Genomic DNA, 72,089 nt, shown 5'->3' with positions numbered 1-72,089 from the left:
ATGTGGGTGAGATATTGGAGGATCCCACAATGTATAGGAAGATGGTGGGAAGTTTGACCTTCACTACTATTACTAGGCCAAATTGTAACTACACAATTGGCTTTGAGAGTTAGTTTATGCAAATGCCTTGTAAGCCTCATTTGGACAATGTGAGATATATCTTGTGATACCTTGAGGCCACATTGGATTATGGTAACTTTTATGAGACTAACTCGGTGGTAAAGTTAGTTGGTTATATTGATACAATTAAGAGTTGTCATTTATTGTGACAACATGAGGAGTATACCGTTGGCTAGGAACCTCATGTTTCATGCACTCATAAAACACATTGAAGTTCATTACCATTTCATAAAAAAGTAGGACTTTGCAGGTGACATTGATCTCATATATATGAGCACAAAGGAGCATGTTGCAGATATTTTCACAAAGGCCCAAGGCTAGGAGTATAAAAGCTTTGATGCTTTGAAGCTTTTCTATAGAGTTGAGTTTGAGGGAGAGTGTTGAGATGTCAAGCTCAATGTGAGTTAATACTGACATACATAGATGACCGTTTCCACATTCATATCACCGACGTGATTGGTATGTGCATTGGCATATCATTCTAGTGATTCTTTACAACATGACATCAATTAGTCCATCTACTCGAGTTAGAAGATATCTATCTAGTCATCTTTTTATTTAGTGTGTTCACACTATGGACAAGTTGTATATTATGTATGTTGTACTCTCTTTTATTCTTGCTAATTTCATATAGTGAAGAAGAAGAAGAAGATGACCATGATTTTTCACTTCCCTATCTTGTGTGCATTCTCTTTGTGTATTTTGTATCTTGCAATAGCTCAAGCTCCCTCTCTCTCCCCCCATCTTTTTAACTTGAGGATACACGATTTGGGCTTATCAAAGTTCATACTATAACCATGCAGACTTTCTCACCAAGAGTTTGCCCTTTGAAAAGTTTGCACATTGCAGGGAGTTGATAGGCATGGGTGAGGGTAACTCACATGTATTATACCCCACATAGTATCTCATTCTTTTGCACTCGATCTCTCTCTCTCTCTCTCTCTCTCTATATATATATATATATATATATATATATATACATATATATGAAATCTCTAGTCTCCTTATAACTCCAATAGAGAAAACAACGAAAATATGCAATTATTGTTGTGTTACTAAGTCTCTTTTATGTTTATATTTTAGTTGATTGTTATATTATGTAATTTGCTATTTTTTGGTTTCTTTGATCATCAAGCTTTTCTATGCTTAAAGTTTGTGGCATACAGTAGGCTTTTTTAATATTCCATTGATTTCTAATTGCTTTTAATTATTTGGTATGACTTTCTTAACATAGTTTCAATCAACCAAAAAGCATTAGTGATGTTATTGGGCTACTTAAAGCATGTTTCTTTTACCCTTAGGGTGCAACTCCCCTTATGCTCAATGTAGTCAAGGTTCCCCTTATGCTCAATGCAAGTATTCTTTTAATGATTCAATATTATGACCTATTACTTAATGAATTGATGATATAAAAATATAATCTCAATAGTGTGAATAGACTAAAATAGGTTTTTCATGAATGTATAATTATTCTTTTAAAGAAAATGGGTATCATTAAGTCAATAAAATATGCAAAGTGAAACTAAAGGTTGTTTTTGAAGAATATAAGTTAAAAGAAAATGGCTATTTTTAAGAAACTTAGAGGAAGAAGGAAAGCCTCAAGTCTTCCTCTATTAAGAGTCTCTAGAGTAGAAAATGTCATAGTAGTTGCTTGCTAGCAGAGAAGTGGATGAAAATTGAAACAATGCTTGGATCATTGGAGTCTATTGGATCTCTTTGATTGGAGGAAGAGGTGCTCATAGCATTGCTATGCTCAATGTCTTCTCTTAATTGTCATCATGACTAGCAAATTAATGACAGAGATAGATTTAGTAGAAGTGCTCATACTGTTGCTATGCTGTCTTCTCTTAGTTCTCATCATGGCTAACAAATTAATGATGGAGATAAATTTTGGGATGGTGGACCCTACATTTTACTAGGGGGTCTTATTTTGTATTGTCAATTCATACTGTAATCAATATCTCTAACTCATTCATGTATTTTGTCTATATTGCATCATTACGATTATACATGATGAATCAAATAGTTGTTGTATGATAATGAAAGTGCATTGGGTCATAGACGTCTCATTTTTAGCATTATGGTTGTATTGACTACACTTTTGAGAAAAGCTTACAGAGAACAAAATTGATGGGGACATTTAGCTCAAAGTTGTGGAAAATGTGGAGAACAAAAGTGTACAAACAATCTTGAAACTTTGTATTTTATTTGGGGTTTATTTTTTCATGTCTTCTATTTATAATGATTCAACAGATATGGTGGGTGTGGTGAAATATATTTGGATTTATAGAACTAGATTTAGAAAGGTGTGAAGCAACCAATGTGATACATTCTTTCTTTGACTACAATTTGTTAGTTGGATCATCACATGTATGTTTTGAGAGAGAGAGAGAGAGAGAGAGAGAGAGAGAGAGAGAGAGAGAGAGAGAGAGAGAGAGAGAGAGAGAGAGAGAGAGAGAGAGAGAGAGAGAGAGAGAGAGAGAGAGAGAGAGAGAGAGAGAGAGAGTGTGTGTGTGTGTGTGTGTCCAACCACTCCATTTAGAGTGTGAGGTTCATGATTAAATGTACATGAATAATTCTAATGAATCCATTTAGGATTTAGGATGATATCACACTAAGGATGGGCTTGATTTTCTTAAAGCTTTACAAGTAAGTCAACCTCAAAATGTCACAAGTTTTGACTTTCATTCCTTTGAAAAATCCATCCTCACTTAATTTGCAAGAACTCATAAAAGTCAAGTCCCAATGCTGTACTGCCCTTGGGAAGACATGTTATTGCTCCTTTTCATGAGTACTCTTAGGAAGACAAAGCATGTCTCTTGGTGGTTGGATTTGTCCTTTGAATGTTCACCTCTCTCTCTATATTATCAAAGCATTCCTCCATATTGTGCTAGCTTGCATGAGAGAGAGAGAGAGAGAGAGAGAGAGAGAGAGAGAGAGAGAGAGAGAGAGAGAGGGGGGGGGGGGGGTGTGTTGTACATACATTTCATTTTAGACTCGAATAAAAGTGTAGCTTTGTCATCACCCATGTTGGCACTCATGGGTGCCCCATACTTCGGAGAAGATGCGTTTACGTACAGATGCACACCCATGTGAGAATAAAGCAATACATATGCTACACACATACATAGATAATGATCTATACTTTAGAGTGAGAGAGAGAGAGAAGGCTCACCTTTCAAGCAAATTACTTGTGCACCTTTGCATGCATGCGTACATTCATTAGAAATTGACCCAATGAGAAATCACATGGACACATTCATATTACTTTGTGTAAGCGTATCTATCACACATCAAACCAAAAGTGAGACAAATGAGTCTCTTGTTATGCCTTTGTAAACATCAACACGACTGATCTTCCTCTCTCTTTTCGTTAACACGCTATTCTTGTTGTTCCACATGTGCTTAAACATCATTGCATTAGTTTTCCTCATTAGGTCTCTGCCTTGCTATCAACAGGTTGCAAATTGCAATAATAGGCCTTTTGTCGTTTTGTTCGATTTTGGGGTTTTTCGCCAAGAGCTCGCGATGTATTTGTCCTTTTATAGTATTTTATTTAATACAACCATACACCACATTATGAAAAGGGGGACAAATGAGGATCTCATAATAACTGGAAGAAAAGCATGCAAGATTAATTTTTATTATTGTCAATAAACATATTTTAGATTTAGATTGGATGTTAAGAAACAAAAGCAAGGGCCAAGCTCTCCTCAAGGAGGCCAAAAAACTCAAATCCTTTTTAAAGGCCAGACAGCTGGTAACAATAAAATTTGTAGCCCAGAAAATGCATAAAAACTAGCCGCTTAGGCCCCAAGTTTGGCATTACAAAGACACACAGAGAGGGAGAGAGAGAGCGCGACTCCTATCAACGGGAACATCGTCACACACACACACACACACACACACACTCTCTCTCTCTCTCTCTCTCTGTCTGTCTCTGTTCTGCTGCCCTGATGAAAATGAAGACGAAGATCAGCCTTGCATCGCTTGGATTTGCGCATGCGTAAGTAGAGAAAACAGGGCACAGCTCGCATTGTTGGATAAGGAAGGTACAGGCTCAGGTATTTCGTTTTGTCTTTAAGAAGGTGTGCCTGACATTTCTAGCATTCGGTCTTACATATGAAGAGGGAACAAACTGCAGGTATATAGCTCGCATCGTCGGATAAGCAAAGCACAGGCCGATCAGGTGCTTCATTTTGTCTCTAGAGCGGAGTAAGGTCTCAGAACAGGTCAGAAATAACTAGGGCAAGTCCTTTTGTGAGTGGCCCTGAGATACAGAATTTGGCCCATTGCTAGGATCTGGTCACACTCTTGTTGGATTTCGCCGCACGAATGCACAATCTGCTGCATGTAAGCACAGGTATCGGTGTTGCATTCTGTCTTTAAGAAGGTGTGCAAGGGCATAACAGTTCGGAATAGTTTAGAAACACGTAGCGCATGTTCCTCTTTGAGTGGCCCTGAGATACAGTGTTTGGACCCAATCCCTTGACATTGATAAGATTTGGTCACCACAGTTGTTGGATATTGCTGCTTCAGGAAATCACAGCAAAGGTGTTTCGTTCCGTCCTTTAGAAGGTGTGAAGGGAACTAAGAGATGAGAGCAGGTCAGAAGTAGGGCTAGTTCTTGCTTGTGTGGCCCTGACATACATAGAGAATCTCCAAGATACATAGTGAATTCGACCAAATCACTTCTTTGGCACAGAGAAATGAGAAGAGGAGGTCTTTAACCAAAGAAGTAACACTGTAAGAGGAGCAAACAGTGGAACATTTGCCTTGAAGACTGTGCAGACCTGATCTTGGACCCTAGCAAAAAGGTGCAAGAAGAATGAAGGGATCCTCATCTGTACTTGTGCTTGTTTGGGGCCTGGCTATAGCTGCCATCAGTTTCAGAGAGCTTTCCTTTGCTGAGAACAGGTACTTTGTCAATTGTGGGGGCCATGGTAATGTCACTGTGGAGAGTATACCATGGCAGGGGGATGAGAGTACCCCTGCATTGTCGTATGTCAGCGCCTCCTCTTCATCATCACAATCTGTTGCAGCTTCATACACAGGGAATAGCTCCTTGTCTTCACCTTATTTTTCCATACTGAACACTTCCAGGATCTTCACCTCCACAGGGGGCTATTCCTTCCCGGTCATACCTGGCCAGCATTGGGTCCGCCTCTATTTCTTCCCTTTCTCATATCAAACCTTCGAGCCTGCCAATGCTATTTTCTCCATCTCTGCAGGCTCACACCCCCTGCTGTCAGATTTTAGCATTGTTAATGCCATTCAGTCAAGCAATGACAACTCCTCATTTCTCTTAAAGGAATATGCAGTAAATGTGACCAGCACTGATCTCACCATATTCTTCAGCCCAAAGTCCAGCTCCTCTTTTGCCTTCATCAATGCCCTCGAGGTCATTGCTGTACCCTCCAATCTCTTTTCTGACGACACAAACTTATTAGGGATAAACTCTCCCACTCCAATAGGTATGTCAAGCATGGTGCTGGAGACTATGTACAGATTGAATGTGGGTGGCCCCCTTATCTCTCCAAGTACCGATTCAGAAGGGCTTTTTAGAACATGGCAATCTAGTCAAAACAACCTTGTTTCCTCTGCAGGCATTGAGAAGTACAGTGCTTCAGCTCTTTCCATAAGTTACAAATCCAACCCTGACAAGGTGTTTGCACCTCCGACTGTTTACAGCACAGCTCTTCAAGTAAATGCTTCTCAAGCCTTAAACATGACCTGGAGCTTCCCTGTCACTGCAAATTATTTATATATGGTGAGGCTTCATTTCTGTGAGTTGGTGTACGCTGCAGGAGGCAAAAGGCACTTTAATATATACCTGCAAAATGAAACTGCTTACTCAAGTTTAGATCTTGGAGGAAGATATGGTCAGAATGTGCCTTATCATATAGACTTCTCTTTGGATATACATGGCGAGGAGATGATTTTGTTGCAGGTTGGTGCTCCTTCTAATGCTTCAGCTGTAGACACTGCTGCAATTCTCAATGGTTTGGAAATCTGGAAGCTTGTTAACAGTAATGTGACTGATGATAGCCCAGCTGCCCCCTCTAAAGTCAGGATTGCATCCATTGCTGGTGGCATCGTGGGGGCTTTGGCAGCAATAGGTTTGCTTCTGCTGGCCTTTTGCTTCTTCTCAAGGCAAAGAGCAAAGATTGTGAAACAACCAAATGGAGCTTGGGTGCCTCTCTCTATGCATGGAGGTCATTCCATTAGCTTGGCAAGCAAGACTACCTTTGTGAGTGGCACAGGCAGCTATGTGTCTTCTGTTCCCACAAACTTGGGCCGGATTTTCAGCTTCTCGGAGATGCTTGAAGCCACACGCAACTTTGATGAAACTCTTGTTCTTGGTGTAGGAGGGTTTGGAAAGGTCTATGAAGGTGAACTTGATGATGGAACAAAGGTGGCAGTCAAGCGAGCAAACCCTAGGTCCGAGCAGGGTGCTATGGAGTTTCAGACAGAGATTGAGATGCTTTCTAAGCTACGGCATCGTCATCTAGTATCATTAATAGGGTATTGTAAAGAAAATCAGGAAATGGTTCTTGTTTATGAATACATGGCTAATGGACCATTGAGAAACCATCTTTATGGTTCAGATTTTCGTCCATTATCATGGAGGCAGAGGTTAGAGATTTGCATTGGTGCTGCCAGAGGTCTTCACTACTTGCATACAGGGGCAGCACAATGCATTATCCATAGAGATGTGAAGACCACCAACATTCTGCTGGATGAAAATTTGGTGGCCAAAGTTTCAGATTTTGGACTCTCTAAGACTGGGCCAAGCCTTGATAGAACACATGTAACTACAGCAGTGAAAGGAAGCTTTGGTTACTTGGACCCAGAGTATTTCAGAAGGCAGCAGCTCACAGACAAGTCTGATGTATACTCTTTTGGTGTGGTACTTCTGGAGGTGTTGTGTGCCCGTCCTGCTATCAATCCTGCTCTCCCTAGGGATCAGGTGAACATTGTTGAATGGGCAATGCATTGGCAGAGCTTGGGTGAGCTGGAAAAAATTGTAGATCCTCACTTTGAAGGCACTATCTGCAGAGATTCTTTGGAGAAATTTGGAGAAACAGCCAGGAAATGTCTAGCAGATGAGGGTATCAACAGACCCACAATTGGTGAAGTTCTGTGGAATTTGGAGTATGCTCTGCAAATTCAAGAGACATATACGACACATTCCGCACAGGAACAAAGTGGGGATAGGATCTCAGAACTTCCCATCCTGCCTCCTCCAGAAGGTCAATGGGAGGAAAGTGTGGTAGCAAATCACACCTTTTCTGAATGTGATGATGACGAAGATGCTACAGTCAGTGCCGTGTTTTCACAAATGGTACGGCCTCAAGATAGGGAAGCTTGACATTTCAGAGCATGTGGAAGCCCAAAAGAATTTTGTGTTCTGCTTGCATTTAACCATGTTGGCTCCTACAGCAATCTCAATGGGCTTGTATTGAGACTAGAAGCATAGCTGTACTGAGGAAATGTTGACAGTACGATGCTGGGATATGCTAAATGTCCAGACTTGTATTTCTCACGTAAGGCAGTTTGAGGTATATGAAGTTGGTTTGCACAGTATTATCAAGCCTTGCCAGCATGGTGATTGAAGCTTCTTACAGGATAATGGATTGCGACAGGGTGCAGTTACTCTTAAGAGGAACATGTATAGAATATACAAGAGTTCACAATATTTGCTGTCTATTTTTGGTTGAGGGGAGGTAAAATATCTGTTCTTTGATTACCTTATTCAATTAGGTGTTGAGTTTTATTGTACAGTCCTGTGTGTGCCCTCTAATGTGAATGTTTTCTTCCATGTAATCAGCACTTGAAGATTGTTTTCAGATTTATTTTCAAATGAATTATGCCTTAGCGAGACCCCCAGGACATTTCTTACAACCAGAATGATGTCTGCAACTCGAACTTGTCCTCGTGTCTTCAAGTTGTGCTATATTGTAGCGCTTTTTTAATCACGTTTGAACTATTTGCTCTTGAAGCTTTGATCATTTAGAGGAGTTCAAACTAATGGCTTTGTGGTTCTTGTGTGCTGGAAATTTGGGAACTCCAGAAGAAGCATGTTGTTTATCCTCTCTATCTTCACCTGATGACCATACAGAGAAGATCTTAGTTCTTGATGTTGGAAGTGTTCTCCCTCAACCTAAGGTCTAGGAAGTGTAATCCATGCATGGGGTGGTATATTCTATATATGGGCTGACCTAATTTGGCCATATGGCCAATCTACAACTGCTCCATCCACCCAGCTTATCCAAATGTATTTCAAGGAATTCCTACATTAGTCATTATTGTTTTTGCTAGTGTGCACTGTTGGCTAGGTTCTAGTGTCGGTGCTTTCCTAGGGCCTCACCACATCTAAATGTATGTAAGATGTATTCTCTATTGGTCATTATGAACATGCGTTCTTCGATTGGTGTGCAGCCTTGACTAGGCTATTGCTGTAATATCTTTCTAATGCGTGAGGGCTACTTGGAGACTCCCTTTGGGATAACCCTTGAATCATCATCTTTTTGGTAGGGTCACCTATCTTTACTATCTTGTACCTACATGATGAACTTGTGATAATGTTTTGTGTTCACATTTGTATACTTGCACATATATAACCCTCGAACCTTATGAGAACTCAACACAACAATGGGATTAGAAAGAACTCTTATTCTTCAAGAACTTTAACTCTTTTTGGCTTTAAGCTCTCTTTTGTATAGTTGGCTCATACTCAAGCTGCAAACTACCTATGCTCTAACCACTCGAAGCTATGAATGCTAGAAAGGAAAATAAAACTTGAGAATGGGTGTACACACTTCATTGTATTCTACTGCTCTCCTTATAGATTGATCCATTGAGGGGAGCTCTAATGGATTGATGATTCAAGTGATTTCCATTTGCTTCAATAATGCCATTTAATAGGAAATGTAAGAAGAAAAATGGAAGTAAGAATGGAGAATGGAAACTTCTAAGACAGTCACTCGCTCACTCCCTTGTGCATGTGCGCGTGCGCACATATTCTCATTGGACATGGTTTTGTCTCATAGGTTGTTTTTTGTCTCAAACAGATGTTAATGCATATTTCTTTCTTTCTCAAGCAAGGTTATGTGATTGCAACAATCTCTCCATTTGAGGCTCTTTTCTCTCTCAAGTTTTGGCTATGATGTAAGTCTTATTGCTATGTTGTATCTTGAGATAGTTGGTGGCTACATTTTTGAAGGAGACCTTGTTCAAGCTACTAATGGACATTCCCCCTCTAATGGCATGATGTGCTAATTTGGTGGAGCTATTTCTTCTACAATACTAAAAAGGAAATAAGACTATTGGCTTGTAAATCAATGAAATTTATGAACTAAGAAATAGAACTTACAAGTGTGTTTATAATTGTGTTGTGAATCAAATGACTTGTATCTAAAACCACATTTGATTGCTTATTTTTGTAATTTGCATCTTCATATCCCCCTCCCTTCTATTCCCACCCCTCCCCTCCCCCCGTAGCTTTTCTACTAGAAACATGAGAAGGACAAGCTCGTGAGAAGCCAATGCTCGGTAGGTAATCAGACCCTCGTGATAACTACTCCTTTTCCTACCCCTCTCCTCCTCCTCCTCCTCCTCCTCCTCCTCGTCTTTTGGCACCTCATTGTTCGCATGCGAGGTTGCTTATCGTTGCCCATATGACCACCGAGTGCTCGCTCCACCAATTACACTCCTCATCTCCTTCTCCCCCTTCACAACTACTCCACCGCCATCCCCTTTCCCACCACCTTCTACCCTCCTCGTGCTCCCCACCACCACCACCACCACCACCACTCCCCTCCCCCTCCTCCTCCTCCTCCTCCTCCTCCTCCTCCCTCCCCCAACCCCAAGCCCCCCTTCTTGAAGCTCCCATTCCTACCCTTCCCCTCCCACACTCGTAACCCCCCATAAGCCCCCCTTCCCATCCCCCCCCCCCCCCCCCCCCCCCCCCCCCTCTTCGCCCCCATTTCCGTGCGGGACTCTTGCAGTCAGGCCACCATTGTCGAACGCCTCTTCCCTCTCTTGGGTCCTGCCATTGCGAACCCTTGTTCACATGCAATTGTCGCATGGTTTTTTTTAGCCCTTCATTCCTCATGGGCTTTGGATTTTCTTGGTCTGTGTGGTTTGGTGGTTGTCGTTCACGTTCAAGGACTCACATCTCGTCTTGACCTTGTCACGGAGCTTTGAGCTATTATTTATACGCATTCATTCGAGTATCCATCTTTTTTTGCCAATAATTTTAAAAATATGTATTTTAAAAATTTCAAATAAGAATGCAAAAACACATAAAAACCTTTAAAATGCAAAACATCTATAAGACACATTTAGAAAAATCACGATAATTTTTAGAAAAATAGATGCACGATTAGTCCCATTTTTCTCTAAATTTTAAAATTTGGAAATTACATTTGAAAAATTAAAAAATCCTTGAAAAACTAAATAAAAAGCCTTAATTTTGATATGAAGTCATTGAAAATAAAAAATATGTATTTTAAAAATTTCAAATAAGAATGCAAAAACACATAAAAACCTTTAAAATGCAAAACATCTATAAGACACATTTAGAAAAATCACGATAATTTTTAGAAAAATAGATGCACGATTAGTCCCATTTTTCTCTAAATTTTAAAATTTGGAAATTACATTTGAAAAATTAAAAAATCCTTGAAAAACTAAATAAAAAGCTATATATATATATATATATATATATATATATATATATATGTCAAAATTCTCATGAAGAAACTAAAAATAAAAATCAAAACAAACCCAATAAGATCAACAAAAATCAAACATAAAAATGCAACCACATGGATTCATGCATATGTGTTTATATCACTTTTTGTTTTAGTCGTCGTAATTAGCCTAGTTTCAAAAAAAAAAAAAAAACCCAAGAGGTCGACTAGCTTCTAGTCACCTATTTGCTTGTTTCTTTTATGGATTTCTAGACATTGCAGGGGTTGAGGAGTTGTGTCCTTATCGTCATTTTTTAATCAAACCTTGTGGGTGTCATTGTAATTAGCCTAGTTTAAAAAAAAAAAAAATCTTACAAGAGGTTGAGTAGCTTCTAGTCACCTATCTGTTTGTTTCTTTCATGGATTTCTAGACATTGCAGGGGTTGAGGAGTCGTGTCCTTATCGTCGTTTTTTAATCAAACCTTGTGGGTGTCCCATGTACCACCAAGTTCTTTTCTTTCTCCCTTCTCCATGTGCACCTTCAAACACAATTAAATTGTAATTAAAATCAATCCGATGTTGCACCACAAAATGAACATGCTGCACCCTCTAAATTATAAATAAAATCAACCCAATCGTTAATTATAAAAGGAACCCCCACCATTACACGAGCACATTTCACTCTAGCTCCGCTTACTTTTTAAAATTAAAATGAACCCTCACTGTCACATGTACATGTGCACATGCACAAGAGATATATTATCTTGTAATAAATAAACCCTTGCCGTCACACATGCATGCGCTTTGCGTCAAACATAATCTAATTATAAAAAGGAATTGCATTTCTAGACCCTTGGCGAGTCAAAGTCAGAGTGGGGATGGGCTGTGAAACTCAATTCACCTTGCATTAACAGGCTTCATTCAAATTAATTGTTACATAAATTTATAACTCATAAAATAAATACAAATAGCAGTCACCCACTCACCTTACATCACCATAGATTAACAAAATGCATTTATGGGGATGGGGTTATTGGTTAAGGTTTGTCTTATTAGTACATGCCTTTTTTGTTTATTAGTGTGTGGTCATATTATGAGTTTATTGTCATTTGTATTTAGTCTCTCGTCAGTATCAAGATTTGCAGTATACTTGATTTTTTTAAAAAGTTTATTTTGTGTGCTTGACTTTGGGGTTTTAGGGTGCATGTATATTGCATACCATGAAGCTATCGATTGCACCTATGCATATGTCATGTCAATTTTTTGATGTAGGCTATGGATTATTTTGGGGTTGGTCAGGTCTAGTCCTATTGGTCTGTGTTATTCCATGATTTTCTCTCAATGGTGATCTGTGTGTTGATTTTGTAGGAATTCTCTTCATTAGGGGAGTTTTGACATCTCAAAAATGCATTTTAGGAGATAGAGAGAGAGAGATTGCTCTAGATCAATACGAATAGAGCCTTCGTAACGGAAGTTTTATTTACAAATAAAAAATATTTTACTATATAAATAATATTACGATTTTATAATATCAATATCTATTTTTAGCATCTTTCTTATATTCGTGATTGTGGCATTCTTTGCATTAATGACATATAGTCCCAATCACTTTTATTTAATGATATGTATGGATTAATAATAATGACATGTTTAGTCTAAATTCAAATTAGTAAAGAGCTTGGCACTTATTTTTTTCCCTCCTTTCTTTTATCGCTCTCGTGTTTTTCCCTCCTTTGTGGTAGCTTAGTCCTCTCTCTCTCTCTCTCTCTCTCTCTCTCTCTCTCTCTCTCTCTCTCTGCCATGGATACCGAAATTTGACCTTCAACAAGGCGTCCAAGCTCCCAAATGAAGGGAGCTACAAGCTCAACCCCCGAGACCTACGGACCACTTATTGGTCAAGCTCAAGCAACCTCAATCCCTCTTCAACAAGCTCCATCCTCCATAGCTGCGCGAGACAAGAGAAGAGTAGAGAAAATAAGAAGATGAAGAGAGGAGATGGGGAGCTTCTTCTCCTCGGTCCCTCACTCTCACACACTCACACACTCACTCCCTCACACTTACTCACTCCCTCTCTCAAGAATAAGTAAGAAGGAAAGAAGAAGAGAAGAAGAAGAATAAGCTTTTTGCCACACATAAGAATGAGCTTCTCATTCACTTTTCAAGTTTGTATACATGCCCTACTTCCCACGGGCGGTCATCCTCAATTTTTACATGACCGGCCATGGCTAGGCTCTTTTTCTCCATTCTTTCACTTCCTAGCTAGTCCTACCGCCCTTCTAAGTTTACAAGTTGCACAGGAGGGAGCATGGCGCTTTTTTACAAGGATTTGAGAGCGCCTTTGCATTTAAAGGTGTGCTTTCTTGCTTTTAACTCCTCCAGACTTCGGTTGCTGTGCCTTGGACTTTTGGCAATTGTTCCCATGATTTTGGATTTTTTTCAGACTTATTATTATTATGGGCGCCTTCTCCATGCCTGCCCTATGCCTTTTCCTGCTTCTCAGATTTTTCTATTTTCTTGTTTTTTTCCTGTTGCTAGTGTTGCAGTAAACATTACCCCCCTTCTAGCCAAGTGTCAGTCCCATGGCACTGATGGGTGGTAGCTTGGAAGGTGGTAGAATTGGTGGCCGGGTGGCCTTTTGAGTTTGTATACATGCCCTTGTTGAGGATGGTGTTGGAGAGATTCATCCTTGAAATTGAAAATGGTGTTGAATTGGGTCCCTCCAGAAAGGTGTCTTGACAAAGATTTGCTTTGTATTGACAAAGATCTGCCCTTGAAATTGAAAATGGTGTTGGGGTGGATCCATTGGTTGATGTGCTTTCTCCTTGATATGGCAATCTTAACCTACAAGGCAAAGTCATGCACTTCCTAAGGGGTGTGTCTGCCTCTCCGTGGTGTGTGTAGTGCACATGGCGATGGAACTGGGAGTTGGGTCGAACCTTGGGCAAGCCCATGGTGTTGTCCCACACTTGAGGACTCAGTTGGTGCATCGTCATGGGTGCAGTGCAGAGCTTAGGGTGTCACGTTTGGTAGTCTTGCCCTTGATGTGCCCTAAGCATGAGGTGGGGAAGGGGCTAGGTGGAAACCCTAAGTGCAGTGAATGTGGCACTCAAGATGTTTCATGGGGAGCTTAAACCTATGCTTTTCTCTTTCTTGCGCCTTTTTGTTCTCTAGTGCCCTCTTTCTTTTCATTCCTGGTACTGGCCTCTTTTCTTTTTCTTTTTTCTCTTTCTTTCTCTCTCTCTTTTTCGTTTTTTTTCTTATGGAAGACTTATTGATCATGGCTGCGGACTGGAATACAAAAAGAGTTCTTATGCTGTATTCCTATCATCCTCGGATAGTTTACAAGGTGGCCTTAGGCACTTAGTCAAAAATGCGCGGCTTTGCAGATATTATTTGATGCTACCTCTTGCCTTTAGAGGTGTTGATGACAAAAAGGGATGGTTACACCTCGTGAAGCGGGTATCGCTCATGTCCTCTAGGATTTCTGTGCAGAAGGAGGGGATTAAGGTCGCCCTCATCATGAGCCTAGCCATGGAATGACTATTGATGCCTAAGTTGATATAAAAAAAGAGCTGGGGAAGGTGGGCTAGAACCTAAGGTAATTACATGTTACTATAAATGCCGGGTCTGGACATGAGGACAAATCCTCAAGGAAGCGACTGATGGATGGAAGAATATCCTCCAATCGAAAAACCAAGCATCCCTCGGGAGTCCGTGCATTGACATTGTAGATTGTTGGAAAGTCAAGGGGCCCATGTAGGTTCCTATCATGGTTGACTCCATGTTTGCGGGGTGGGGGTGAGGCATGTAGATGGGGTCGTTCCGCTCTTCAAGCAATGAGCTGCATAAAGCAATCCAAGCCTGCCAATAATCTGCTAGTTCCTGCCTCCATCTGGTAACTACAATGTTTCTCTTCTCTATCCATCTGTTGGAGAGGTCATTAGCAATTCTGTTGATTCTTGCCACCGTCTCCAGGGGTAGAACACGATCCAAAGCTCATGGATAAGAAAAGGATAGCTCAAATGGTCGTGTTTGGAACTCTCGCTATCGCCATATAGTCAACTCCTGAGACCAGTTGAGGGGATGGGGATCCTCGCGTATCGGCATGGGCTCTTCAAGGAGTTGCTATGGCTATACTCTCGCTCTCCTCTGGGCTTGCTCCGCAAGCTCTTGCCTTCTTCTTCGGGCTGCTACCATGTGTTCAAAAATTTGTGCCCCTTCTGGCTCTTTCGGTGGCGATTCAGGCAGGGGCGGACTGGGCTCTTTGTGCTATTTTTCCTCCAATTCTTGCTTAAAGTCTGGCCCCTCTTCCGTGGCTTGCTCTATTGCTGGCTGGTCTTCAGGTGGTGGTGGCTGTTGTACTTGTCCTTCAAACCCTAGTTCCCTGAGCTCGTCAATGGAAAGGCCGGCTTGCCGTAGGTAACTGTGTTGTTGTGCCGCAGTAATACCTATGCCGGTTGGAAGGGTGTGTTCTTGAAGGCCGTATCTCAAGGCACGAGATGTGATCTCTAACTTCCTCTTCATCCTTTCCATTGAGTCGTCGCCTTCAACTTGGGTGACATTTGTCTTTGAGTGTCTGAGCACACTTCAGTAGCCTTTGTGCTTGATTGCACGAACACTCTTTTGCATTCACTCGTTGCCAGGCATTCTGTTAGTCCACACACTCTTTTGAAGTTGTGCCGCTCCCATTGCCGTGCCTTCTCTTTTATCTTTTTCCTTCTCTCCTCCATTTCTCGAAACAGCATCACTACCACATGTTGCTGCTCATTCAGTAAGTCTATAGCATTTGCGTCTTCTCCTTATTGCAGCGGTTTAGCTACTCTTTTGTTGTTTTCCTTGTTTCGCAATGGTAAACTACAATTGTGCCTCTGCGAATCCCTCTGATAGTTCTTCCCAGATCTGCTCACGGCTTTCTAATTCTACAGAATGCAGTCTTCTTTCTATTATTGCCATAGCCATGAGAGCTTCCACATCTCTTTTTGTGTTTTCCAAGTCATCTTTAAGCTCTTATGTGCTTCTTCTTGTGGCATCCTGCATTTCTTGCTCTAGGACTTGGATCTCTCTTTCTAGTCTTCCTTGCTCCTCTATTTCATACCACAACCGAAATGCCAGGGTGTCCTCTTGCTCTTGATGTTGCTCTTTTGACTCCTGGCTTTCTTCTTGCCAGTGCTTCTCCAAGGTAGCGGTCCTTTTCATTAGCTCATCATACTGTTGAATTAACATTTTTTGACTCTTTAGATGAGCTAGTACATCCTGTTTTTCCTTCTCCAATCTTCGCCTCAAATGATCCTCATTCTCCTGAGCTTGCTTGGTCTTGGTATCCAACTGCTCTTTTAGGGCCTTAAGCTCTTTTTGGTGATCTGTAGCTTGCTTGGACATGTTGAGCCTCAAAGCTGCCGAGGTTTCGTTTTCAACGTTCAGCTCTGCCAAGGCCACTTTCTTTTCCTCTCTGGCCTTGCTCAACTGAATGAGGAGTTCAGCCACATATGCGTCGCAGTTTGCTGCTAGTGACACTGTGAGAGGGGCCATAGTGGTTGATGCTTCCAACTTTTCTGCTGTTTAAGGTCTTGCCAGATTCTGCATCTGTTGCGGCTGGCCTCTTTGTTCCTGCTTCAGAGCAATTTCTGCCACTTTGTGAGCTATATCATTGCCATTAATTGAGCCGTGTCCACATCTGGCACCGACTCCTATGTTGTGGTGGGTGTGGTTTCAATTGGGAGTGGCACAAGGGAAGAGGGTGCAGTGGAGCCTTGCCCTTTCCTACAACCATCGGGGATGTTTCTACACTGCCACCAACTCTAGCCTCATGATGTGGGCTCAGTGGACTCATCTCTCCCCCTCCATGGGTCTCTTCCACGGACCTGTGAGTTGCCTCTGCCAAATCCACAGCTTCCTTCCTCCTCATTTCTTCAGCTTCATCTTTAGCTCTTCTCTTCCTCTCCTCCTCGACTCTTCTTGACTCTTCTCCGATCCTTTCAAATTCTTCCTCTTCTTTTCTCCTTCGTTCCTCCTCCATTCTCTTGGACTCTTCTTGTGCTCTTTTCAACTCAGCTTTCTTCCTTGCTTAAACCTTCCTTCTTCTGTTTTTGGATCTTGGCAGTCTTCACCTTTTCTCATGCCTTAGCTTCGGCTTGAGTGGATGGTACTTCAGGCTCTTCTCTGTCACTAATGGTGCGCTCACTGGATCTGTCTTCCTCACGGTGCAATGGCTGGGAGGGTGCTACTATCTCTTCAATTCCCCCTGCTTCCTTGGTGGCTTCGTGAATAATGGCCGTTATAACATACATCACCGTATCTGATGGTAGAAGCCTTAGGAGAGCACTTCTTGCGGGCTGATCTCGCTGTAGAGGCTGGGGACTCTCCTCCAGCTACTACTACACCCATAGGAAGGGCCTTTGCTACTGTCTCAATGGTCTTTATGACAAATCCATTCCAATCCACTTCCTTAGGAGACCCTGTCGCTATGATTTCCAACATCGGGACACTGATCCTGTTCATCAAAGCATTGTATCTTTGTCCTAAGAAGAGGGCGGGGACCATCTTTACTTACATCTTTACTTCCGAGTTTGGGATGTCTACCAAACTTACTCCATCCACTGTGTGCACCTCACTCCTATTTATCCCAAGCATGGCATATACGTCTCTTCTATGATGCTTCACAGCCTTGGGGGCCAAGCCAAGGGCCTTCTCCACCACTTTAGCATTAAGCGGTATCTCCACCTGGTGGGTAACATCCCCTCTTCTTATTGTCACTGTGCCACAGTTCCTACGAGCATCAAAACACCTTAGGAACTCTGCGCAAGCACTGTAATCCACCGCTTGTCCCACTTTCTCCACATACTTCCGGTTAGGACACTTGTCCACCAACTACTTTACTACTGGCTCCTCTAGGATGGTTTCGTCCAGGTTTAGAGTGTGCTTGAAGGCAAACTGATTAAATCTTTGTTTCACCATACTTGGCTTGTTATTCTTCCGTGAACGGAAGCTTACGACCTTTTTTCTGTCCTGCCATTGTGGGTACCTGCCATACAACAATACCCATAATTAGTATTGATGGGGTAGGCAAGATTGAATTATAGCATTATGAAAGAATTAACAATTAGAAAAGTTGCACGAGAACGTGAAATTTGAGAAATAACAAACTGAAAGAAAAGCCATGAATTTTCCAAGTGTGGTTTGCTCTTAGTTTTTATGCATAGTTCAACTCTTCATTATGTTTTTCCTTTATGTTATGTTTTCCTGATCACCTTACCCCCTCCCCCTCGTGGAAAGATGAAATCCTTCCTAGGATTGAATAGGACGAGGCAAGGGCATTAAAGCACAGTGTGGTGTGTTTAATTTGACAACAGCCACCACTGGTAGAAATTTGGGTTGTATTCCAATTGGGCATGACGGTTAAGTTCATGCGGTCTAATGGATGCTTACGTGATATACGTTAGGACATCATGTAGCACATCGCCAGATTTGAGATAGCTAGCAATGTGTAGCTATTCTTCTGTAAGGACTTGGTCGATGTAAGGATGAGCCAATAAATGGTCGTCAAGCATTTTGTTACGCAGGATGGCCATAACCCTAAAAGAACTAGGAGCTACATACCTGGGGTCATATTCCACAGCCTTGATTGCGCGTCTCTGCTCGGCATTCGTCATAATTTGGCAATATTTTCACTCCCATTGGAGGCGTAAGTCATACCATTGCTGTAAGAATGAAGAGGTAGAGTTTGCAAGACTCATGAACTCTTCAAGCTCTTGGATTGATGCAGAGCCAGCATGCTTTTAGTATGAGGTCAGCATCGTGCCGATGATTGCTTGCTCCTTTGAGACTTCAGAAGCAAGTGGCTTATCAAGAAGACGAAGGTCTAGTCGCTCATAACTTCGGGTGAAGGTCGTGAATGTGTTGTCCCGCATTTTAATGCAAGTAACCAAGTCATCACCTGAATTGGCAGCAAGGTCCTTGGCCATAGCAAGAAATGAGCGTCGCTCATATGAAGGCCTAAGACTTGCTGGTGGTGGCTGCGGTGGAACAAAACTAGATGGATGCATTAGCGATGATGTTCCGCTAGATTTCTCCTTGGGATGAGCATCTCCTTGGAAGGTTAGTTGTGTGTCCTGCGGCTTGGAAGACGTGCAACCTTCATCGTGAGCTGCTTTGAGCATGCAAGAGTCGGTCGCATTAGATGATTGCGGGACATCTAGCTGCTGTGTAAGTTGATGGGTTTGTGAGATCTTGAGAGACATAATGGGTTCAGGCTGCACATGATTGATTGGTCGAGTATCTAGAGACTTTGCTCTGGCATTAGTAGTGGCTTGTTTAGAGCCAACGGGTTGCGGCTTTGGCCAATAGATGGGCTTAGGTTTTGGGGCTTCGGCCTTATTGGTTGTCATAGATTTGACAGCTTGGGTCTTAGGTATGGCCGGTTGTTTAGTGAACACATTGCTTGAAGCAGGTGTGGCCGCAAGCTGTATAAGGGGTTTGTTCTTAAGGACTGATGTCTTGGGCACCCAGATCCAGTTGTTGCCCTCATAGTATTCTTGAGCATGTAATAGGGTTATGGGGACCCATTGTGGGGCTTAAGGGTATGTTTATGGCTTTGGTGTGTCTAGGCTTTGCATGAGAGTTCCTAGGTCTGCGAGGTTGCATTTGCTTATTGTGGGAAGGCTTGCCTTGATGTTTAGGTACCCATTGAAATGTAGGTTGCTTAACCTTAGGAGTGGGTTTGGTGGGGTGGTGTTTTGTGGGGTGTGACACATCACGACCCCCCTCCTTAGCCTTAGGCATGGTCTTCTCTATTGTGGAGTGGCGGTCTTGGAGAGACCCGCACTGCCCTTGCTAAAAGTTGTCACGATGTGCACATTTCCTATGGCAAGGTGGATACGCTGCAGGTTGTAATCAATGTAACAATGGGTTTTTTTTTTTGAAATTGCGCCCTAGCAGCGACGCCTTGCATGCCTCCTTCGTGTTGGGCAACATATAGAAGATGATCAGCAAACTTTCAGACTCAATAGAGACAACGACTTTGCACTTCCCAGGGAGTGCATAGGATTCGCCCCCAAATGGGCTAAGTTTAGCGTTAGTTGGCTGCAACTGGGGTTGACCAATGAGGGTCCAATGAGCATGGGTTAGGATATTGAAGTCAGCTCCCTCATCAATCAAAGCATCAAAAGAATGCGTCTTTTGGGCTATGGCCGTAACTTGTAAATAAGCTGGAGCAACAGCTTCCTCATCATCCTCTATCTTAGTGATGGTTGCGACGCAGACATTGACAAGGGTCTCTATCATAGGGGGCTCATGTAAAGGATGTGTGGGAGGGTAGTACTTCTTCATGCGACTGCCATTGAAAAAGTCTATGCCCTTGCCTTTCAGTGTTTCAAGTTTGACATTGCCCATCCTACTGATGGCACGCACTCTAAAAGGTCCTAACCCTCAAAACTTCATTTTCTGCTTATGGCCCTTCACATAGTACAACAACACAAGGTCGCCCTGGTCAAAATCACATTGTTTGACATGCTTGACAAACCACATCTTTCTTCGTGCCTTTTCACAAATTAGAGCGTGGGTGGCAATGAGTCTAGTTTCAGTGAGGTGTTCCAACTCGATAAGACGGTTAGTCCAAGCCTCTTTCCCTTCCCAACGCTCTTGCAGCACTATCCTCAAGCTAGGGATAAAAAGTTCTAAAGGCATGATAGCCTCGATTTTATATGTCAGCCTGAAGGGCGTTTGTCCCACATCCATTTTATAGGCTGTTCGATAGGCCCATAAAGATACCATGAGCTTGTTATCCCAGTCGCTCCGAGAAGTGGAAACCACCTTTGTGAGCACGTTGACCAGGATTTTATTCGTTGATTTTGCCTGGCCATTGGCTTGGGGATAGTACGGTCAAGACTTTCTATGGATAATCAAGAAGGTTGAGAGCAGGTGGGCAATTACCTCATTGATGAAGTGGGTGCCCTGGTCGCTCACTCTCTCAATAGGGGTCCTTGCATCGTTCTTCCTTGTGGCTCTTACTTCAGCCCATTTTGTCAAATAGTTAGTTGCTACAATGATATATCGAGCTTGTGAATACTGGGCCACAGGACTAATGAGTTTGATGAAGTCAATGCCCCATTTCTTGAAAGGTTGTTGTGCTATTACAGGGGTCAATTCCATTTTGTCCTTCCGTGAGGGGACCTTGGTCCTTTGGCGCTCATCACAGTGCTTGACAAATCTAGTTGCATCACAGAATAGCGTGGGATATCACAATTGAGTGTGTAGTACCTTGCAGGCTGTCGTGTCTCCATTGAAATGCTCCCTAGCAATTCCGGCATGTGCCTCTCTCAACGTGTCGTTTGCCATGTAATGATGTTTTCCTTTGCATACAACCACAGAGAAGTCAAACTCTAAAAGAAGCGATAACCATCGTGCAATGTGTCCTGTAGCGCAAGGCTTGTTGACTAGATAGAGTAATGCTTGATGGTCAACAATAAAGTGAAGGGTATGGCCAAAAGATAATGTCTAAATTTGTTAATGGTAAACACCATGGCTAGCCCCTCTCTAGTGGGAGCTCACGCTCAACTGCCAAGACCCACGGACTGCTTATTACTTCAAGCATTTCAAGTGAGCTCTAATGGCTATTTCTCACCTAGCCGACGCGCCGTCGATCCTATGAGTGTAGTGAGCTTACCTTGATGCCGATATGAGTTGCCTCCTCTCTCGGACACCCCAGTAGCTCCACGATCCTAGATGCGAGTTCAAGCATCCTCAAGCCTCCTCCATCTCCAAGCTCCATCCTCCATAGCCGCACGCACGAGAAAAGAGAAGAGAAGAGAAGATGGTGAAGAGCTTCACCCTCTTGATCCCTCACTCTCACACACTCACTCCCTCACACTCTCACACTCCCTCTCTCAAGAGCACATACAAGCAAGAAGATGAGGAGAAGAGAAGAAGAAGAGAGCTCTTGTTAGCCACACACCAAAGAATGAGCTTCCATTCATTTTTTGAACTTTATATACAAGCCCTGAAATCCCATGGGCACCCATCCCTTTTTTACATGACCGGCCATTGTGGCAAGGTCTTTTTTCCATTTCCCTCTTCTAGCCTTATGCCTCTAGTCTACACTCGTCTAATATTTTACAATTGGCACAGGAGGGATCCTGGAGCTCTTTTATAAGAGTTTTCCAAGTTTTTTGAGGCGCATTTCATTTAAAATTGTGCTTTTTGCCCCGGCTTAGCTTTGGAGGTCGCCTGCGTGTCTTTGCTCTTTTTTCATGTTTTTTTCCTGCTTTTTCCTTCCTTTTTTCGCCATCTCGACTTGGGGTTAACATTACACGTTCCTAGACGGGTGCTAATCCCATGGCACTTCTGTGTTGTTGTAGGTTGGCAGGCAATTGGCCAAGTGGTGTAACGGTGAGGACCACTTGGAGACTCAAGTGCTTGTGGAAGCTGTGAAATGATTTTTGTCAGAGAAGCCAAATGGATATTGCATGGTTGACGGGGGCCTCCGAAGTTGGTGGTTCGTTGCTTTTTGTGATGCCTGAAAGGAGAAGGTGCGGTGCTGTTCCTAAGGGGAGTGCCTACCTCATTGTGTTAGTGCATTGTGCTTGTGCTAGTGGAATGGGGAGGTGGGTCTAACCATAGGCAAGCCTGGCCACACTTGAGGATCCCATTTGTGCCAAGGGAGGTGCGGTGCAAGTGGCTTAGGGTGACAGGTCTAATCATAGGCGAGTGTTACCTCCCTAGGTATGTCTTGCCCTTGATGTACCCTAAGTATGAAGTGGGGGAGCAAAAGGGCTAGGGGGTTAGGAGTGGAGCCGGCCGACTGAAGCCACTGGACACGCCTAACTTGAGAACCCCTAGGTGCAGTGATCGTGCTTTATGTGGTGGTAAGTGCTTCTGCAAGTGGGCTATGTTGTCCAGTCTCAGTGGAGAGTGTTTTTCGTGCTTTTCCTTTCATATTGTTCTTTTCTTCGCTTTTACTTTACTTTACTTTATTTTTTTTTTGAAGTTACAGTAGTGGAATGACAGCCAGGGCCTAATTCTCTTCATCTGAATGAGGAGGGGAAGGGGGTTGGATGGATTTCCTCAAAAATTGGTAGCTTTGCATGTATCCTTTCAGATTCATGCGGATGTGGAGAGAGGTGGTGGAGAGGAAAGGGTGATTGCATCTAGTAAACTAGCTATCATTCATGTCTTCTAGGAGGGCTAGGCAAAAAGAGGGGAGGAGACTAGCCCTCATCATTAGATGAGCCATGGCACAGCTGTCAATAGCGTTAGGGTCAAAGAAGAGGGGAGGTAGGCCGTGCTCTTGTGGAGTTGGGTCCTGCTTAAGTAATAGCTTAAGTAATCTAAGGTAGTTAACGTAGTTACAAAAGCTGGATCGGGGCATGAAGAGAAATCTGCGAGGAAGTGCATCATAGAGTCATCTAGGCTTTCTGAGTTAAAGAGGAGGGCATGTTTGAAGGATACTACATTGGAGTTATAGATAGGGAAAGTCGTAACGCTTGTGGAGGGTGGCATCAAAATCCACACCTACCCTTCGAGGGTATGCCATGTATGTGGGGTTGTTCCTCTCGAAGGGTAGCATGTTACAAAATGCCATCTAGGCAAGCATACTAATGTCGCATACTCGCCTCCTTCGTAGGGGTTGGATTTTATAGCCCTGTACTGTATGTGGAACTTCAAAAACTTTGTTGTCAGTAGTCGGCCTCTTCAGTTCCCCAAGAGGTGGGGGTCTTCTCTCTCTCTTTTAGCCACTTTTGCCCTAGTCGGCCACCAATCGCGATTACCTCCTTCATCACCTTAAGTGGAAGACCCTCCGCAAGCTGTTGGGTAGGAGAAAGCTAAAGGGATCCTTTTCTTTTTCTTGTCTCTCCCAAACCACTAGCTATGCGTGGAATCCAGCTGGGTTGTCATCAAGGCAAAGTGGGAGGGGTGCGGATGGTTGCACGACTGTCTTGGCCCTTAACTGCTTCATGCATCTCTCTTTAAGTGCGGCTTGTCTCTCCGCAGATGGATCCTCTTGTTGTTGCTCTTGAGATTGCGGCGAGGGGGGGTTGTGGGATCACATCCTCTCTGAATTTGCCCATGTCGAATTCGAGTTCTGCTTCCTCTCCCTGTCGGTCTCCTTGTTGTGCTCCCTCTTCAAATCCTATGGCCTCTATTTCCTGGGGGGTTAGGCCAGCCAGCAGTAGGTATTTCCTTCGAAGGTCATCTGGGCGGCTTTTGCCTTGTTCTCTGCGATGATCTTCTCTTTTTCCACCAGAGCAAGGTGCCGTGCCAGTGTCTTCACCCTTCTTTCATTCTGCGTGGCCCACTCCTCTGCTCTCTTGTTCATCTCTTCTAGGCTCTCTCCTTGCCTTAGAGCTAGGGTCGTGAGCCTTTGTTCTTGGTCTTCCCGTTCTCTGACCAGTTTCTCCTGTTCTTCTTTTTTGGAGTTCAGCTGATCGGTCAGGGACTTGATCTCGTTCTACTACTGCTCCATGTTCTTTTTTCTTTCCTCGTCCCTGGCATTGAGCTCAGCCATAAGCGCTTCGACTTTGGTAGTTTTTGCAATGAGCTCCTCATATTGCATGATCAGGAGCTTGTGTTCTCTCTGCATTTTCACAAGTTTCTATGTTTCATTGTCTAGTAGCTGCCTCTAGTGCTCTTCCCTATCGTCCTTAGCCTTCACTTTTTGCTTGAGATCCGAGATCTCCCTTTGCTGCATGGCTATCATTCTAGTTTTGTCGAGTTGGAAGGCAGCTATACTGACTCCTTTTCAGCCGCCAACTCAACCATAGCTATCTTTTGTTTCTCCTTAGCTTTCTCCAATTGGGAGAGTAGCTCGACGACATACTCGTCGTAGTTAGCTGATGGCGTCATCGTTGTGTGGATTGGTGATGTCGAGGCTTCCACCTTCTGCCGTTTAGGGTCTTGCCTTGATTTTGCATCAATGGTTGGCCTCTTTTACCTTGTGGTTGTAGTTTTGATGCTTTGTTCCTGGGCCATTTCTTTGTTGACGAAGTATTGCATCCATGCCATGAAATTTGAAACATCGGCATTAGTCGGGATGCCGGGGGTGATGGTGGTTGGTTCGGTGGGAGGCACCATGAGGGGAGGAATCAGGTGAATTGGGGCTTTGCCCTTGCCTTCAATGATAGTGGGTGGCACGATTTCCAGCGCCCATGTGCTAGAACCAAGCCCTTCTTCTCTTTGCGGGCTCAGATTCCCCAATTCATCTGCCTTGCTTTGTTGTTCAATAGATCGGTGTGTAGCCTCGGCCAGGTCTTCTTTCTCCTTTTTGTCTTTTTCTTCATTTTCCTTCTTTTTTCTCTTCTCAGTCTCCTGTTTTGACGCCTTCTTTGCCTTCTGTAATTCCTCCTTCTCCTTTTCTTATTCCTGTTTCTTCTTCTTCTCCCTCTTCTTGGCCTCCTTAAGGCATTCTTTTTTGGACATTTCCAAGTCCTCTTTCTCCTTCTTGCGGCCTTCGTCATCCTTTTTCTTCCTTTGGTGGTCACTGACCAGTTCGATGGGGCAGCCGAATTGCAAGATCACTTGCTCCCATAAGAACTTCGCAGTCGTCCTAGTGTCATTTTTTCATGTCGCTCTTGACTCTACCCATTTCATGAGGTAGTCCGTGGCCACAATGATGTACTTGGCCTGTGAATACTATGCCGCAGGACTGATGGTTCTATGAAGTCAATTCTCCATTTTTCGAAGGGTTGTCGTGCAATAACTGGGGTTAACCCCATCTGATCCTTGCAAATCGGGACTTTTGTCCGTTGGCACTCGTCACAATGCTTGACGAATCGCGCTGCATCACGAAAAAGCGTGGGCCACCACAGTTGAGATTGCAACACCTTTCGTGCTGTCGTATCTCCGCTAAAGTGCCCTCCAACAATGCCGCTGTGTGCCTCTGAGAGCACATCATGCATCTCATGTTTGCATACACATCTAGACAGCAATCCATCTTGCCCCAGCCTATAGAGTTGGGTTGTGATCAGCTGATAGGGCTGGATCTTAAGGATTAATCGCATAAGTCGGACTTTTTCTATCGGTCGATCAGGCAGTCTGTATTCAAGCACTTGGACTATGTCATCTACCCAATATGGCGTTAGATCAGCCTTGAATAAATCTCTCTCGCTGGACAAGTTAAATAGATGGGTGTCGGGTAATTTGTCAACAATGCCTTGTCCAGCGGCTTCTCCCGTGGGAATGCATGACATATGGTCAGCCATGTAGTGCTATTTTCCTTTTCGTACAACCACGGAGAAGTCGAATTCCAAGAGCAGAAGGAGCCACCGAGCTATGCGTCCTGTAGTGCAAGGTTTGTTTACTAGATAGAGCAAGGTTTGATGGTCCACAAAAAAGGTAAAAGGTGTGGCCAATAGATAGTGCCGGAATTTCTTCACAGCAAACACCATGGCTGATCCTTCTCTTTGTGTCGTCCAAGTTGTGTTTGGCAGGTTGGCACAACATTGTCCCCACGGGAAACTTAGAAGCATCGATATGCACGTGGAAAGTAATGGTCCAATCTGGGGCTCGTAGAATTGGTGATGTGATTTGAGCCTTTTTCAACTCTTCATATGCTCGTTGGCATGCCTCGGTCCATTTGAAGACGATCAGCAGCTTGTACAAAGATCTGGCGATCAATGCATAGTTCAATACAAACCGCCGATAGTACCCCGTATGGCCTAGGAAGCATTGAACTCCCTTGTAGTTGATTGGGGGTGGAAGGCCAACAATAACCCTGACTTTCGAGAAGTCAGTGGCAATGCCGTTCTTTGACACCACGTGCCCTAAGATGCATCCATGCTTTACCCAAAACTGGCATCTTCGATGACTCTAGCGTTGTGTATCCAGGGTCGGCCTAATAGAATATTGTAGTCCACTCCCTTCATGACTATAAAGTCCATAGAGAATTGGACACCTACGATCTTCACTGGCCAATTCTTAAGCACCCCGAATGGCTTGACTCTCATACCGTTTGCTAATGTGACATTAAGCCTAGCAGTTTCGACAGGCGGGTTTCCCCAAGTTTGAAGCACAGTATGGCTAAGCACACTAACCCCATCTCCCATGTCCATGATTCTCTTTCTCGTTGTATCACTTAGGGCTAGAACTAGTAAGACCGCATGCATCTTGGAACCTTCCCAGAAGGCATTGACGTGTAAGGATTTAGGCATAGAGTGCAGCGTCAAACTCGGTATTTGCGTCTCTGCATCATGGTCATGAGGGTCTACCATGACCTGCTCTCGTGACCCTTCAACCCACTGCTTAAGATCTTGCCATAGGGTGGGATGCTGCCTAAGCAGATCTCCCAGGCTGTGTTATAGGGGTAGTCACCAACGTGGTCAGGAGATCATTGGGTGCTTGTCTTTCTCCTAACCTAGATTGTCCTGGCCAATGGCCGTGACTGATCTGTGGCCTTGTAGCATCAAGGCTTGGCCTTAGTGGCACTGCTTGTGGTGTAGTTGCTTCTCCCGACCTTGGTTGAGGAGGTGAGATTGGCGTGCTTATGATGGAGAGATCATTGATCTCGTCCTCTATGATGGGCTCAGCGTCTTTTAGATGCTCTTGAGCCTCCTTCACCCATTCCTTCACTTTTTCTATGGCCTCTAACTGTCGCTTCGGATGCGGGTATTCCCCTACCTTAGCACTTCCCTTTTCGGCCGTCTTAGGGGCTGAAGTCTCTGCCTCTACATCAGAGACCTTCTTTCCAGCAGGCGCAGAGTTGTAGCACTCTCTGTTTTTAGTGCGATTTTAGCTTCCGATCTCTTCTTCTTCTGCTTGCGACTTTTCTTCCCTATCAAAGCTGCGTCAAGCCTGCTAGGTCCTGGTGCCGGCTTGCTTTGTCTGGACACAGGTCATGACCCACAATGGGATAGGTGTAGCCTCCCCATCGAGGTTCTCGACACCAAATAGCCCCAATGGGATAGATGGTACGTTGGCTAAGCTAGAAGATGTCTTTTGCTTTGGGCAATCGATGAAGAGATGAGTAATTCCGCACTCAGCACACCTTTAGTCAGCCTTGTCTCTGTTTTGCTACTCCCTTTTAGGGCAGCGTGAGGAGACATGACCTGGGTGATCACAAGTCCAACAGGTAATTGGATCCTACGTTTGCCCTCCTAGACCTCTACCTCGTCCTCTTCCTAACGCCATCACCAGCACATGGCGATAATCCATGAGGACAGCGTTGCCCTCATCTCATGCGAGACGTAAGGGCATATGTAAGTTTCTTCCTCATTTGGTTCTTCCATGTAGTGGATTGGAGCATCGCTCGGTGGATGGGTCATGTAAGAACCAGGTGGTCTGGGTATGCCAGTAGGGTTTATGTCCATCCTAGGAACAGTTGGCTTAATGTCGTTAGGCACAGGAAGGGCCAATGGGGCTCCCCTTTCGAAGAATGGCTGTGGCCTGTTCGGTAGGTAAGGCTGGCCCAATAGGGTTGTGAGTACGGAAGTCTTCTTGGTAATCTACAATGCGCGACGTCATGACCGAACCTACCGCAGTTAGCACGAGGTCTTGACCTAGGGTCTTAACACTCGGCTGGCAAGTGGTTTCTGCCACAGTACACGCATTGGATGTGTGGGTGCATTGGTCGTCTCAACATGTCTTGCAACTTGGCTAACTCCATCTTTACATCAGCCAATCGTCTCGGTGGCCTTCCCCTTATCTTGGGATGATGGGACTGATCACTCACTAGAGGCTGACGCTCTCTCTGAGGTTCGCGAGTTGGTCTCTTCTAGGTTCGAGCTCCTGGAGCTCTACTCTTTCAGTTGATCATTGACTCTAATGGCTTCCTCAAACACTCTAGCTAGCGCATCTCGCTGCAAGCTCGAATTGCCTGCCAAAGCCTTATATAACTCCTCGTCTCGAATTCCGCTGATGAATACCGTCGAAATTGCTCTTTTCAGTCGGTTGCTCGCCCATACGGATTCTCTTGAAGAGACTCCTCACGTGGGTTACGTAGTCGTGAATGTCCTCCTTCTCTTTCTGCTTGACGTTCATCAAGCATACTAGCAGATTATCGTAGTATCCAGGCTCGGCAAATCTCTTAATGAAGAGATCCTTGAGGCCACTGAAGTTGGCTCGTTCTGCGGCATCTAGGCTTGTATACCAAGTCCTTCCCTTGTCACCTAAGCAGAGCCCGAACGCTTAAGAGCTTTGAGTCAGGTCGTTGAGGCCGTTGGCTTTGCAGACTTGCTTGAATTGCTCTACAAAGCTGTATGGATCGTCGTGGGGTTGGTATTTGTCGAGTTGCTTGGCAACAATAGGAATTTTAGATTGGCTCTTTGAGCCTTGGTTCGCTCCTAATCCTGCGAGCAGCGATGTTGCTAGTGCCACGACACTTTGCTCTATTGTCGTGTTATCTAGCAGTCGCTTCATGAGAAGCTTGCTCAACGTCAAGTCTCCTTCTAGGGCTCTCTCGTGATCTGTTCGATTTCTACCTGCTAAGTTCAGCACTCGCTGTACCTCACGCAACTCCGTGCTTTGCCTTTGGCTCCTAGCCTGCTGGTCCCTATTGTATTTGACTATGCTTTGCAAAGCCTTGTGGGCTAGTTTTCTCTCTTCCTCTAGGTCTACGATGATAGCGTCTGCCGTCCTGCCGCGGTGCTCATACCGGGTGTGTGTATCGTAGCTGTTGACAAGATTCTGCTGAATAGCCTCCAGGAAGACGTTCAAGTCGAGTTTCTCATTAGACTTATGGTCTGAGCCTCCTTTTTCCATAGTCGTGTTGTCGTGCTCCACTAAGTTGTCGATCAGGTTGAGTAGATTTGTCAAATCCACGTTGTTGATGCCACCTGCTTGGTCCTACTTCGCGCATTGATGGTTTGTCTACATCTTGAGTCCTCTCCTACTGGTGGGTTCCTTGAGTGGTTTATTTGAATGAGTTCCTTCAGTTATTGAATACAATCCTCAATTTATGGTCACTCAGTGTGCATGTCACTTCTCGTGCACTTGTGCTCAATCAGGCTTTCAATTTCCTTAAGTGCATTTAAGTGCAGAAATTCAAGGTGAGTGCAGCAACCAATCTTGAAGCGTCTTACGTACTCTCACTTTTTTTCGGGCCTGATAGGCTTGTTGGTTAATTTTCTGGTCGCCTTGACAGGGTTCATGGTTTTTCTAATATGTTGCCTCGTTTGTTTTTGGCCAATCAGGTTTTAACTACTCAGCGCTTTGCATCTAGGTCTCTGGGTCTCGCTGCTGCCTACCTCAAGTTGCTAAGCGACTGCTCCCCACGATTTCGTCTATTCCGTGTGCCAGAATCAAGTTCTGAGTCAGAAGGACTTTCAACAGTTTGCGCTGTTGAGCTCTAGCCGTGTCACGTCAAATTTCTGAGAATTTGATAAAAATTTACACTCCGCCTAGTTGGTTCGAATTGCAGGGTCTGAGTGGGTCACTCGGATGGGGTGAGGGCCGAATTCGTGACTCGGACATACCTGAATAGAGCAGTAGGCTTGTCGATGGTGCGATCGGATTGAATCGTGCGATGGCTCTCTCTCTCTCTCTCTCTCTCTCTCTCTCTCTCTCTCTCTCTCTCTCTCTCTCTCTCTCTCTCTCTCTCTCTCTCTCACTGAAATGGTCACAAATGAGCTCTCCCTTAGCCTCTTGGCTCTTATATCCCTTCCTGGGTATGGTATTGATGCCCCCAATCACTCACTTGCCTATCTTAGGCATCACAAGCGAGCTTTTTACCATTTTTTACACAAATTTTACCCTATTTTGTCCTATTTTGCAATAGTAAACCCTACCCTTCTCCAGTGCGATTTCCTAATCCTAACGTACGCTAAATGCAAGAAGAACGGAAAGCAAAAAGCTGAAATAATTTCTCCATGTTTCCCAATCATCAAACAAATAAAATATCCCAAAATGCTTACTTGTTTTGAAGATCAAAAACACCCAAACTTCCTACCTATCTCAAGCTTCGTTTCGGGGATGAATCCCTTACTTCGATGCTTGATATGAGGCGCGCAAGTGTTCAAGCTTGAATCCGTTGGTCCCGGCAACGAAACCAAAATGTAATGGGAGCTCATGCTCAACCACCAAGACCCACGGACCGCTTATTGCTTCTCTAATGGCTATCTCTCACCTAGCCAACGCGCCATCGATCCTATGAGTGTAGTGAGCTTACCTTGATGCAGATAAGAGTTGCCTCCTCTCTCACACACCCCAGTAGCTCCATGATCCTAGATGCAAGCTCAAGCATCCTCAAGCCTCCTCCATCTCCAAGCTCCATCCTCCATAGCCGCGCGCGCGAGAAAAGAGAAGAGAAGAGAAGAAGAGAAGAGGAGACGGTGAAGAGCTTCACCCTCTTGATCCCTCAATCTCACACACTCACTCCCTCACACTCTCACACTCCCTCTCTCAAGAGTGCACAAGCAAGAAGATGAGGAGAAGAGAAGAAGAAGAGAGCTCTTATTAGCCACACACCAAAGAATGAGATTCCATTCATTTTTTGAACTTTATATACATGCCCTAAAATCCCATGGGCACCCATCTCTTTTTTACATGACCGACCATTGTGGCAAGGTCCTTTTTCCATTTCCCTCTTCTAGCCTTATGCCTCTAGTCTACACCCGTCTAATATTTTACAATTGGCACAGGAGAGAGTCTGGCACTCTTTTACAAGAGTCTTTCAAGTTTTTTGAGGCGCCTTTCATTTAAAATTGCACTTTTTTCCCCGGCTTAGCTTTGGAGGTCGCCTGTGTGTCTTTGCTCTTTTTCCATGTTTTTTTTCTGCTTTTTCCTTCCTTTTTCCGCCATCTCGACTTGGGGTTAACACCCTCCCTTTCCGTAATGGAATAGTTCATCTCCATGTTAGTGAGCTACCTGCTAGCAAAGGTCACTGGGTAATCAAGGTTGTGTTGGCCAGGTTGGCACAAAACAGCACCAATGGCAAACTTAGATGCATCTATATGCACATGGAACATTCTGGTCCAATCTAGGGCTCGTAAGATGGGTACAGTGGCAAGAGCCCTTTTCAATTTTTGTAAGCATGTTGTCATTCTTCGGTCCACTCGAATACAATTAGCAGCTTGTACAATGGTATTGCGATTAGTGCATAATTCAGTACAAAGCGTCGATAGTACCCTGTGTGACCTAAGAAGCATTAAATACCCTTATAATTTTTGGGTGGTGGCAAGTTGATAATAACCCTGATCTTTGAGAAATCAGTGGTGATGCCATTCTTGGATACCACATGCCGCCTTAGGATGCATCCTTGTTTCACCCAAAATTGGCACTTTAGGGGGTTCAATGAGAGATTATAAAGTTGACACCGCTCAAAGACTGTCGTAGTTTCTCTAAGTATTCCACCCAGCTAGAGTGTACGCATAGATCGTCCACAAATACCTCTAGCTCATGTCTGATCATGTCTTTGAAGATTGTGCACATTAGGCATTGGAAGGTTGTGGGCGCATTCATTAGTCCAAAGGGCATAACAATGTAGGCAAATACTCCCCACTCTATAGCGAAGGCAATCTTGTGCCTATTGTCGGGGTGTACTCGCACTTGATTGTAGCTTGAGAAGTTGTCCAGAAAACCTGTAGGTTTCTTTACCTGCCACCCTCTCACGCATGTGCTCGGTGTATGGCAATGGGTAGTTATCTCTCTTCGTAGCAGCATTGACTTTCTTGTAGTTGACGCACACTCGGATCTTTCCGTTTTTCTTCATAATGATTAATATTGGTGATACCCAATTCGTGTGCTCTATTTCGTAGATGAATCCTGCTCTCATGAGTTTATCAATCTCCTCTTTTACTACATGGGCATGCTTTGGATTCATGGGATAAGGGCATTGTTTTACAGGGACAGCGTCAGGGACCATAGGGATGTTGTGGGTCACAACCTTGGGGTCGACTCCCTTAAGTTCATCCAGAGACTAGGCAAACACGTCCACGTACTCTTGTAGGAGAGCAACAAGGCTAGCCTCCTCATCCTTGGTTAGGTCATTTGCTATAAACACAGGTCAAGGCTTCTCACCTTCCCCTACCAAGTTGACTTTCTTGACCTTGGTGGGTCCTTCAATAGGCTCGATGGTCTGGCCTTTCCTATTTCCTCCTAGCAGGACCACCACTCTCTCACCCTTCTTGAACTTAGTGAAGCGTTTGGGTAGGTCCTACGCTTTCTTCTGTCGTTCTACGTCTAACTCTTTTGTCCGTTTCTTTCTTTCCTCCTTTAGTTGATTGCACCTTAGGTGGACTGGCAAGTCCCCCTTGGTGCGTTTGGTTTTGGATGGCATGGGTATTTCAGGGTTGCTCTCCGTACTGACTTCAGACTCCGAGTTGAACTCACAACTCTCACTAGAGGAAGGAGTCTCCCCGGGTGGTCGTAGTCCAGTAGGTGCATCTGTCCTAAACACAAGTATCACTAGTGGTTGGGCAATTCCAACCTACTCATAATCCACTGCCCCTATGCGTTCCAACCAAGAGCAATCGCAATCCAATCTCATAACTCCTCTCTTGATCTCATATGCATTCCTTTCTTGGGGCCTGGAGTCTGCTCTTATCTACTCTATCACCCTTCCATCAGTATCGTACTCCACGGTATCCATTTTCTCCTTGCTCTCCTCATTGATGGAGGAACAATCCTCATATTCATTGTCATAACCATCACAACTGCTCGTCGTCTCCTGGGTCCTCCTTTATAGCCTCTTTCTCGTCGTTGACTAGAGCCCAATTGTATAGCAAGTTCAGGTCGTGAACTTTGGTCCACTTCCACTTATGCTCACCCAGGAGGTCTCTAAGGGGCAAGAGATTAGCGAAAAGATTGCCCTCCAATCTACATGTCAAATACTCTAGGGTTTCCTGGAGTTCTAGCTTATTATTTGAGACATGGAAAGTGATAGGTTTGGGCCGACCACACACACTCCTTGCCATCATCTAGAGTGGTACTGAGTGTTCCTCATCTGGCGTGCACATGGCTTGTGTAGCTTGCTTATACTCCTCCTCATTGTATGAGAATGGGAGATCAATGGTTGCAAGGACATGCATCCAATCTCGCTCATCCTCAGGGAAGGGGATATATTTGGTCAGCGACCCATACGATGTGGTTGGTTGCGTGTCACCCCTTAATGTGGTTGAGATGACATCTAGATCAACAAGTGTTGTCTTCCAGGTATCCATCTCCACCCTTGGCCTAGCAAGATGTCGTAGTCCACTCCCTTCATAACAATGAAGTGTACAGAGAACTGGACACATGCAATCTTTATTAGACAATTCTTTAAAACTCTGAACGGCCTTACCTTCATTCCATTTACTAGTGTGACATTGAACCTAGCAGTCTCAAAGGAAGGGTTTCCCTAGGCTTGTAAGACTGTGTGGCTCCAGACACTAACCCTTGCGCCCGTGTCTACGATTCCTTTTCGCGTCATGTCTCCTAGGGCCAGGATAGATAGCACAATGTGCATCTCGGTGCTCTCCCAAAAAGCATTTACATGCAGAGATTTAGGCACTAAGTGCAGCGTCAAGCTTGGTATCTGTGTGACTGCATCATGCTCATGCAGGTCAACAACAATTTGCTCAGTTGGTTCCTCCTGGGTGGTACTGCCTGTGGCATAGGCGCATCTCTTAACCTTGGTCGAGAGGGTGAGACTGGGGTGCTCACACTAGAGATGTCCTTAGTTCCGTATTCTATGATGGCCTCAGAATCCTCTAGGTTCTCTTTGGCTTCCTTTACCCACTCCTTGACCTTTTCAATTGCTTCTAATTGGTGCTTCAGGCAAGGGTACTCCCCTACCTTAGCATTCCCTTTCTCTATTGTTTTTGGAGGAGTGGTTTCAGTCTCAACATCAGTTACCTTCCTGCTACTCACTAGCGTTGTCTCTCCGTCAATTTTGAGAGTGATTTTAGCGTCAGTTTTCTTCTTTCTCTATCTATGACTCTTCTTCCCTATTGAGGCAACGTCTAGGTTGCTAGGCCCAGGCAGTGATATGCCGGCCTGCCACGTTTGTGTACGTGCCATGATATGCAGCGGGATGGGTGTATCCTCCCTGTCGAATGTCTCAATGCCAAACAGCCCCAAATGTACTAATGGTACATTGCCTAAGCTTGAGGATGGCTTTTGTCTAGGGCATTCCCCGAAGAGATGGGTGATGCCACACTTGGCACACCTGAGATCAGCTCTCTCCCTATTAGCCTGCTCTTTTTTTGGGCATCATACCAATATGTGACAAGGGTGACCACAAGTCTAGCACGTGACTAAGTCTTGGGTTGGCCCTGACAAACCTTTGCCTCTTCCCCTTCCTAATGCCATCACCGGCACTGGTCGATAGTCCATGAGGACCGGATTACCCTCTCCATCATACGAGATGTAAGGGTTCACATATGACTCCTCGTCATTGGGCTCTTCCACGTAGTGGATGGGAGCATAACTTGGTGGATGTGTCACGAAGGGTTGAGGCAGTCTGGGTATGCCCGTGGGATTGATCTCTAATCTAGGCATGGACGATTTTGCATCATTAGGTGCTGGAAGGACCAATGGGCTCCTCTTCCGAAAAAGTTAGGTGGCATATTCCCGTAGTATGGTGAGTTGTATTGCTGTCCGTAAGGAAACCTTCTTGGCAATCGACAATGTATTGCATCATGGCCAAACCTTCTGTAATTTGCACAAGGCTTGGATCTTGGATCCTGGCACTCGGCAAGGATGTGGTTGCCTCCACAATGCATACACTAGACATGCGGTCTAGTGGGTCTCTTTACCAACTCTTGCAACATGCTAGCTCTATCCTGACTTCGGCTAGCTCTTGGTCTTGTGCCGTGCTCTTGCCCTTATCCTACATGTCAGGGGCTGATCTCTCACTATAGGTTGTGGATTTCTCTATGGTTCTTTGGTTAAAGCCATCTCGATTCGAGCTTGTAGCACTTCTCTCCCTAAGCTGATCATCTACCCTTATTGCCTCATCGAAAACCCTAGCGAGCATATCTCTCTGCAAGCTCGAGTTGCTTGCCAATGCCTTGTAAAGTTCCTTGCTGTGGATTCCGTTTATAAAAACGATCAAGACCGCTCTCTTGTTTGGTCATTCATTGGTAGGGATTCTCTTAAATAGGCTACATACTTGAGTGACGTAGTCTTTAATGTCCTCTTTGTCCTTCTAACTGACATTCATTAGTCGGACGATGAGGTTGTCCGAATACCTTGTCTCTAAAAATCTCTTGATGAAGAGATCCTTCAGGCGATTGAAGTTCATTCGCTCCGCTACGTCTAGGCTGGTGTACCACGTCCTTCCCTTATCACCTAAGCGAAGCCTGAAAGCCTGCGAGTTTTGGCAAGGTCCGTGAGATTGTTGGCTTTGCAAACCTACTTGAACTTCTCCACGAAGCTATAGGGGTCGTTGCTGGGCTGGTACTTGTCTAGGTTCTTGGCCACTGTAGGGATCTTGTTGTGGCTCCTCGCCCCCTGCATGACTCCTAAGCCTGTGAACAAAGAGGTGGCTAGCGTAGTTGCACTCTGTTCTGCAGCTGTGTTGTCTATGAGCCACTTGGTGACAAGCTCACTCGGCGTCAGGTCTGCCTCTAGCTCCCTCTCCCTCTCTACGTTTGGCCCTCTCGTGGCCTTACCAGCTAAGGCTAGAATGCATCATATCTCATGCACCTCTAAGTCTTGCTGCAATTTCCTCGTCCTTTGCTCGCGGTTATATGCGGTGATGCTCTGCAATGCTTTCCTAGCTGCATTCCTCTCCTCCTCAAGGCTCATAACTACTTTCTCGATTAGTCTACTATGGATCACAGTCCTTGTTAGCCAGTCGTATTGGTCGACCATACGCTGCAATTCGATTAGGAAATCACCCAAGTCTAGCTGGTCATCCTCACAATGTGTGTTTTCTCCTGACATTTCTACAGCCTCTCACTCCACCAGGTTGTTGATCAGTCCAATCAGCTCGGGTAGCGACTTGCCCTCAATCCTGTCATCTTTGAAATCTTCAGGGTCTTCAAGGTCCTATTAACGAGGCTCTGTGGCAGCCAGCTACTTCTCAGGGTCTACTCTTACTGGTGGGTTCTTTGAATTATTATGATTCTATGTGAGTTCCTTCTTATTGAAAGCAGCTCTCAATTTTATTCACACTTGTGCTTAGTGCTTTCCAGTGCACAGTGCCACATCAGGCTTTCTCTCTATTGCAATCCTAAAGGTTAGATCATCATGTATGCTACATCAAGTGAGGATGGATTTACAGAATCAAAATATTGAACTACTATACTCATTTGTGTTCCAATTTAATTAGAAACGAGTAAGTTTTTATATCATATTATATCCACTTAGGTGTATATCTAATTTTACTTCTTGATTAATAAAAATTTGTACATTTTTTCTAACAAATATCAATGAGGAGAGAAAAGAATATACAATGCAAGAATACTGAAGAAAATATCTCTTTACTATCAATAAAAAATAAATGTACAAATTTTGTGGCAAATTTTTGTCAGCCATATCCATGACTTATACACACAAGGGCTTACAAGCAGCAATGAGACAAAGCTACTTTTTTTTTTTAGAACTTCTCTTAGAAGAAGGAACATCCCTTCTAGGGGTCCATTTTCCTTTCTTTGATGCTTTGGTTGCCTTGGGTGTTGAAGGCATAGCTTCACTTTTTGATGTAGTTACATGCACATCCTCTCCTTTAATGTCCAAGCCTCCACTATTGTCCATTCTTGTCGGTTGCATACAATTGACCATTATGTACTTTATGATCTTGGCTTTTATATACCGAACATGCTTACTTGTATATCAATCCCTTATAAACTATCATACATTTGTAAGAAATTTTTTTTAGTTCATTGCTATTTTTTACAATGGACTATATTATTATCATCAATAGACTATTTTACAATAAACCTCTATCTTAAAGTTTAGTATCTTTCACATTACCGTTATAAGTTTATTATCATTGAGATAAATAAACTTAACCAATCTTCTGGCATTTGCAATTACTCTCCAGCTACAAGAGTGACTATCATCTTGATGAGGATATTGCAATCAACAATATAAAGTAAAACTATGAAACTTATTTATGGTAGTTTACAGAATAAATTTTCTTATGTTCCAACCATATTAATCAAGACCTTACCGCAACTTGTCTGTATTGCATTGTTGCATGTAAATCGGAAAGGATGGGAGGATTTTTCTCTAGCACTTCAATCAATCTTTTTACAGCTTTGTATCAAAAAGGAAATAAAATTTAGAGTACTTGCAAAAAAAGAAGGATCAAAATATCAAGGAGACCCTAGATTATATAACTTACAACTTGGCATTTCCATGGCTTCCTTTCATAGAATTGATGAGAAAACATTGCCTCTCCACATAGTCTATTCCAATTAGGCTCCAATGAGAATTGAAAACAATCATATTTCAATAATCTAGCAAAATAACATCTCATAAAATCTAAAAAAATATCAAATTACTTACGTTTCATTATATGGAATTAGAAGAACCTCCAAAGTTTCAAAGTCAATTGGATTGAACCAATGATCAAATGCACTTGCATCAACCTCACTCCTCATATAGTATGAGATAGATAGATCAAGAACCCCAATTTTTTGTTGTATTTCAAAGGGAAACTCATGCATTACACATCTAGCAAAGGAATGGAGATAGTAACATCAACATGAAAGTCTATTGCTAGAAAAATATCGTGAGTAAAAATAAATTTTTGTATACTATACCTCATCATAGTAAGGAAAATAAAGCCATTTGCTTCTCTCATTTTATTCTTGAGAATTTGAACACAATCAGAGTCAAAAAATACCATATAATATCTTTTGTTAATATCACCGGGTAAAAAGCAACAAACATTGAAGCCCTTAGGGTCAGCCCTTTCGAGAAGGGTAGATAGCTCTTCTTCAAAAGCTGGGAGTTGCTCTGTTTCCTTTTCTTTTTCCTTTCATTTATACTCCCTCCATTTATCTGCCTACTCTTCTGTGGCCTTTTCCTCTTTCTCATGTGGTCTTGTGTCCTTTTCATGGGTGACATCTTCAACCTTAGGACTTGGATCCCCTTTCTTTTTTCTATATGGAGACACATTTAAAATATTGAAAGCCTGAAACATTAGAGAGTCATTTACTTCTCTCATTTTATTCTTGAGAATTTGAACACAGTCAAAGTTAAAAAATACCATATCATATCTTTTGTTAATATCACCAAGTAAAAAGCAACAAACATTGAAGCCCTTATTAGGGTCAGTCCTTTCAAGAAGGGTAGTTAGCTCTTCTTCAAAAGATGAGAGTTGCTTTGCTTCCTTTTCTTCTTACTTTCTTTTATACTCCCTCCATTTATCTACATGCTCTTATGTGGCATTTTCCTCTTTCTCATGTAGTCTTGTGTCCTTTTCATGGGTGACATCTTCAACCTTACGACTTGGATCACCTTTCTTTTTTCTATATGGAGGCACATTCAAAATATTGAAAACCTTCACATTAAAAAGAGGATTTGGCTCAAGGACCTTTGAAAACAAGTATCTTAACCTCCTGAGAATTATCATATCTTTATCAATAAGTATAAGCCTATGTGCATGAGCAGCACAAATATAAAAAATCTTGAAAAAACTCAGGCAAAAAATCTTCTGCAGCCTCCTGAATACAATTGAGAGCTACCCTAGTCCATCTAAAACTATTAAGACAATTTGTCACAAATTTCTCTGACAAGCCTTTGAAAAAGCAGTTTTAGAATTGCATTATATCAAGAGCCTTCATTGCACTTCTAATCTCCTTTAGGCACCTAACATGTTGTGAAAGCCTTCTCCTTGGCTTTAATTTTCTTATACATTTGGAAGGCTTGGAGGATTGATGAATCTTTGAAGCAAGACCTCTAGGATCAACTTTCTACTTCCTTGCAGTGGCCTTAGTTCTAGTCATCTAAAACATCTAGGAAAAACAAAAAATACCTCAAAATTAGAATAGATCTCCAAATATCTAATATAATGTCATCTACAATCACTTAGTAGTAAAAAAAACCACTCGCATAATCTACTTCAAATTTCAATCAAACAATGTAGGCCCAAAATGTATGAAACACGAATTGGGACTTTTGGACAAGAGAAACCTACATATTCTCACGTGTGACATGTCACCTTTTTTTTAGATACATATTTCATTAAAGACCATTTATGTCATGAAGTTTTACAAGTCTCACGATAGAACAACAATCATCTAGCAAATCTCAAATCTTATTCTCAATGAGTTCAACCCTTGAGAGAAAATCTATCTGAATGTTCACATCAATAATATTTAAATCTTATTCACGATGAAAACAAACCTTGTGGGACTTTCAATTTGAATGCCAACATCAATATCTAAACCTCAAGCATGCTAATAATCCATTTCAGAGGAAGACATGGAGTTGTAACAATGTCATGAACTCTCATTGTTCTCTACTTCTCATTATTCCATAATGCGTACTTAAGTCTAGTCACGCATAACTGAAAAACACACTAGGTCACTAACTGACCGTATCACTAACTGTGGTTGAGTCTGATTGACTCAGTTATTACAACACACATGGAGAGCGACAGCTAAGACGACTGCTGTCTACGGTCATGTCGGTGATTGATCACAAGCTTGATTCTTAACACTCCCCCTCAAGCTCAAGCTAACTACTATACTCCAACTAGCTTCTTGAAATGTACAAACTTCTCTTTACCCAGTGATTTGGTAAAGATATATTCTACCTAGTCTTCTGTCTTCACATGGAGTAGATCAATCTTTCTAGCAAGTACCATCTCCCTGATAAAATGGTAATGAACTTCTATGTGTTTGGATCTAGCATGATAGACGGTGTTGCTAGCAAGCATCACACTACTAAGACTGTCACAATGCAATGTGACTTTGCTGTCCCAACTGTATACCCAAGTCATGTAGTAGTTTCACAAGCCAAACTGCTTTGCATGCTGCTAAGGCTGCACCCATGTATGCTGCCTCTGTGTACTAGATAAAGCAACAGTTGGCTGCTTCTTACTACTCCAACTGATCATACTATTACCTAGGCTAAAGGCATAACCACTGGTTGACCTTCTCTCATAGACACAACTAGCCCAATCAACATCTGTATAAGCTGTCAAGTCGAAAGATTCTCCATGCTCATAAAATAGCCCATAATCAACATTACCCTTCACGTACCGCATAATCCTCCTAACTACATCTAAGTGTGGCTTACGAGATTTTTATATAAACTGGCTAATCAGCCCCACTGCATAACTCAAGTCAAGATAGGTAATAGTAAGGTAAATCAGGCTACCCACCATCTGTCTGTACATAGTGACATTCTCGATCTTAGCCCCAACATCATTTACAAGTTTGACATTCTGATCCAATGGTGTTTCCATGGCTTTACACTTCATCATGCCATATTTCAGCAACATATCATGAGCATACTGTTTTTGCAATAGACATATACCTTGAGGTGTAGACACAACCTCAATCCCAAGAAAGTACTTCAGCTCACCAAGATCCTTGACTTTGAATTCAACTTGTAACATTGCTTTAATTTCAGCAATCCTATGATCATAATCTCCAATGATGATCAAATCATTGACATAAACCACCAGAAAAACATAACCATGCTCTATCTTCTTTGTAAACAGGTTGTGATCTGCATGACCTATCTGAGAACCAAACTGCTGCAAATAAGTGCTTATGCAAGCATCCCATGCTCTCGGTGCATGTTTCAGCCCATATAAGGCCTTTTTCAGCTTACATACATATGTCGGATAATCAGGGTGTACATAACCCTCAGGCTGGTCCATGTATACCTCTTCAAGTAAGTCACCATTCAAGAATGAATTTTTGACATCCATTTGCCATTGTTTCTAGCCCTTAGAAGCCGCTAATGCAATGACTGTTCTCACCATTTCCATCTTGGCAGCTGAGTTGAAAGTCTCCTCATAATCTAGGCCGTAATATTGTGCATATCCCTTTGCAAGCAATCGAGCTTTATACCTTTCCAACGAACCATCTAACTTGCATTTCACTTTATAAACCCATTTGCAGCCAATGGGTACTTTGCCTTTAGGCAAACAAACCAATTCCCATGTCTCATTTTTAGCCAATGCTACGTATTCCTCATCCATGGCAGCACACCAACTTTCATCTGTAATTACCTCACTAAACTTCATAGGCTCTTTGTATAGCCTGACACTTTAGTCATATATGCATAATGTTTGGCTGAATACCCACTGTACGTTAGCCTATCAACTGGTTTTCTGATCCTTTTAGACCTCCTCAACTGTGGTGCACTCTAGACTTGCCTCTCATGAGCGGCACATACCTGCTTTGCCTTGCACCAGGTGTCATAACTGATGGTATGCCCAATTCACTGTCAATATTGTCATTGCCAAGTGACTCATATCCAATTTTAAGTAGGCATGTCACATCTTCAAACATCTTTTTGTTGCCTTTATCCAATCTCCCCCTCACTGACATATCCGTGTCAGTGGATGTAGTAGCACAACTGCAGAGTCATCATATTCAAGGACTAATAGTAGATGAACCATCACCTATTGGTCCCACTCATAGATGTATTAGAAGCTGAAGGATAATTTTCAGCATAAGTAGGGTTAGCTGATCAGAGACCACTATATTCGGATTACCATACCATGAGGCCAGCTCATCAAAAACTACATCCCTCGATGATTAGGGTTTCTGAGTGGATGGATCATAGCATTTGTAAGCATTTCTCTCTTGTGCATAGCCAAGAAAAACACTTTTGACAACTTTGGGGTCTAACTTCTTCCTCTTTTCATCAGGCACATGTACGTAGGCAATGCATCCAAATACTTTAGGTGACTAATGTCGGGCTTGTGCCCATACAATCTCTTGTACTCAGAGTCAAATCATGAACCCCAGTTGTAGGTGTTTGGTTCAGCACATAAACTGCAGTAACCACTACTTCAGCCCAATAAGCATTTAGAATATTCTTTTCATTAAGCAGCTTCCATAAGCACCCAATTTTTTCTCTCTAGCCACACTATTCTATGAGGTGTGTAACTGCATGTGAGCTACCTTTTTATGCCATATTTAGCAAGGTACATGGTCAAACTCTCTGGATACATATTCTCCACCTCCTTCAGATCTCAGACATGAGATATAAGAGCCAAGTTCATTTTCAACATGTTTCTTAAAGTCATTAAAGACATCAAGTACCTTATCCTTGTGCTTCAGAATGTACAGCCATGTGTATCGGCTGAAATCATCAATGAAGGATACATAATACCTAGCACCACCAAAAGACGCATTATGGGTATGCCCCATACATCCAAATGTATCAACTGCAAAGATCGAGAACTGTTCTAACATGTCTCATGAATGGGAATCTTGCTTGTTTCCCAAACTGACAAAAGCAAAGCATACATGTCCAATATCAGTGTACTTGAACTTCGACAAGCCAAGTACAACCTCTTTTTGCTGTATATTTTTTAGCTTTTGTACATATGCCTTCAATTCTGGGATAGATGCATCCAAGGTAAACATTCTAACATCTCTATTTCCTTTGGCAATCAATTTACAACCATTTCCATATTCTTCAATAAAACAACCATCCCCGTTAAATTTGACTTGCAGATTCCATTCTGCCATCTATCCACAATCAACAGTAAATTCTTGGTAATAGAAGGTACATGTAGTACATCATGTAGGCTCTTCTTTCTGCCATCACGCATGAGTAGCAGAACCACACCTGTAATCTAAATATCATATTGTGTATCATCACCTGTACATATAAATCCATGAGATCCTACTCCTAACTCATCAAACCATTCGCCATGAGGAGTCATATGATTGGATGCTCCTGAGTCTATGTACCATTTCTCATATTTGCCTTACTTAAGCGTATTCTTTGATACATGTTGCATAGCAAGCAGTTTATCTCCTTAGTCTTCCTGAGTACCATTGGAAAGATGCATAATGTCCATGTTGCATGCCTTTTGCCTTCATATCAACTTGCTTATTATGGAAATCCTTCGCAATATGCCCATATCTTCCGCAATGATGACAATCTTTATCCCTACTAGACTAAAATTGCCAGGAGCCAGCTCTTCCTCTAGGTGATCTCCCCCTGCCTCTTAAGTTCCAGATCCTCGCTGTCCTTGCGTGTTTTAGCTGTGCCAAGCATTTTTCTGCTACTATCCATGTGTGTTTTGAGTGTCTCCTCCACCCCGAAAAGCTCCACAAGTTCTACCACGTCTAGTTCGCTGACTAGAGTAAAAGACAATGTCTCTGCCTTGAGATGTGCTTGAACTTGTATTTAAGCCAATATTTACTTCTTCATGTAGCAACAGTGCAAGTAACTGATACCAATTAGGCAGTTCTGATCTCAGAGAAACGGAAGAATCAAATGCCTTATACTCCTTGCCTAACCCATTCAATGTCACTACAATCATATTATAATTTGAAACACAAGATCCAATAGTAGCCAGTTGGTCAGTTATGGTCTTTATTTCCGTTGTGTATGCTTGAATGCTCCTGCCATTCCTAGACATATTGTTGAATTGTTGTTGCAACTGTATCTTCCTTGCATGCGTGGCATTACCATAATTCTTCATGAGTGCATTCCAAGCATCTTTCAGGGAATGGCGATTGGTAATATGCATAGCCATCCCACCAGAAATGCACAAAGAAAAACCAATGCAGTACCTTACTAGCTCTTTCCAACCACTGTCGCTGAGCTTTCCGCTGTTCCTCTATCGGATTCCATTCAGGCAATTCAGGTTCAGGTTCAACTCCCATACATAAATCCCAATAGCCTCTGCCAATCAAGAAGTTCTACATCCTAAACTTCCATAGAGCGAAATTTTTATTGTCCTGACAATTTGAGTGATGCTATTAGTGCCTTGAGCATTTGCCATATTTGCAACCAAGGTATTCAATGCTATATGCAATCTATAAGTGCTTGACTCCCTGTAGTTCAGGAATAGACTTTGTGTAGTTTAGGAGCAGTCTTCCTCTGCAGTTTAGGAACAGATTTTCTGCAATTCAGAAATAGTCTTCCTGCTGTTCAAGAACAGTCTTTCTGCAGTTTAGGAACAATTTCCTGCACGAACAATTTCTTGTAGTTCATGACTAGTTTCTTACAATTCTTCAGGTACACTTTCCTGACAACTTGCTTGCTATAAAATGTATTCCAAAAATGAAAATACACAGTCAACTAAGCATAAACCAAGCTCAAATTAGTTCTAAACATTCTATGGTAGCGGCGAAACATCCCAACCGCAAACTATGTCCATACAAGCATCAATAGATGCATAGAATTGATGTTGACATTTACTAGAATTTCCCACAGTTTATGATAGGCAAGCAATCTGTAATGATTAGCAGCATAAACTCTGCAATAATTAGGGTATTCTCAACTCAAAAATATCCTTAAACCACCATAGACATGTCCCCACTACTAAAACTAGCAGTATTTCAGCCCATATTTGAGTATTTGATGCTCATTTACATCCATAAAAAATCTTACATTCATGGACCAACATGCAAGCATTTACAGGTACCAAATAGGTGTTAAGATACTCCAAAACTTCATGTGTAAGCTGTCATATATTTAGGACAGATTTCAGCCCACTCATTCAAATCTGAGTGTTGAAGTCTTCAAAGCCATTCCAAAATACATGAGTAAAGGCATATACATTGCCAAGCATCAGTAGACATCAGTAGAGGTTAATATAGCTCCCAATGAGCTACAACCAAGTAGATGTATGTTGTTCATGTATAATTGACACCAAGCTTGCTCTATTTTCCAACCAATGTTTGATTCAAACATCCCACAAACAAAATGGGAACCGAGATACCAATGCTATGAAGCTTTCTTCAATCCTTGACAAGTTGTTTATCAATAGTAGAGTGTGTTTATGGCTATCAATGTCTAAGTTGAAGCAGAAGAAGGTAACTAGCAAACTAGTGCAATCTGTGCAAGTCACGTTTTTTACCTTGCTATTATTTTCTCCCTCAATGCTCATGCAACAGAGCTCATTCAAGCAACAGAGAACCCCTCTAGGAAGCCTTAATAGGTTTTGAACTGATAAACCACAAGAAACATAGCTTCTAATGGCTGCCAACACATGAAATTTTGCAGGTCACAATGCACCTCTTAACTTCAGGCTCCAGCTCTTGCAATGCACTGCCAAGCCTTCAAGCTTCAAGCTCTGATACCATGTTCAAGATTCAGAGGGAGAGAGAGACAAAGACATGGAGTTGTAATAGAGAGTCCTAAACTCTCATTGTTCTCTACTTCTAATTATTCCATAATGCTTACTTAAGTCTAGTCACACATAATTGAAAAACTCACTAGGTCACTAATTGACCGTACCACTAAATTGCGGTTGAGTCTGACTGACTTAGTTATTACAACACACACGGAGAGTAACAACTAAGACGAGAACTATCTAGATAAGGTCAGTCATGTCGATGATACAGATCACGAGCTTGATTCTCAACAAGGATCAAAGAAGAAAAGAGGGATATTTAAACTCTTTTGCAAACCAAAGATTTTTCAGAATGGTCACAAACTGGACAAAGAGATGGGAAATATGGGTTTCAAGAAACCCTTAACATATTTTAGTCTAACTCTATTGCAAAAGAGTCTTTAGTTTTCAAGCAATTCACTAGGTCCTCTAGGGGAATCTTTTGTTCATCCCACTCAATGAGACCTCTACATTTCAAGAACTCTTGTTTTCTATAGCCTCAAAAGAGCTTCAAATTCTTGGCATCTCCTACATGGGAGAGCACATAAGAGCCAAGAACTCCAAAGTATCCTGCCCTAGATCCATTGTATCCAGACATGAAGCCAAAAACTCTTACAACTTCTTTCTTCTCTACCAAAATTATCTTGTCTGAACCTCTATTGAAAAGTTATGATCCAATCACCTTGGAGATAGCTTGCAAAGCCATCATTGGCAAGCTTGGAGAGCTTGACAACCTGCTATGATAAATTTCAACTGTTTGATTATTTAAGCTTATGATATAATGACCAAGGCCTTGAATTTTGCCAAGCTTCAGTGGCCTTGAGCCCTTCACTCTTTCAAGAAAGTTGTCTTCATCTTCAATGTCTATATGTACAACAAACCACAATAGTGTAAGATGTCAGTAGATAAATATCCAATAATATTTGTCTCTAATGCATAACATACTCTAATATAAACCATAATGCATATCTTAGAATTATCTTTTATACCCTAGGGTTTTCATCCTCTTCAAGAAGACTATCATCCTAAAGATTTATTGAACGTTTTGGTTTCTCCTCTAATGGAGACTTCAGTTTCTCTTCATACCCCATGTTATCAAAACCAAGTCTCTGCTAAATTTGTAAGAACTCTTCCTCTGTAGGTATCCGCCCCTTTTCATATTCCACAATTCGATTAATATATGAATGCAAGGCTTCATAGCTGTCTTGAAAATTCTCTCTCTCAACATCAAGACTTGCTAGCAATTCTTGTTATAACCTTTAAAATTCTTATCATTTTGACCCCATGCTACTGCAAGGATTGCCAAGTAGTAATCTTCTCTAAGACGAAAAAGGTGTTGAATATCATTTAACAATACATATCTCTTTTTGTTGATGAGATAAATGGGTAATGTTGGGACACCTTCAAGAGGACCTATTTCAATCTCTGCACTCAACTCTATCTCCTTTTTTTTCACTTTTGTAATGTTCTCACTTTTAAACAAAGCGACATCAAATCCCTACACTTACTGGTTCTCAATATCCTCCTAAAATATTTCCCCCTTCTCTTCAACCTCTTTATCTCTGCTTGCAATATCCTCTATCTTCTTCTCTGGTATTGTATCTAAAGAACAACTATCCATATATTGAAAATATATGGATAATTGTCCATATATTGAAGATATACAAGAAATCCAACATCCTTTTGTACAAGAAGACATTGATGTTGATTCTGATAAAAGGGGTAATCAACGTCCCACTTCTTGAATTCCTCATCAATAAGGCTAAACCTTGTTTACAAAGTTGTTCTAGCAGCATTGGTAGTAGAACCATTGAAAGACCTCTAATAAATTGTTTGCTTTGTATCTTCCACCTCCATGTCTTGTGTGTCTAAAGTATTTTGTTCTTGCTTGATAGTGTGATTTTTCCATACCTTGGGTTGAGCAGATATATAGAGATTCATATTTCTTGATAAAATATGGAGCATGGTTATATAAAATATGTTGCATAGTTAACAAATAAATAAATTCAATTAAAAAACCTTATATGAGTCAAATAATAAAGAGACACACATATACAAACTTCTTACCATATAGTGAGTGAATTGTTGATTACCCCAAGCTTCCGTCATTGCCTTTTTAAAAAGGTTTGATTGGTTTTTGAAGTCTTTGAGATCATCATCATTCAACTTAGTTTTATCACAATAAAATAATACTTTGTCTAGCGTCTCCTAAACATTGGATTTTCTATTTCGAGCTTTTCCATTATCAGCACGATCCTTAATTGCATTATATTGGGATTTCCACTAATTGTATCTAATAGTTGAGCAACCATTCCTAGAATTTATTTTAGCAAGTCTCCCATGAAAGCCTAGGAACCTTCTAGCCTTGACTCCACCAATAAATAGCTTTTTGGGAACACAATTTCCATCTTTAGACTTTTGAAGATCTGGTTCAATAACAACATTACCACCATGTAGACCAATTGCATATAAGACTTTTTCATTCTTTGTTATAACATCTGTTCTAGTTGATAATGGCTTCATCTTCCATGCAAATCCTATATAAAGATGAACAAGCTTTTCAATTATCCTGCAAAGTGCATGACGTGTACAAATATGGGCATTCACTAAATGAATATCTACGATTGTCTTAAACTGTGGATCCTTATTGTGCCTAGAGGGAGATCTATTCCAATTGCATGGGTTCAACTCTATGACTAGGGACATGGAATATAGGCAACGAGATCTGGAGTTGGCTCCCTTTGATACATTGTATATACATTTAAGTGTCTTTAAGTCACTAGCTATGTCCCACTCAATCTTATAGTTCCCAAATCCTTCAACAAATAGCTCTTCTCCTACTTGTTGTCTCTTAATAACATCAAGTATTGGTGCTTGATGAAAAACCCGATACAATATATAAAAATCCTCTGTATGTACTTCAAATGCTCCTAGCCACCAGATGTTGTGTTCCAATTGAACACTAAATGACATTGAGTGATTGCAATGATCTTATGAAAGTACTCTATTCATCAAGTTAATAGAGACCCTCTCTAGTTTTTTGCATTTCAGAATCTCACTTTCATAAAGTTAAACAACAAATCTAGCCACTCCTTATGTCTCTTCTAGTGACAAGTCATAGAATCTAATCATTAAACATTGTAGGGTGGGCAAGTCAAGGAAAATATTGTTAAATTAATTGAATGCAACTTCCTTTTTCTTACCCTTGAAGCTAGCCTTGATATGGAAAGGCTCACCCAAAATCTCCATCACTTTGTTATTCACTCTCTATCTGATAGTTCTAATCATAAATGGCCTTAGAAGTATGCAATTGCGTACTTGTCCTTGCTTCATATTTAATTGTAAAAGCTGGAAAAGTTGTATATAAGCATCTCGACTAATACCAATATTATCTAGTGTCTTCTGCAATAACTCAGTATCCAAAGAATGATCCTTTATATTATAAACAAAGACATATTTAATATTTTCAAAGGAAAAAAATGTACCTTGCTACTTGGATTCTTTTACTATAACCACTCCCTCCTCGTCTGAGACTCTCAATAGATTTAAGAGCCTTTTGCTGATTTCGAAGGCCTAAAATAGTTTGCTTTTGTTGATAAGATTTGATACGTTTCTCCAACGAATGAATCCTTTGTTGACAACCCTCTAGCTTCTGCAACAACTCGTTGTTATGTTTTGATAAAAGATGGTTCTCCAATCTGAGAACATCCTTTTCCGCAACCCAAGTTAACTGTATAACCTAGAAACCCATTATAACCATCACCAATGAACCTCAATAATGAAGAGCTATTATAGAAAGGCAGAGTGCTATTTTTGTTAGGATCTTTGGGATATAGTCTTTCATCTAACCAAAGATCAAAATTCTTCTTTCCTTCAAACAATTTTTTATATATTAACAATTTTTTTATCAAAATGACCACGAGAATATCACGATAATGACTTATTAATAATTTTTATATATTTACTTACCAAAATATAAAAGTTTTTAAAAATATAAGAAATGATGTTATTTCCTAAAATATTTTCTCTCTCTAGGATCGCTTACAAGGCATTTTTGAGACCTCAAAACTCACCTAATGTCTTATTTATTGGTTTGTGTGTGCATGGTATATCTTGTGTAGTCTAAATGGCATCCCCACTGATAGTGGTTCAACATGTCCCACTACCCATTTATAACTACCCCTTGTTGTTGGATAAATTACATTAGTTGAGCTGGTCTCCGTCATTTTGTTACCCTCATATTTTCACTTGTGGATGCTAAGCTCTGTTATTTCTTTCTAGAACCCTATAAAAAGTATTCCGGCTTGGTATATGGTCGTAGCTTCTATTTATATTTTGCCAACATCAGGAAGCTCTGTTTCTACCTTCTAATCAAGAAGACAAGGTGGTAGAAGAAGCAAACAAATGATAGCCAAGCCTAGCTGTTGTTGGTCTAGTAAGACCACCAATCCTAGGACAAACTCTTCACCACCTAAATAAAAAAGGGAATCACGGCAGGAGTAGCCTCATGCTACTACCCAAATTATGAAAGTAGATCATAGAGGAAAAAATTTGCAAGAGGTGCAACAAAAAGATACCACAACTAGCACCACTCACATCCACCAAAACTAACGAGACCAAGAACACTTCTAAATTATCCAAGGATCTAGCTTCACAATTGTCCTCAATTGTTATCCCAATAAAATTCATTGACCCAACAACTAGTACTATTAGTCCAAAGTGAAAACCCAATCATCACACCCAACAATTGTGATTAGAATGGTGAGCCTTTCCTAGAACGTCCATAGTGATTCAATGTGGCAAGATATAAGTAGTGGAGTTAGACGTGCCATCAACCAATCCCTAGGTAAGCATGTTCCAATCAACCATAACCTTCTTCAAACTTGATGCCCAAGCAGACAGAAAGATCCCTTATGGCTATAGCAAAAGAAAAGGCACAAGATGAGAATCAACCAATAATGGAGTGTCACAAGGAGATTGACAACAAAATAAAATTATTGACATACATAGTTTTGTATGCCAATCTTGGTATGAGGAAATCCTACACTAACAATTAACATGCAATGAGTAAGAATATGTTTGTAACCCAAAATGGCACACATGGCATATGCCAAAAGTTGAGCCAAGGAGCTTTGCTTAATTCCCTCTTTGCACACTAAGTGTTGTATGCACAAGATTGATGTAGCATAGGTATTGAAACTAAAAGCCAGTGAATCAAGTGAGTTTGATAAGAATTGGTACACCATGTAAGCATCAATCACAAAACTAGGTGCTTAGCTAATGACAATCATTGAGGAAAGATGAGCTATGTGAAATTCCACAAATGACCCAATGCATGTCACTCCAACCTTCTTAAGAGTACTTGTGAATGTACAAAAAATTAAAACTACATGAACTGGTACTAGATCACCCTTTATTGAATAAGCTTGTAGTAGAGGAGGAAATGCACATTGCTAGTCGATTGGGCCAAGGAAATGTGATACTCAACATTACTACTTCCGTACTATTATTTGAAATAGTTTTGTAACTCCTCAATGCTTACGGTCTCAACTTTTATCAATGGCTTATCCCTAGGCAAGGTAACACTATACTGTAACTTATTACCATGTACATAACATCATTATTTCACAATTATTGTACATAATAGAATCAATGAAGGAGGGAGAGCAACTTACAAGTGAGCCACTAGCAAGTCTAAAACTAGCATAAAGGATAAAAGTTCAAGTAAAAAATGTCCGAATTTCAAAATTTTAATCCTCTTGATTTCAACCATATGTGCTCTCAATTCCTTTCCCAATGAACACAAAAGAAAAACATGCGATAAGTAGTATGCTTGAGTCTAAAGGCAACACCAATGAAGCAATAAGCCAACAATTTTTGAAGAGTACAAGAAGGCTAAAGACAAGGACGTGCACGATCCTTAATGAAACTTGAGTACATGAGCAGAAATTTGATATCAAGGAGTTAACCTTGTCAAGCAAAATTCACTTTGGCTACCACTTCAACTCCTCCATTACCCCGGTGTGGTAGGAAGTAAAATGACCTCCCAAGAAACTTCAATCATCTCTCAAACTATAGTTTTTCATTGGCAGCAAAGTCTCCAACACTTAGGCTGTAAATCAATCATTTTCTCACATGATGATCCAACTATGAATCAATGCAAAAACCAAATCTCTACCATGATCCACCTTCCCAACCCTACAATTTTCTAGTCTCTTTTGTAATGTTGAAAGCCTCATTGTATAAAAAGTGTATATTTATTCAAAATAAAAAGAAGGAAAAGGTCCAAGATGTATGGCAATCCTCTATACTTCTAGTATACCCCTACATTCTATTATCAATGAGTACAAAAAGCCAATACATCACCTTTTTGTCCTCTATGTCCTATTTCTTATTGCCTTTAATTCTTCTACAATTGAATGCTTACTTAGTTTTGACTCCTTTTCTTCACCTAAAACAAACTCACATAGGCATTTTCCAACAAGGAAACTCATTACACAAAACTTCCATGGTGGGTAGTTATTCTTGTTTAACTTCTCAGTAATAGGGTTTTTACTATTATTAGTAATTATATAAAAACCGAATACCAAACAATAAGCAATTCTTCTGGAACCTCTCACAAGAGGTGTACACCAATAAACTAGGTCACCTTTTTCACTTAACTTCTCAATAATACATATAACCTACAACTCGTTTCCAAATAAACCTTGTGTTTGCTTCCTGTAAACACCTCAAAATTTACAAGTTTGAAATTTGTAACTTGTGCACTTGAGAATGATGGATACAATTGAAATTGCAATATACCATGAAACTATTGTTTGCAACCTTTCGGAGGTGAAACAGAGCCTGAAATATTCTCTGATGGCCAAAATACGAGCAGACTAACCCTCTACAGAATATACAGTATTGTGCTTGCACACCAAATCTCACAACAATCTGATATTTTTACTCAATTGACTCATTGCATAAGAATTATATGTGGGATTTTGTTTCCTTGCCTAGTGGCAAGAGAGCTTTGCCTTGCAAGTGGGTATACAAGTTGAAAAGTACCCATGGACACCCCAGGTTGGCATACAAGGCTAGATTGGTAACAAAGGGTTTTAAGCAAGAGCATGGTGTTAACTTTGATGAGATCTTCTCTATGTGGTTAAGATGACCACCCTACACTTAGTCTTGGCTTGGGTTGCACAGCTTGACTTGGACTTGTATCAGTTGGATGTTAAGACGACTTTCTTACATGGGGACTTGCATGATGAGATATACATAGAGTAGCCTAAGGGCTTTGCAAAGCTTGCTGGCAGGGAACACCTAGTGTTGTGCGGATTGAGGAAGAGTCTTTATGGGTTGAAGCAGGCATCTAGGGAATGGTACCACAAATTTTATGCATTCATGCAATCACAGGGCTATAGCCATAGTGCTATGGATCCGTGCTTGTACACGAAGAAAGCCCATGATGGTTCATTACTGATTTTAGTACTCTATGTGAATGCTATGCTTTTAGCACGGAAAGCACATGATGAGCTAGATGCTCTTAAGGCTCATCTCAAGAAGAGCTTTGAGATGAAAGATTTAAGATAGGCCTCTCATATACTTGGTATGTGCATTACGCGTGACAGGTCTCAGGGGACTACTCTATCTATCACACACAAGGAGTGTATACATAAAGTCCTTGAGCACTTCCTTATATAGGATGTGATGCATATTGGTTGTCCCTTGCCTTCTCATGTGAAGGTATCACAAGCCAATTGTCTACAAATAGATGAGCAAGGGCCGAGATGGCTAAGATTCCCTATGCATCCGCAGTGGGCAATCTTATGTATGCCATGATAGCCACTCATCCAGGTATTGCATTTGCAGTTGGTGTTGTGGCACATTATATGGCTACACCTGGGAAGAGGTATTGGAATGCCGTGAGGGTATCATGAGGTACCTAAAAGGCACTGCTGATATGTGCATATGTTATGGCAGCCAAGGATACAATAGTCATGGGAGACACTGACTCTGACTATGCAGGACATGCAATTAGTAGGGAGTCCACTTCTGGCTATGTGTTCACTTTTGCTGGAGGTGTTGTTTCATAGATGTCCAGGGTGCAGAAATGCACAGCCCTTTCTACTACTACAAAGGTCGAGTATGTTGCCGCCACTAAGGCTTAAAAGGAGGCCATTTGGTTGGGTCATTTGGTTGCTGACCTTGGTATTGCAGATGCTATATCTACACTGCATTCAAATTCTATGGGTGCTATCCAGTTAGCCAAGAATTTGGTCTTCCATATGCGAATACAAAATACATTGAGATGAGGTATCACTTTATTTGTGAGGTCATTGAGGATAGGTTTGTTGACCTTATCAAGATCTAAACTAATGAGAATCCTATAGACTTGCTCATGAAAAGTCTCTCTATAGAGCGCTTTGCCTTCCTTAGGAGGTTCATGGGCACTGGATGAGATGACATCTTTCCTCATCTTGTTGTATCTACGTATATGTTGTGCTCTCTTTTTTTCTTCTTTCTTTTCACTCCTCACTAAGACAGATTTTCCTTTAAGAGGAAGGTTGTTGGGGGTAAAGGTACCTCTGCCTAGCCATCCATGTATTACTACACTGATAGTATCCGCGCATGTACACTATAGGCAACGGGCACCCATTCACTGTCACTTCATTCTTTATTCTTTCAATGATATTTGAATAAAGGAAAGGCCGGTCACACATTGTGACTGTTGGAGTTCCCAAATTGTGTGTGTCTCTCCCTCTCTTGCTCTTACTCCTTCCACCATAGCTCTTGCTCCTGCTCATGCTTGCACTTTAGGGCTACTTACCCCCCTTCATATTAGACTTAGCACCATGTATAATGACAAGATTCCCATGGGTAATCTTCCATGAGGAATCACCAAAAGAAACTACATAACCTGCATAATCCAAAGTGCCAGCAGAGATAAGGCTCTTCATGATATATATACAACATTAACCTCTTTAAGCTTAACATTGAACTTACTAGGGACAATATTGTAATCATCAATTTTGCAATGTGCTTTACCCTTGCTCTTTTCTTTGTGCTTTTCCTCACGTATTTTATGGCATGTAGCTAAATATGCCTTGCTTTCCCACGGTAACGGCAAGTCAACGCGAGGACTTATAGCCATGGGGCTTACTATGAGATTGTCCACCTAACTGAGAGCGAGACTACCGAGAGTCCCTATTATGGTAATAATTACCACTCCTACCATTATTGCCTCTAACTATCAAAGCATGAGAGATGAGCGAAGCATGGACATTCTTCTTGTTAACCTCTTCAATCAAGAGTGCACCCTCTATATCTTGCAACTATAATAACCCATTAGTGGGTATATTGGCACACATAGCAATGCGAAAGGTATCCCATGATTCAAGCAATGTAACTAAGAGAAACAAGGGAAGAAGAGTGCCCGTGTATTCAATCCCCTGCTAAGATAAATGACTAATAATGGAAGGAAACTCATTTAAGTGGATTGACATGGAAGTGCCCTTCTTCATGTGAAGGTCCATGAGTTACTTCAGCCACAAATACATCTAAGAAGTAAGGATTTGTTTGTCATAGGCATTGCAATTTTTTTTCCATAATGCCCATGCGGACTGTCCATCAGAGACAACATCATAAAACACATGCTTAGAGAGGGATAATATGATGGTGGACTTACATAGCTCATCTAGTTCAGCACAATCATCTACATCAATAAGTTCAGGCTTGACATCTTTACGTTTCTAGGGCTTAACATACATTTTCTACACTAAAACTTACCAGATTTTGGCCTTCCAGTAGCTGTAGTTGGTGCCATCCAACTTGTCTATATTAAAGATAGCACTATCAATCGAGCCACCAGCCATAATGAAGGCAAACAAGTGCACAAACTATCAAAACACACTACTATAATTTTTGCAAATATTCCTAAAACCACTATCAAATCAAGCTAAAAATAAGGGGTATTGATCAACTAATGAACTGTCCACAAACTCAATGCAAAGAACTGTCAAATGAATATGACTACTTGCATAAATAGTGCAATAAACTACAATAACAGCATGCTAAAGATGAAGTACATCAGAAAGAAATCAATGCCAAAGAGAGACAATCACTGATATACAACAAACTGCAACTGCCAAGGAATAGCTCCAACTAGCAATGAGTGAATATGCGATTGGCGCTGAGAACTGTCAAAGAATCAGTGTGTCAGATTAAGATACATCCCATAGGCATAACCATCATGCATAGAGTGGGTCTCGCAGGTAACAAAAGAGACCAACTGTAGGCATAATGGATTGAGCAATGTAATGGAAGCTCAATACATAACCAACCAAGATACATATATCACTGACAACATTGTGATGATGATAGAGATAGGTGTCAGCCCCAACATAACGTCAAATTAGCCCACTAAGCATCAACTACATACATAAAGCATGATACGAGCGTGTATATGTCACCAAGTCCCACAGTCTCACTATAAGATCCTCAAGCTCAACTGCGTAACCAAAAAGCTCAATGTAATCTACAAATGTCAAGAAGTGGCTTCCACTAGAATGAAAGTTGAATGCCAGATGAGTAGACAGACATCCATACATCCAAGATCCAAGTAGCAAACATTCGAGGACATTCGACCCAAGTACTTTGCAAAGCTTATATTGGAGCATCAAATAATCATACATAACAGTGAATGATAGCCAATGTCAAGATTTAAAGCTTCAATCTCAACTCAAATGCAATCTAGAAGCATAACCAAGCGTGTAATATAAACCATAGGCATCAATATATCACTCAGAATAATCGGTAAGCACCCAAGTGCAATAGGCACGTGCTTTTATTAATAAAATAGGCTTCAACCCTAGTTATTACAACAACTAGACCACTTTTAAACTGAGCAAAAACATTGCTCAAATCAGTTCCAAAGTGAGTTCAAAGCATAGGCATATTATCCATGAACATGGTAGCATCATACATAGCCATTCAAGCATCAAACAGCATGGCACTAATCATGGGATAGTAAAGACAAGGGGCTATCCTATTATTACAACCCGTAAACTATAATGCACATTCAATAGCTGAAGGATAACACTCCACCAATGGAGTGCTTAAGTAGTAAATACCAATGTTGGGGAGTGTCTGGAAGAATTGCCCAAGTACCAACGGCCACATGAGAGGTGGGATGAAGCTGAAGGAGTAGGACAAGAAGGTGCAAATCACGCTAGCTATTCTTGCTGTTGTGGTTGCTCTTGCTAACGATGCTCAAGGCTTGGAAGGTCTCAAGGAAGCATTTGGGCAAGCCTCGACTAATATAATGAAATCGAGCAGAAGACAAAGCTCAATGCATACCTCAAGGTGAAGAATCCATGGTTGAGCTAAAGCAAGGTTGGGTTGATCTCCTCGATGTCAGTGCAATGGCTCTAATACAAATTGCAGGGATTGAGCCTTGAAGTCGAAGCACGGAGCAAAAGCAAGAGCTATGGTGAAAGCAGCAAGAGAGAGTGAGAGACTAGATGTGGAAACTCCAATAGTCACAATGTGTGACCAACGTTCCCTTTATTCAAATGTTATCAAAAGAATAAAAAATAAAGTAACAATGATGAAAGCTCATCACTTGCAATGTACATGTGTGTGGATACTGCCAATGTAACTAATACACTGACAATTATGTATATGTACCTTTACTCCCAACACTTACTTGTGGCTTGCTTGCTTAAATCCTCGCTCCTCTTTTACTTCCACCACTAAAACAAGCCATCTATCAATGTTGTAGCTCTAATAGCATGTTGCAAATTGCATGGTGCAAGAACTTGCCTAAGTTGTTCCACGAAACACACACCATATATACGACAAGAAGCTTACTCAAGAGCACAAAAAGAGAGATGAAAGCCTTTTCTTGTTGGCTTTTCTTTCTTCTTTCTTACTCAATATAGCGTACGCAAAGTATAGATAAGATATGCTAGCTATAAGTAGACATATTTAGCAAAAAAAAAATCATCTTACATATCTTTTATAAATGCTTTTAAGTTCTATAATACTTCAAGCTATAATAATAATTTTTATAAAAAATTCATTGATAAAAGATAATATTTTATATCTTAAAATCATAAACAATTAAGAGCTCATTTTTATAAATATCATACATTTTTAACATTACTTAAGCAATGACTTTGAAAGATTATGACAAGACCTTAATTGAGCATTATACTAAAATATTTAGACATGCATCTATATCTACTACAAATGATTTTACCAAATCTAAAATCATAAAAACAAATATAAAAATAAAAACTATTTTTTAACTCATAACGATTATATTATTTTTTAACTCATGATGATTATATTATTACTCCTTCCATTATAAGAAGAGCTTGTTCTTTGTATAATCATAACGAGAAAAAATCATATATGCAAAATGCTTGAGTAAAAGTAAAAAAATATCACATCTTGATATGTGACAAGCTAATTTTAAATTGTATTGATCTTTTCAAGATCCATCCAAGTCTCTTTAAAAGAAAGAACTACCTCACATAATTTACATATAAAAATCTCTTTATAATTTATCGAGAATTCATTTTATCAAAGTAATAAAATAATCAAGTGTTAATAGTACTCCTCTTTATTCTTACTAAACACAAAAATATCATTCGATTGAAAATAACCACAAAAAGAATAATAAAAATCAAATAATGTACAAAAGTAACTTTATATATATCATGATATTACACTGAGCTTGTAATAACTAATCTTCATATCAATACAACTAAAATCTTTTAAGTCTCCAAAACAATTTAAAATATCATTGATTTAAAAAATAAAAATAATTTTACAATGATTCCAAAGACTCAATAATCAATGCATATTCTCAATGTGTCACTTCTTTTGAACAAAAAAAACCAACTATATAAAAAACAATGATCTACTTAAACTAATTAACGTACAATTACATAAATATTCTACTCTCTTTTTACTATGAATTATTCGTATAATATGATGCTATACTTGAAAAAAAATTAGTTCAAATAATATCAAGATGTATCCTTTAGTCTTTCTGGCAAAAGTTAACTAGCAAAATATTTCAAAAAACAATCTTTTATACTTTTCCAAATGTCTAAGTTGCTCTTAGTTTTCAACATTCATGTTATCAAAGTGAACAACATTAAACAAAATCCTTAATTGCTGGAGACTTGAATATGGCTTACGATAAGTGTAATATCTCCAAATACTCCTACTTAGAACTCATACCTCTTGCATTTGGTGATAAATTCAAATGTCATAATACTTGTCACAAAAGCTTCCAAATATCCCATCACCTTTTATATCTCATGACATGTGGTTGGATACTTGCTTTATGCTACTTCACTATTACTTTTTGCAATAACTCTCTCTTTTCTCATGTAAAGAGGATTCAATTCTTTCTCATTCTAGATCAATTTTCTTGGTTGTGAACTCTTATAGAACAACTAAAGATAGCCTAAAGTTGACCCCATCAACCTCCATCATCCTCCTCCATTCATCCATTATTAAATACCTCCCTAAGATATGTTTCTAAATTGGCTTGAAAATGAGATCAACCTAGACTAGTCGACCAAGATCATCTTGATTTAGAGGAAAAAAAAGAAAATGCAAGTACGTAAGGGGATAGGATGTAGACCCTTATTGTTAGCCAGTGCTACTAATTATCAATGTTCCAAATCACAAGAAGCATAACAATATCTAAAGCATTGCAGTTGATATGAATAAGAGTACAACACAAATGCACATCAAAGCCCAAGGCACTACGAAGAGAGAAAGAAATATGCCAAGTCAACTATGATAAAGTGACACTTGACTATTTAATGAATACAACCAACCAATGTCCATATGATTCAATCATTAAAACATATTCAGCAAATTTAAAGAATAATAGATGCTCCTTAAAATAAACAAGGACTTTCTGATGTGGTAGTATAAGGCTTTTAACCCTGCAATAATCTGCACTGAATTGTATACTGCTATGAAGGCCAGAGCATTAAGTGCTAACATTCAGCTTAGGCTAGGTCATCTTAGGCAGAAACTGAACTAGAAGTAATTGTGCACATTGAATATTGGTGGTTCATGATCGTGGAAAATAAATGAAGCCACAGTACATACAAAACTTCACTCGAGAAGAATAAGAGCAGTCACGCCATTTGGCATTGATGCACTCCAGGAGAATAAAAGCAGGCCCACTTTTAAGTACGATGCAACGCTTTGGGCCTTTACTCAGGCCATTGATGCCCTCTGCATTGGCAGAAAAAGTGGTCTAACAAAGCGTACTACCAATATAAAACTACAGAACATATGGCCACTCCCAGCACATTTGCAACCTCTGCTTCCAACACAAATGCTGCACTCTGCAAGTTACCTTTTATATAACTTGCCCAATTTAGCTTGGGAAGGAAGAGCCTTTGAGTTCTGCAGAGTGCTGGTAGATCTCTGGCTCTTCTGCACACTTGGATCACATAAGAAGAAGAAATCAGATACAAAAACATTCAATGCAGAAAAGTACTAATATGAGCAGTTGAGACTTACTCAAACTTGGCGATCGTTTGAGACTTTACAGAAGCTTTTAATGAATTTGGAGCACAAGGAACAACTGTTTGAGGCTTTGCCGGAACTTTCGAAGGAAGGACTGGTGGAAGCTTGGAAGATGAAGACTGTAACCTTACTTTTGATACCTTGTTATCAAAGCTACAGTAAAATACATACATCATAGATTAATAGCTCATTGCATAGAAATTATCAACATGATCACAACTGCAAAGACTTAAAATCCAACCTTGCTGCAAACTCTATCCTAGCCTTCTTCATGAGCCGTCCTTTCACATGAGCAAATTGATTACTACTAGATCCACCTGAAGTTACAAGCAGCAGAGTAAGAGCATGCTGTATTAGGGACACGAGAAGTAACATAAGTTCTTGTATTGTTATTTTAGACTTCTATACTGAATTGGACTACTCAATTCCAAGAAGCCCAAAAATCAGTTTTGACGACTCAATCTTCTCTTTTATCACTGAAAAGAATCATCATAATCTTCTTGAGACAAATAACAACCTCAAAAGAAGCAATGAGATTATGCCTTTACCTCCAAAATCACTAGTTCGCCGTTTCTTTGATGGTGGTACTTTAGAGCATAGTTGAGTTTGCCTGCTTTGCTTTTCTGGTAGGAACATACAAATTTGAAACCTTTTAATCAAAAACCAATTTCAAAAAATTTGCTGCTCTGATGACGAACAAAACGTGTATTCGGCTTTGTTCAAAACGTGTATTCGGCTTTGTTCAAAACACAAACAAAACAAGGGTGCGCAGGAGAATTGACCTTTGTTATTAGCATTGTTCAAAACAATTTTGCTCTGATGAGGAGCAAAACGTGTATTCGGCTTTGTTCAAAACACAAACAAAACAAGGGTGCGCAGGAGAATTGACCTTTGTTATTAGCATTGTTATTAGCATTCTTTCCTAAAAGTAGGCCACTTAACTTAGCTGGGGGTAATTTTCAAAGAAGAATCACCTTGTCACCATACCATTGATATAGCATCTGCCCTAATGGGCAATGCTAACAGAGCCTTAAAAGCAAAAAGGGGAAAAACACACACACACACACAACACAATTACTTAACCAGCATCAATGTTATAAGCTTTCAAGTCAATGACCAAAAAAGTACAAAAAGCTTGCTTACGAATGTCAGCTTCCATATACAGTTGTTTCAAGCGATCAACGCATTTCTTTTGCACTTCCTCTTGCTCCCTCATTTTTGCCTAGCATAAAATGTGCAGCCCACATGAAAAAGCATTGATCTTGAATGAAATGAGCACATGCAACTTTTTAGCAATCCACCATTTGTAAACTCTAGTTTATGTAAAAACTAAAAAGAGCTTAGAATCTGATCTAGCAGCTTTATCCCACAATTCAGTGTGAAGTGTCGATGGCTTCCAAAACAAGAGGCCCATGAAGTGGCCAGAAAATCCAGGAAATGCCCAGATAAATAAAGTTGTCATCAGTCATTCATCTCAAACACGGTACACATCTGATGCATAGCATCAGCCACCTTTGCAGCATAAGAACCTATGATGATACAATCACCTCACCAATCATCCGCATAAAGAGTTATGGAACACAGAATGGGTCAATAACAAACAGAGGTTCACATTCAACTTGATGGGCTGAATGTTATGCTTGCTGGTCTAATGCCAGTTAAAGGGTTTAGTAGAGAAAGAATATGTGAAAAAGGTAGAAATAGGGCTGTTGATCCACCTCCCAGCCTTGCACGAAATACTTTATAATTGAATTAATAGTCCTTAGCTAAGTTAGATGCATGCCTACTGCATCACCAACTGACTTGGCTTGTTCACACACATTAAATGGCCTAAGCCCGTAAACTGTTTGGCCTTGGACCGCCTGTCTTTGAACGTCTCACATGTGTGTAAATAGTTGTGGCCCTTGGAACCCCTACATGTATATTCTACAATATGCAAACAAACACGACTCTTAATAAACTTACTTGTGTTGTCCTATTAATTGACACAACACAACTAATCTGTGAGTTTCTCGCTCAACCGCCAAGACCCATGGACTGCTTATTATTTCAAGTGTTTCAAGCCGGGTGCAATGGCTACCTCTCATATAACCGTACGCACCCTCCCTCAAGCACTTCGAGAGCTCCACGATCCAAGATACAAGCTCGATCCTCAAGCTCCAAGCTCCATTTCCACGAGCGAGACAAGAGAAGAGAAGAGAAGAGAAGAAGAAGAGAGGAGAAGATGGAGAGCTTCTCTACCACGGTCCTTGTTGTATCATCATAGGTTAAAGAGTTATGGAACTCCCTCACCATTACCCCCCTCCTAGCCAAGTGCTAATCCCATGACACTTCAGGCATTTGTTGATGAGGGCACAGGTGGTTAAAAGGTTGCCAGATGGGTCGATGATGGGGATTCGTGGAGATTGGGCATGGAGAAGAAGCATCACAAAATGGATGTGAGGTTGTGAAGGCCGAAAGTTAGAGTGAGTGGGTAACGGGGGCCTCTGAAGTCGAGGGTCGATCGTGGATTGTCGAATGTATCTAAAAAGGAAAAGGAAGTGCGCTACTTGGGGGCTTGTCTACCTCACCGTGCAGTGTCGGGTGTCTGTGCCAATGCAGCTGGGAGTTCGGTCGAACCTCAAGGAAGCCTATGGTGTTGGCTCACACTTGAGAACCCAGTTTGTATACAAGGGGAGGTGTTGTGGATGTGACTTAGGGAGATAAATCTAAGCGCAAACTCCCTAGGTGTTGTGGATGTGACTTAGGAACAGGCACAAACTCCCTAGGTGTGTACTGCCCTTGATATGCCCTAAGTGCGAAGTGGGGAAATGCGGAGGGCTAGGGTCGTGCCTACCGACCGAGGCTTCATCTTATCTTATTCTGTGAGAATTCGTAGTTATTTAAAACAATCCTCAATGTTACAAGCACTCAGATGCTAGTGGTGTGCTCCTCAAAGTGCGTTGTGCAAAATCAGACTTTCAACTTTTTCGATGTACGTCAAATGTTCAATTGATGCAATGTGCGGATTCAATGAAAACAATATAATGCTGCCTACGTTTTTCCCGATCCCTTTGTGCGTTTAACAACCACTCTAGCTGGCTTGAATGGTCTCTATAGCGTCCTAGACGTGTGGTCTAAGGGATACCAGGTTTGGTCAATTAGTTTGGGTCTCCACCAGGACACGCGGCTAAGAGTCAGTGACCCCAATCGTTATCTTGGCCGTTAGATCGTGATTCATGAATCTGGTGGCTCTATGAGCCGTTCTACGTGTTTGTAGACCTACGAGGGTGTCCTCTAGCTTGGGTTTAGCCTCTGCCTGCCCTGGGGTGGATCCAATTTGCCAAAATCTAGGTTCTACACAACTTGTTCGAGTGTGACTGTCCGAGTTGCAAGGTCCAAGTTACAAACTCGAACGTTGGAGTCAAGTATCTTTTCGAGTCCAACTTGTCCGAGTCCAAGTAGTTTAGTGCTCAACCATCCAAGTCCGTGTGGATAGCCGTTTGAGGCCGAAATTAGGTCCAGGGTCCGAGTCCGAGTCTCGAACTCAGACTGTTTTTTGGTTGTTCGAGTGGACTTGTGACTCGAACTGTCTGAGTCAGTCAAGGCTGTCCGAGGCCGCAAATGACGTCCGAGTGTGGTGGCTAGGTTACAGAACAACAAAAAATCCCTCAAATACTCTCGGCACCTACCCTAACAATGCAACTAGTGTCTTGACTAGGATCAACAAGCATTAGTTGACACTTGGAGCATATCTATAGGGATCAGGGATGCGAGAATGCGAATCGATGAACGAACCTATACTCCCACCCTGTAGCTTTTTCCTCTCTCTCTCTCTCAAGCTCTCTCTTAACTGAATGCACACAAATGAGCTCTCTCTCTCTGCCCTCTTGGCTTCTTAAACCCTCTCTCTTGCCCTGTTACTTCCCCCTTCTATCTCTTTACTGTCTTAATGCCTTAAAGCTTTCTTTTTCCTATTTTTTTCTTATTTTGGGCATGCTATTACATAAGAAACCCTATTTTATATTTCTCTGTTTTCCTTGTTTTTCCCTCACCTAAATGCATCTAAATCACAAGCAACCACTTACACTACACTACTCCAACCTACTTACCTAAATCCAAAAAAACAGAAAAACTTACTCGCAAAAGAAGATCAAATACCTCTTCAGTTCCCTCGCCTCCTATCTATCTCAAGCAAAGGTTCGAAGCAAACCATACTTTAATGCTTGATTCGAAGCGCGCAAACACTTAAAGCTTGAAACTATTCGTCCCAAAAACGAAACCAAAATATGGGAGCTTCTCGCTTAACCGCCAGCCAAGTGCAATGGCTACTTCTCACATAAACATACACGCTCTCACACGTACGAGTGTAGTGAGCTTACCTCCATGCTCGATCGAGTTGCCTCCTCTCTCAAGTACTCCGGTTGCTCTATGATCCAATGTACAAGCTCAAGAAAGCTTGATCCTCAATCTCCAAGCTCCATTGCCACATGCAAGACAAGGCAAAACAAGAGAAGAGAAAAAGAAAAAAGGAGAAGATGAAAAACTTCACCACAGTCTCTCACTCTCACACACTCACTCCCTCACACAAGCACAAGCTCAAGCAAGTAAGAACAAAAAGAAAAAGAAGAGAAGAGCTAGCTTTGGCCACACACAAGAATGAGCTTCTTCATTTACTTTTTGCCTTTTATAGAAGCCCTAATCCCTTTTGGGCACACATCCCTTTTATTACATGGCCGGCCATTTTAGCCTAGGTCCTCTTTTCCTATTCCCTTCCTATTTACATTATTCCTTCACCCATGCTCGTCTACATTTACAATTGCACAGGAGGGAGCCCGACACTCTTTTACAAAGATTTAGAGTGTGTTTTTTATATTTAAAACGTGTCTTTCCTCTTTTGTGCTTGCATTGAACTTTTAAGGTTGCCCTTGCGCTTTTGGCCTTTTTTCCTCCTATTTCTTCGGTCCAGCCTCCTGATAAATCCCTCAAGCTATTCCATGTAAATGTCTTCATGAATCTTCCATTCAAAAAGACATTTATGACATCCATCCAATACACAAACCATTAACGATGGGCTACAAGAGCCAAGACTAATTTGATGGTACTCATACAAGCTATAAAAGCAAATGACTTACTATAGTCAATGCCCTCCTACTTAGTTTGGCCACCTACCAAACCTTGTACCCATCCAAGATACAATTTGTATAGAACTTCATCTAGAAAAGCAACTTCAAACTAGTATCACATTGCTTAAAACGAGTCTTATCCGTGAAGGCATTTGTGGCCGTTGCAACAAAAGTGGTAGTGCTCGGATAAGATGAATAGGGTAAGTAGAGTGGGAAAATGCAGTACACTTGGGACTAGGTCCAAGAGTGCCCACTATGTATGCAACAAGTGTGCATAGTGGATCCAAAGGTGGGCTTGGGCTAACTAGGCATGTGTATGGTAATCACATGAGGAGCCCATGGTGGAGGGATAGGGACACATGGAGTAGAGGATGGGAATCCCTACGTAAGAGTGCCCATGGAAAGCGTGATAAGAACGAGAATGTGCTAGGAGCGGAAATGGAGGTTCCAACTCCCAATGTGGAGAATGCGGATGTGGAGTGTAATCTAAGGTCTTGTAATGAAGAAGAGAGAAAATCGATGCGTGGACTAAAAGAGGGTGGGATGGGAAGGACTTGAGAAGAGTGGCTTACATGCTCAAATGAACAGAAGCTGTAGATATACCTCATAAAGGATGTCTACTTTGAGAGTCCCCTCTATGGTAGTTTACATACAGAAAATCATCTGCATCATATATATATATAAAAGGTTTCTTCCCTTCAAAAGTTTCAATATTCCAATTCTCTACACCATCCAAAGCTTATGACAATGAATTGCAAGAAGCAAATGGATGAGGTTCAAGCAAATAACAGGCGATATGTTTTAACACAACTTTGTTCCCTAACCTGCAACAATACAACAACTGCAAAATAATCCAAACAAAGATTCAGATGAAATAATCACACCTGCATGATAGAAGATGATGTAATACTGCTGTTACCTGATATAACAGATGCCATTTGAAAGAAACCTTCTTCTTCTTCATGCGTTCTAATACCAAATTAGCATTGTCAGCTCCAAATTTGCGAGTGTAAAACTTGCACCAAAGATCATTTGTGATAGAGGTAAGATCCCTTCTCTGATCACGTCAACATCACAGTTAAAAATCATGTGTTGAATCTTGAACTTGCCATTTAGGCCTAATACTAAAGGTCAAAACATCTAATAATCATGGTATTTTTTGAGCACAAAACTGAAAAGGCATGGCAAGAAGTAAAAGATGTACAAAGCTTTGTTGCACCTGGCATAAAGATTCCATTGTTCACACATTAAACCTAGAGAGCTTTGTATAGCAATAACTGGAAACCAGAAATATGTGTTCTGGACCCCTTCTTGTCCTCAGAAAGTACAAAAGGGCAGCCATAACTTACCTTGCTTGATGTTTCAATGCGATGCAGTTGTTCCACATTACAGTGAGGAAGGATCCTTGCAAGAAGACCAAGATCAGTTTCCCCTACATCCCCAATGTGCTGAAGATTGTCAATGGCTGTTTGCACACACAGGTCCACCAAAGTTGGCAGCTTGCTTCTTTTCATGCTTGCTCCAGGCAGGACTCCCAAGGGCGTCATTTGAAAGGATCACAAGGGCTTTTACACTCCTGAAATTGAACACAAGACAGTCATTAAGCACAAACAGTAATAGAACCTGGATAACATGCACCCAGACACTCAAAAACAAGATTCAGAGTGTCCATGGTATGCCATGTGGGTACTAGTCGCTAGATAAACCAGACACATTAATAAATTGGAAGCCCATTAAATACTTGCACAATCCCTGGATATCCAGGAGTCGAGCAACAGCAGATTTGTGGCAGACGTTACAGCGAGCTTGTTAAATACCCTCGCAATGATTCCTATTTAATAAGGATCTTTCAGTCGGGCAATTAATCTTTAAAACCTCGCCAACGGCTTGTTAAGCATCGTCGCAAAAAAGTACTCTTTAGGACAGGAAAAATCTTTCCACGAGGACAGCGGACATGGCGCATGCTTACGGCAGGCTTACTGAACACACCGACACCAAAACTTCTGCATATCAAAGATCCTCACAGTAACAAATTTGCAGATGCTTACGGCAAGCTTGCTACATACATCGGAGGAAAAAATTCTGCTTAGAAAAGATCCTTCTATAAAACACAGTAAGGCAATATTGCGGGTGCAGAATCCTGCCTCAGATGGACTGCACGGTGTTCTTTCGATCTGCCAGACTGATGGAGGCAAAGATGGCCTCTGACATCCTCTAAGCGGCCATCTTTCGTGCTCGCTACCTGGTCGATGCTCTCTGCATTCGGCGAGGGTGATCGCGGTGGTGACGATGGTGGCGATGGAAAGAAGGAAGAGCTGAGAATCGATCGTAAAAGTTGTTCTTCTCTCTATAATAATCACTTCCATAAGCACTTGATTAATGAGGATTAATAGAATAGTGTCTTCCACTCGATGTATTCCAACAACGCACTCTTGTGTATTGATCTTTTCATGACAAGAAAAAGATCCATCTCAGAGAATATGTTATTGATTGAATCGTTTTAGAATCTCGATGCTATTTTTTTGTATCAAGATCTAGCAACATTTGTATGAAATGCAGTACCTGCATACGGTATAGGATTGTTAACCTTGGGACTATATCTTTTCACTTTTTTATGTAATAGGTGAATATTACTATTAGGATTAGGATGGTCCAAACATCATATCAGCCCCTTAAAGAGCTTAGCAACAGGGTTAAGGCCATTAATCCTTTTGGGTCATTCCAACAAGCAACTAATAAGCATTAGCAAAAATGTTGTTACATAGCCTACTAGGAGAGACATAATAAGGTCTAAGTTTGCCAAAGATAATATGATTGCAAGGCACCAAAGGTGCATCAACATGATGCCCCTAACAACATTCCACATTTTCTATGAGACCTCGTTAAGGTTGCCTCAATCCCTTGGTAAAGTTTGTTTCCAACCCACCACATGATGCAAGTGGGACTTCTCCAACACTTTCATTAACTTCTTCCAAAGGACCTACACCTCCTGGTAGTCCCAAAAAACGTGCTTGACAGTCTCCTCTTTTTCCTTGCAAAAAACACAAATGGGGGATACATGCATGAATTGGAGATTCTATCTCAAGTGGTAAGCTTAAAAGATGAACCTCTCCAAAGTAAGGCATTAATTCTAAAAAATGGTATTGCCCTCCATGCCTTCTTCAAATGCTTCTTTCAGGTCCTAAATCCCCCTCTTGATTCATCTTTTTGCCAATATTCCATGGTTCTTAGAAGCCACCTAGCATTGGGCTCACAAAAGTCAAGTATGCCTTTAGCAATGAGTAGAGATTTATCATGAGAGTTGACCAAGTACTTAAGGAACAAATGACTATTCATGTGGGGGGAGATGGGCCATCCCTTCTTTACTCCAAAGAAGACCTTTGCAGCCATCATGTTTCTTTCCTATTCATCCCAAATTGGATAGCAATTTGTCCAAGTAGTAAAAGGGACATGGAAGCATAGTCCCACCCATCATACCAATAGCCGAGGCCTTTGCACTAAATCCTGAAGCTCAGCTTCGCATTTTGGTAGGCAAGAACAAAATCCCCATCATGTGCATACGAGCACAACCAGATGTTGGTTGCTAAAGAAACATCCTCCCTTCCTCTTGTTGCACCTCCTTAATGGAAGGTGCAACATTGGCTCTCCAAGCTGATACCAATTGTTGGGTAGCCTTAAGAGTGGTGCAGTGTAACACGAGGGCCAGCCAAAAGCACATCAAACCATCTCACACCCAGCCACAAACCTTGCCAACAATCAAGGCACCATATAACCGGTTAATGATCATGCTAGCCAAGGATTGACCATCTTGAATCCTTTTAAGGATAGTGATAGTAAGTTGTTGTGCCTTCTCCTTAAAAGGCTCTAAACCTAGTCCTTCCACCCCAATTGGGAAAGTGACTATGATATCCCGACTTTGATTTAAAATCTTACCGACTTCTCACAAAATAGACTTGAAGAACTCTAAAATCATTAAATAGAGAATATCTCGAACAAAAAGACCCGAGGATCGTAACGTGCTAGCGTTTTCCCAGATTGACAAGGACTATAGCCACTCGTCACAAAAGTTACCACATGAATGAGAGTTATGAGCCATATTAGTCATTAGCGTTAGTGCCTACAGTATGGATGGTCCCAAAAACTAGATTTTTGGACAAAACTAGTATATTTTAAATATATGGATATTATTTATTGTATATATTCTAAAAAACTATGGAAACTTCTAGAATAGGGTGTTATGCGAAAAAAAAAAGGGACTTTTAGTCAGCTTTGGATATTTCATGTAAAAAGAAGGACTGTGAAATCTCGTGCATCGCGATCTCAATTTATAAGCAGCAAACAACAATCCAAACGGGGAGAAAAAGAAAGAGTGATCTAGAAGAATTCTGAGCAAGTGTCTTAAAGTTTTAACCCCCTTTCGGAGCCAATAGAACCATCAGATTTGCGATTTGAGCATCAAATTGCATCTTAGAAGCTTCAAATTGCTGATTTTGTCAAGATCCCCTCCATAAAGAGCTCTTCTTCTTAGCCACAACCCTTCTTCTCTAATTTAGCTATAAATAAGAGACATGGGGAGCTATTGAGGGCAATCCAAGCAAGAGAGGAGAGGCCCTTCTCAGGAGTATAGAGCAATAGGGAGTGGGGCAAGAGAAGTGCGAGCACGGGAATTTCTCGTCAAGAAGACAAGGAGGATACTTCACGAGCTCTCGAATCAATTCCTTCATCCCTTCTATCCTACTTCTATGTGGAATCAAGACTCTTCTTGATTTCTCGAAATTCTTGGTGATCACTTTTTCCCCCCACCAATCAAAATTCTGTCAATCTAATTACCCGCAAGCTCTTTCGCCAAATTTCCCTTTTTGCAATCTCGCGATTAAAGACTGTGGCCCCGAAGAAGAAAGCTACGAAGGTCGCAAAGGCATGAGCTGCCAATAACATTATGGACACAATTACTACAAATGGAATGACAAGTACAAAAATTACAAACAAAGCCACAAATACCATCAATCAAGTACTCATCATGGATCTTCAAGTACTATTTTTCTTAAATAAAAATAGCTATCATGTATTTATTCGTGAATAGGCAACAGAAGTTGCATGCGTAAAATAAGATTTTATTCAATTCCTGCATATGATTTCTTTGAGGAATTCTTAACCGCGAATTCCAAGGGGTAACTTGGGTCTGTACAAGATGAACCTAAACAAGTACGAGAAATATACTGCATCCCTAAAAAAATTAATATTTCTGATTTTTTTTGTGTTGATCAAACAAAATCTCTAATGTGTAATCATGAACGCTAATCCTTGGTATATAAGAGACCTTGAGATGCAATTGCCAAATGATATTATTCGTAATTAAACTAACCAATATTTTCTTTATTACGGGCAAAGTCCCACGAAACTCCAAGGGAGTTATCATCAAGTATGAAATTATTGCTTAAATTTAGTCCAAACTAATCCCCAAGGAAGAGGAAGTCGAGGAAGACTATTTGAAGGTATTGCCACTTATGTTGATTTGTCTCAAAGTTATTTTGCCACTTATGTTGATTTGTCTCGAAGTTATTTGCCACTTATGCTGAATTGTCTCGAAGTTATCTTACCACTTATGTTGATTTGTCTCGAAGTTATTTTGCCAATTATCCTAATTTGCATCGATATTATTATTTTTTGAAAGAAATTATTTTTCTTGGAAATAAACTTGTTAAAAGTTAATGTATAATGCATTCGAAATAAGATGTTTGTGATTGCAAGCACGGTAGACTCAAGCGAGCCTAGTTAGCAAACTCTGAGGGTTTTATCAAAATCCCAGATGGAGCTTCCTAGGACATCTCTCGATGGGCTATTAAGAATGCACCGCCAAGAAAAGCTCGAGTGCAGCATTACAATGACCTGGTCCAAGGGATAGCTAGCCATCTTTTAACCTCTCCAAATGACCATAGCATGCTCATGAGCAAGCCTTCAATCTTGTCCCAATTAGCTTTGGCAAAAGGAAACATGGAGGCTGCAAAGACTATGGTGGGATAAAAAACATCCATATTGTAGTGCATCTATATGTTGACCAAGATTTGGAATTAATTCAAAGTTCGATAGCTTGGATCTTTTGCTTGACAAGGATCAGGAGGCCCCCTTTCCCTCTCTCACAAACATTAGAAAAGCTGACATATCCATGTACGTTGAGGGAGGTAGTGAGCTATCCAACTTAACTTTTTAGATTCTAGCAACATCAAGTTTGCATTTACATAACATGGCATGGAGCGCCTTTTGGCATTCCTTGGAGCATAATCCGTTGAGCACTCCATGCTAGTAAGGAGAATTTGTGAGAGACCCTGTCCATGAGAGCTCCATTGTGAGGGGTCAATATCAATGAGAGGAGCATACATATTAGTAAATGTTAGCTGTCTGTTGGCAAGCTTCTTGATAAACACCTAGTGTTAGGACCCTTGTGCTTGACTTCAATGAATTTATCACTGTTTTAATTCTCTTTGTCACATTCCT

The 72,089-nt window shown here is 41.3% G+C and overlaps 1 protein-coding gene and 1 pseudogene across 4 annotated transcripts; one reads left to right on the top strand and one right to left on the bottom strand.

Annotated features, from left to right (window-relative positions):
• The first annotated feature begins 3,933 nt into the window (after positions 1-3,933).
• LOC148021458 (receptor-like protein kinase THESEUS 1 pseudogene) lies at positions 3,934-7,817 on the top strand (annotated as a pseudogene). 2 transcript variants are annotated; one of them, XR_015694728.1, is made up of 2 exons: positions 3,934-4,172; positions 4,265-7,817. The product of XR_015694728.1 is annotated as a receptor-like protein kinase THESEUS 1 pseudogene, transcript variant X1 (transcript). The 2 variants fall into 2 exon arrangements; XR_015694729.1 differs by having other exon boundaries at positions 3,934-4,184.
• Positions 7,818-59,712: 51,895 nt separating this feature from the next.
• On the bottom strand, positions 59,713-67,956 carry LOC148021457 (transcription elongation factor B polypeptide). 2 transcript variants are annotated; one of them, XM_087699348.1, is made up of 9 exons: positions 67,739-67,956; positions 66,944-67,170; positions 66,514-66,651; positions 61,633-61,711; positions 61,038-61,112; positions 60,731-60,806; positions 60,484-60,642; positions 60,317-60,403; positions 59,713-60,192 (listed from the first exon to the last, which is right to left on the bottom strand). In XM_087699348.1, the coding sequence occupies exons 2-9, from the start codon at positions 67,139-67,141 to the stop codon at positions 60,171-60,173; spliced, it is 834 nt and encodes a 277-aa protein (XP_087555474.1). In that variant the 5' UTR covers positions 67,142-67,170; positions 67,739-67,956; the 3' UTR covers positions 59,713-60,170. The 2 variants fall into 2 exon arrangements, with proteins under 2 accessions (XP_087555474.1, XP_087555475.1); XM_087699349.1 differs by lacking the exon at positions 67,739-67,956 and adding an exon at positions 67,336-67,473.
• Between the last annotated feature and the right edge of the window lie 4,133 nt (positions 67,957-72,089).

This window comes from Lygodium microphyllum, chromosome 18 (assembly GCF_053477565.2).
Source record: "Lygodium microphyllum isolate KBCC chromosome 18, Lygodium_microphyllum_v1.1.10, whole genome shotgun sequence".
In the NCBI taxonomy this organism is placed as follows: domain Eukaryota; kingdom Viridiplantae; phylum Streptophyta; class Polypodiopsida; order Schizaeales; family Lygodiaceae; genus Lygodium; species Lygodium microphyllum.
This window is presented reverse-complemented; position numbering and strand designations above follow the sequence as displayed.

Excerpts from the sequence above, each read along its gene's own strand:
- LOC148021457 (XM_087699348.1), bottom strand. The coding sequence starts at position 67,141 with ATGACGCCCTTGGGAGTCCTGCCTGGAGCAAGCATGAAAAGAAGCAAG. Across the intron at positions 61,712-66,513 it reads AATGGCATCTGTTATATCAG|GCAAAAATGAGGGAGCAAGA; the intron begins GTAACAGCAGTA and ends ATTTTATGCTAG. Across the intron at positions 61,113-61,632 it reads GTATATGGAAGCTGACATTC|AAAAGCAAAGCAGGCAAACT; the intron begins GTAAGCAAGCTT and ends TGTTCCTACCAG.